This window comes from Ailuropoda melanoleuca, chromosome 11 (genome assembly GCF_002007445.2).
Source record: "Ailuropoda melanoleuca isolate Jingjing chromosome 11, ASM200744v2, whole genome shotgun sequence".
Classification (NCBI taxonomy): domain Eukaryota; kingdom Metazoa; phylum Chordata; class Mammalia; order Carnivora; family Ursidae; genus Ailuropoda; species Ailuropoda melanoleuca.
Genome location: NC_048228.1, coordinates 66,718,459 through 66,789,922, shown reverse-complemented (window position 1 = coordinate 66,789,922; position 71,464 = coordinate 66,718,459). Strand labels below are relative to the sequence as shown.

At 44.9% G+C, this 71,464-nt stretch overlaps 1 protein-coding gene and 1 long non-coding RNA gene across 5 annotated transcripts; one reads left to right on the top strand and one right to left on the bottom strand.

The window, feature by feature from the left end:
• Positions 1 to 13,922: 13,922 nt before the first annotated feature.
• On the bottom strand, positions 13,923 to 43,231 carry HOPX (HOP homeobox). 4 transcript variants are annotated; one of them, XM_019798444.2, is made up of 3 exons: positions 43,100 to 43,231; positions 21,090 to 21,246; positions 13,923 to 14,719 (listed from the first exon to the last, which is right to left on the bottom strand). In XM_019798444.2, exons 2-3 carry the CDS (start codon positions 21,231 to 21,233, stop codon positions 14,642 to 14,644), a joined length of 222 nt encoding a protein of 73 aa, XP_019654003.1. In that variant the 5' UTR covers positions 21,234 to 21,246; positions 43,100 to 43,231; the 3' UTR covers positions 13,923 to 14,641. The 4 variants fall into 4 exon arrangements, with proteins under 4 accessions (XP_019654003.1, XP_019654005.1, XP_019654004.1 ...); XM_019798446.2 differs by lacking the exon at positions 43,100 to 43,231 and adding an exon at positions 21,650 to 21,787; XM_019798445.2 differs by lacking the exon at positions 43,100 to 43,231 and adding an exon at positions 21,502 to 21,635.
• An 11,154-nt stretch (positions 43,232 to 54,385) lies between these two features.
• On the top strand, positions 54,386 to 69,346 carry LOC109489453. The gene is made up of 6 exons (XR_002142451.2): positions 54,386 to 54,436; positions 54,786 to 55,052; positions 61,215 to 61,298; positions 61,422 to 61,575; positions 62,870 to 62,963; positions 69,115 to 69,346. It is a non-coding gene; the product is annotated as an uncharacterized LOC109489453 (long non-coding RNA).
• Positions 69,347 to 71,464: the final 2,118 nt, after the last annotated feature.

The window sequence follows — 71,464 nt, the reverse complement described above, 5'->3', positions numbered from 1 at the left end:
AAGGACAGGCTCTTCTTCCAAGCCAAGATGGCTCCTTAATCTCTCCTCTAATTCACCGCCATTTTCTTTTCTGTGGGCGACTTGCTCAGTCCTTCAAAGAGGGCATATTTCATGCCTTATAGTTTGGGGTTTTTTTTCCTCACTTTGGGTTCAGTTGCTGGGATTCAACTGTGGGCAGAGCATCATCTGTTCCACTCTGGAACAAAAGTTGGATTCTGTCCAAATGGGTTGGCACTTCTGCCCTGAAAAATCTGGATGTTATAGTTTGTGAAGTTCTGAACCAAAAATTAAGATGCAAGGAGCTGGAAATGTGAAGACTTTTACACTGGCCCTCTTGCTCGCTTTTTGTATTTTTTAGCCAACTGTAACACTGGGGTTTATTTAACCATCTTTAAACTTGCATGTTCTAAATCCTCCACCGTCTAGCAGATCACCAAGTTGCTTTGGCGCCACATTCACTCTGCTTGGCAAGACTATCTGGGCTTGTGTTCCAAATCACAGTGGTCTTCATTAAATCCACCGACCAAAGTATTAACATTTTTTTCATTCATCCCCAGAAGCAAGAGGCAATTTGTGAAAAAGAAATCAAAGAAATAAAACTTAGAAAATTTAAAAGAACTACAAAAAAAAATATCAGCAACAGCTACTTTTTAGGCATTGAAGGCCAAGCCTGGGCACTTCTAGCTCGTAACCCACTCTTGGGGTGGGTGATGGCAGTAAACACACAGGATCAGCCTTGGGACCACTCACGGCGATAGCAACGAGAGGAAACTCTAGAAGGGAGACTGAGCAGAGACGGACAACTTCAGGAAACTTTTGGTAAGTAGGAACAGAAATAATTGCAGAGGCCTGTGGAATGCAGGAAGAGTAGACAAGAAAGCGTAGGCAAGAAGGATGGAAGTACAGACATGTGGATCTGCTTCTTGAGAGCCGTGGAAACCAACTATCTTTCAGAATTAAATAAAGTAGAAAGCACATGTCTTAATCTAGCTGAGTGATTTTTTACATATATATAAATCCAGTGAAACCACTGGCCAAATCAAAATGTAGAATGTTTCCCTCTTCCCAGAAAATCCTCTTAGAACCCTTCCTGGCCAATAACCCCCTCCTCTCTCTCAGAAGTAGCCCTGTTTTTTTATATCGCTACAGATTAGTTTTACCTGTTCATGAACTTCATATGAATGGAATTACACAGCATGTATTGGTTTGTGTGTGGCTTCTTTTGCATAGGATAATGTCTTGGGGGTCTATGCATATTGGCATGTGTATCTATAGTTTGTTCTTTTGATATTGCTGTATAGTATTTCATAATATAAATATGCCATAATGCTTATCCATTGTCCTGCCAGAAGGTTTTTTCTGAAGTGGTTGTATCATTTTTCACTCACCAACAGTGAGAATTCCAATGGTCAATTTTGAGATGAAAGAGTAGTCAGTAAACTACCTTAATCTGAGCCAAACTCCTGGCAGCATGAAATTTGCAAGAATTCATAAGATAGGGAACCAGCAATGCTCTGCAGCTGAGGGATGAAAGAAAAATAATAAAAACAGAGGCCAGAGAGGGCACCTGTAACTGTCCCACCCCATCCAGTACCAGCAGGAAGGAAACCCTGCCGTTATTTGGCGGTCTTTTTCCTAGCATGGACATTAGCTAACGGGATCTGATGGAATGGGAGATGCTAAATTTTTTTCCAATTAACATAGTGAAAAACAATAATACAAAAAAGAAAAAGCAGGGTATGTAGTAGCAATATTTCTCATACTTCACTGAGCAGGAGAGCTGGTTAAAAACACAGAATTTACACTTTTAAAGAGACACTCCAGGTGACATCATTGGTGTTTCAAAAACCACTAAGAGGGATGCCTGGGTATCTCAGTCAGTTAAGCATCTGCCTTCAGCTCAGGTCATGATCCCAGGGTCCTGGGATCAAGTCTCACATGGGGCTCCTTGCTCAGCAGAGAACCTGCTTCTCCCTCTGCCACTCCCCCTGCTTGTGCTCTCTCTCTAACAAATAAATAAATAAAATCTTTAAAAAAAAAACAACCCTAAGAAACACTGTTTAGAGGTTCAGCAATGCTTGCACATAATGTGTGCTGGGGATGACAGCAAGAATATTCCCATCGAACTTGACTTTATATTAGAGCACCTTGTTGACACTGTCCTTTTGATCTTTAAACGTTTTGAGTGTCCCCTTAAACACATAAAAATTGAGGGAAGCTTCCATCATTCACTACCCGCCCCCAACCTGGGGGCTGAGGATGGGAGGGTTCTTCTTCCCCATAATGCAGTTTCAAAACTGACAGGCAGCTTTTTCTCTCCCTTTCTTGTTGCCAAGGAAGACAATCACCTCAGGTAACTCTATCCCCCTTTTAAAGGGATTTACTCTTAGTTTCAATGTTGAGCTGTGAGGAGCTACAAAAAATTACCAAGATAGCGTTACAAAGTCAAAACAATTTTGGCACATAGTAGCTACTTGATTATATTTATTTCATTAAAAAATATACTGAGTGCCAATTATGTGACAGGTACTACTCTAGGACAAGGAATGCCCACATAAAGTGCATATAAAACCCATGCAAAAAGTGGGAGACAGACACCCCCCCCCCCACAGAGCTAGCTGAAACCCTGGCAAAGCTTTCTTCCCCCTCCCACCTCTGGTTGACCTTCTGCTCCCAAGGCCACTGGGGAGGCCTCTCTTCAGCCACCTGACTCACTGCCGCCAGCCCCCACTCCCCACCCCGCCCCAGCGGACCCCCGCCTGCTTCACCCATCTCTGAAGCCAAACAAAGATAAAAAACAAGACGGAAGAGACTTCTATTTTCAAGAGATTTTCATTCTAATGAGGAATTTTATTAGTCAGGTGTGTGTGTGGGGGGGTACCGGTAACATATAACAAAAGTGAACGCGCGCGCGCACGCACACACACACACTCGAACACCTGATTCTCAGCAGCTTAGCACAGTAAAAAACCATACTGTTCAGCATTTCATCTCAGTCCAATTCAGGTAGGTAAGAGGAGAGGTATTCTGCTGCAGGCAGCCATGCCAGGTCCCGGGCTCCTTCCACATTCCTCTGTGCCCACAGAGCCCTCCTCTCCATTCAGCCAGCAGAGGGGAAGGAGAGAGCCAGGAGAGCGCATGGCTAGTTTTTATGGCCAAGCCTGCAAGTGGCACGCACCACTTTACCCACGTTGCATCAACCAGATTGAGGCAATGGCCACACCCAACTGCAAAGGACCTTGGGAAATGGAGCTGGCTGGAAAAGGAAAGAAAAAGAAACCGAGTTTGGTGAACCTGTAACAGCTGCTACTGGAGTGAAGAAGAAACAGAAGTATAATCCGGTGCGGTAAGTGCTGTACTACGGGGAGGTAGACAGTGCTTTGATAATATACGGGATACACACCTAACCCAGCCTGGGTTTGGGCAAAGAGAATATCCTGAAGAAATGATGCCTAAGCTGGGGAGGAAAAAAAAAAAAGATTAATTTCTTTGTAGAATATAGTAACTTGTCTGCTAATGAGATACCTCCTTGCACGAACGATTTGTTTAAATAGCAAAACATTTTTCCCCCCAAAGTAACTATTAGAAAAATAATAAGCCCTTTCCCAAGTTGCTCTCATTCTTGCTTTAAGAAGAAATAGCCTCATGTGGTATTTGCTATTGGCTGACTGCCCAAGAGCCACTCATTCCATCTTCCTTGATAGGAAAATGCCCACTTTCCTGATCCATCAAGCGACAACGTGTGCTAGGAACTTGGATTCTAGGAGATGGACTGTAATTAGTCTAAGGCAATCATGGCAATCCAATTCACCTTTCATTCGTTCAACAAATATTTGATGAGCTCCCGCTATGTGTTATTCTGTTCTAAGTGCTAACTATTTTCACCAATTATAGGCATAGGGTGGATGTAGCATGTGGCCCAATTCTAGATAATGAGGAGAAGGGGGAAGACTGCTGAGGGCTTCTGGGAAAAGGCTTTCCTCCCTGATAAAGTAAAACGAGTGTTGTCTAAAGAGAAAACGAGGGTTTTTCCTTCTTGCGTTTGGAGAATATTATGTGGGATATGATGCTGGGAACCGGAGCAGTGTCTTGTGACCAGGAGGAGATGGAGAAGAGATCCCAGAGAGGATAACCTAGAGCTCTGGCCTAGTTAGGCAGCTGAATTAGGCACACCTGGAATCACCTGCCTTTTTTCTATGAGACAATAGAAAGCCTGAGAAGCTACTTTCAGCTGGTTATTCAGTCATTTACAGCCAGAAGCATTTAAACAAATACACATGATTTTGTCGGCATTGTTTGGGGTTAGAATGGGGAAATATTTTAATAAATGGATGAAGATTCTGATATTTTTCATTTTCTTCTCAGCTGTGTTGTTTGATCATAGAGGAGTTTCTAACCTAGATATCTTTCTGAATAAAAATCATCTTCCATGGGGCGCCTGGGTGGTTCAGTCGGTTAAGCGTCTGACCCTTGATATCAGCTCAGGTCTTGATCTCAGGGTCGAGAATTGAGCCCCATATTGGGCTCTGTGCTGGGTAGGGAGTCTGCTTAGGATTCTCTTTCTCCCTCTCCCTCTGCTCCTCCCCACCTCCACTTGTACTCTCTCTCTCTTAAGAGAAAAGAAAAGAGAAGAAAAGAAAAGAAAAAAGAAAAGAATCACCTTCCATGATCTTTTTGGCCCCTTCTTTGGCCACTGCAGATATCCCACTGGAAGCAGATATGTTTGAAAGCAAAACCACATTTTCTTCTAGGTCCCCTGCTTTGTGCCCTTTGGGGAGTACTCCCAAATGAAAGAGTTTTTTGTTTTGTTTCTTTTTCGGTTTGGTTTTTTAATGTAGAAGAAGCAGCTCCTCATTTCATGATGATGAACTCGATACACAGATTCCCTCGTCCCTTCCTCTTTCTTTCCTTTCTCTCTTTTCATTTTAAAGATTTTATTTATTTATTTGTCAGAAAGAGCACACACACAAGCAGGGGGAGCAGCAGGCAGAGGGAGAAGCAGACTCCCCCCTGAGCAAGGAGCCCGATGTGGGACTCGATCCCAGGGATCGAGCCTGGGATCATGACCTGAGCTGAAGGCAGATGCTTAACTGACTGAGCCACCCAGGCGTCCCTCTTTCTTTTCTTTCTTTCCTTCCTTCTCTCCTTCCTTTTTCCTCTCCCTCTTTCTCTTCATCTCTCCCTCCCTCCCCTTCTCTCTCTCTCTCTCTCTCTCTCTCTTCTCTCACCATGGAATGAGTTGGGATACAGACAGTATTCTTTGTGGCCTGTGGGATTTTTGGAGGCTCCCTGAATCTTGTTCAAACAGAAACCTGGCAGATTCTATCCTAATTCAGAGCTTCCTGGCTGAACTCAATGGAACTCCAGCTAAGGAATTAAGTTGGTAAGCCAGTGATATTTGAAATGAATAATGGAGCTATTTGGGGATAAGCTTTAATTTTGGAATAGGTACATCAGATAGCTTTTTGTTAGAGTTACTTGGGATAGAGTCACAAATATTTAAGATGCAACTTGGCTTCTCACCATGTTGTTAAGGCCGATAACAGGAATATCTTTCCTATGCACTGTGAGATTTGGGTGCCAATGCCTGTTTGCTTTGATTATTATGTTGTTGATACAAAAGATCATCATCATCCTTTTGACTTTCATGTCTGCCCATTTTTTATGTCATTGGTTGCTTTGACTAATAGCTATCATTTGGGGGAGATGTATTGTATTGGTCAGGGTACTGACAGGAAATAGATAGCAGAAGTAATTGCTGATGATTAATGAAAGGTCTCTACAAAGATGCGAGAGTTTTATGGGAAACCAGCAAGGGATAGTGAAACATTAAGGCTAATACCAATTACTACTTCTAGGCTTGGAATGGGTCAAGAAAAGGGAAATGTTATTGGAAACTGGAGAGATCGATAGCTTTGGAGAGGGCCAGAAGCTGTGGCCTAGGCTAGAAGAATGTTGTCACTGTCAAACCATGACTCTGGATAGACATAGATAGGGCAAAAATACACTAACATTACTCTACTCTTATCCTCTGATCTTTCTGCTAGTGAGTATCATTGGGTAAACTCAACCAGTAGTCAGAGGGAAGGGAGCTTGGTTGAGGCAATCTGTAAATGTCACCCTCCTTGGCCACAGAATAGGGTAGAAAAGGATGGAGAGTGGGTCTGGAAGAGCAAATAGGATTATCCATTTGTGTGCCTTCACTTTCCTTGTCAATAACTTTAAAACTAGTAAACAGATAGGCAGGTCCTAGATACATTCTCTGATAGCTATACGTTTTTATTGTTTAGGAAACAGGCTAGGCTCTAATCCCCAAATGCTATGACTTCACCAAAATAAAAGTTTATTTCTCCATTAGGCTCCTTCCTGGACAGGAGTCCAGGGCTGATGTGATGACTTGATGGTGTTCAGGGCTTTGGTAGATAATTAGTTCTGTTGAAAAAAAATTTCTGGTCTTCTTGCTCTGGAAATAAGGAACGATTGTACTTCTCCACCCTGTTGGGGTTAGACAGGGTCATGCAATTTGCTTTAGTCAGTAAAATGTGAGTGTGAGGTGTGCCATTGAAGCATTTACTTGCCCACGTTTTCCCTTTTACTGATATTGCACAGAAGCACTATTAATATGAAGGGCAGCCATCCTGAAAAGTTTCTCAGAGCTGCAGCAGATTTGTGGGAGAAATAAAGCATTGCTTTTAAGCCATTGATTGGAGGTTGGTTGTTAATGAAGCTAAACCTGGTATTTCTTAATAATACAGAGACAGAGGCTCCTTCCATTTTGTTGCCCTCCACACCCTAAGGTATTACTGTCATCTACATGATCAGAGACAGCTCATTATCATAGTCATATTCTAGTTCAGGGGAAGTGGGAAGAGAAACAAGAGGGCACATTATTCTTTTTCGAGGCATGACCCACAAGTAGCACACATCACTTCCTTAGCCACACCTGGTGCTTTAGTTATCTATTGCTGCAAAACCAATTATCCCAAAGCTTAGCAGATTAGAATAATAAACAACATTTTAAAGGGGCAGCTTAGCTGGGTAGGTTATATCTCAAGGGCTGCTGTTATCTGAAGGCTTGAGAGGGGCTGGTGGATGCACTTCCTAGCTCACCCACATGATTGTTGGCAGACCTCTGTCCTTACTGGCTGCTCTCAGGAGGCCCGAGATGCTTGCCATATGGGTGTTTCCATAGGACTGCTCCACATGACAGCTGGCTTCCCCCAGAGGGACGACAGTCCCAAAGAGAGACAGATACAGAGGCAGAGAAGCTGCAGTGTCTTTTAACCTAATCTCAGAAGTGACACACCATCATTTCTGTTTCTTTACTGGTCTCACAGACCAGCCCTGGTACAGTGTGGAAGGGACTATGCAAAGGTGTGAATACCAGGAGGCAGAGATCATTAGAAGTATCCTGGAGGCTGGCTAAAACACCTAACTGTAAGAGAGGTGAGAAAAAGCTAGTCTTCAGCTGGGCAGCCGTCTCCTCAGATAAAACTGTAGGAAGAAGGGGAGAAGGGCTAAGGGAACACACAGAACTCTCTGCACTCGCCCCTGGCCACACAAATAGACATGTGCACTCTCCTTCTCATACATGTATATACATTCTATAGTCTAAAAAGATTCTAGGCTTCTGAACTGTAGTTTACAGCTGTGTCCCAGAGGATTCTTATCCTTAGGGTCACTATCCCCAGAAACTTGCCTTCTTCACTCCCAGACAATGCCAAATTCCCATATAAAAACTTTTCAAGAAAGGAGTGGAGAGAGGGAGCTTCCATTTGGAAGAAAGAATAAGAAAATCCTTCTCGGGGCACCTGGGTGGTTCAGCTGGTTAAGTGACTGACTCTTGCTTTCAGCTCAGGTCACGATCTCAGTGTTGTGAGATGGAGCCCCATGTTGGGCTCCCCACTCATCAGGGAGTCAGCTTGGGATTCTCACTCTCCCTCTCCCCCGCCCTGCCCATGCTCTTTCTCTCTCTCTCTCTATTTAAAAAGAAGAAGAAGAAGAAGGGGCACCTGGGTGGCACAGCAGTTAAGCATCTGCCTTCGGCTCAGGGAGTGATCCTGGTGTTGTGGGATCGAGCCCCACATCAGGCTCCTCTGCTATGAGCCTGCTTCTTCCTCTCCCACTCCCCCTGCTTGTGTTCCCTCTCTAGCTGGCTGTCTCTATCTCTGTTGAATAAATAAATAAAATCTTTAAAAAGAAGAAGAAGGAGAAGGAGGAGGAGGAGGAGGAGGAGAAGGAGAAGAAGAAGAAGAAAAAATCCTTCTGCATTGCTAATCTGGAACTCCAAAGATGAGTCATATGGACTATGAGTCAGTTTACCATTGTATGTAAGTAGTTGGATGAGTTACATAAATTGAGATTCAAATCTAATGTTTCTTATGTTTTTCTAAGTTAAGGTGGTAAACTCTTATAAGAAGCCACATAGAAATCTTCTTTTTTAAAGATTTTATTTATTTATTTGACAGAGAGAGACAGCCAGCGAGAGAGGGAACACAAGCAGGGGGTGGGAGAGGAAGAAGCAGGCTCCCAGCAGAGGAGCCTGATGCGGGGCTCGATCCCATAACACCGGGATCATGCCCTGAGCCGAAGGCAGGCGCTTAACCGCTGTGCCACCCAGGCGCCCCTATTTTTAAAAAGATTTTATTTATTTGAAATAGGGAGCCAGACCACGAGCCGGGAGACAGAGGGAGGGGGAGAAGCACGCTCCCCATTGAGCAGGGAGCCTGACATGGGGCTCAATCCCAAGACCCTGGGATCACGCCCTGAGCCGAAGGCAGACGCTTAACGACTGAGCCACCCAGGCGCCCCTAGAAGCCACATCGAAATCTATATTTACAGGAACATATCCCCATTGTGCCAGCGCTTAAATACTTTACAGTATACAAATGATGGTGACGGGGAAGGTGATCTCCCAAAGCCTCTACTTCGTCACGCCTTTAATTGTCTATGCAGAGCATGGCAGCATAGCACCGGGCTTCATCAAACCCCCAAATCTTATTCTGCTTCTCTGCCAACACAAGCAGTGGCTGATGTCCCAGATCTTTGCCTGACTTATGTCCACTTCACCACCTCTCAGTACTTCCATCATGGGAAAAGAATGCAAAAGTTCAAATTATTTTTCTTATTACCACTGTTCTGGCTAGATACTTGGGCACTGAATTTGGGCAGGGATACATTTGAAGAGTTGGCATCAGGTTTTAAAATGACCTTTTAGTGGACAGTGGACTCTGTGGGGCAAAATTCTACGTGGAGGCAGCAAGGGGAAAGAGAGAGGAGCAAAATGTCACCCATGAAGGTGACAGACTCGTATCTACCATACATTTGTACTCAGTTCAAGGTCCTTGATGTCCATAAATGATCTACTTGTCATCTTGTCCTTTAATGTGCAAAACTAATTCTTTTCTCAAGTCTCCATCAATTGAGAAAAATCTGGTACTCTGCCCAATTATTTTCAAGGTTTGTTGGCCTGTAAATTCCTGCTTGTTTTTTTTTTTTCTGCTCTGATTCCCTGCTTCTCCTGGATTCTTAATTACTCTAGTAGATGATATTCCTCCTTCCATGCATTCCTCTCTTCCTTTCTTTACTCTGACATTAGTTAGGGCTCCTTTTGCTGCAAATGCCAGATACACAGCAAGAAAAGAATTCCTTAGTTCACAGAGCCAGGAAGGCTGGGCTAGCCCAAGGGAAGAGTGGGAACCGGGCCTCAGGACCTGACTTCTCTTTCTCTTCTTCTCTTTGAAACTCCCATCTCTCCTTGGCTTCACTGTCTTCCATGACAGAGTGCCCTTCTTTATGTGGTGGGGTAGATGGCTGCCTGCAACCCCAGGCCTCTATCCTCCTAACTCTCCATGCAAGTGCACAGTAGAGAATTACCCCTCCAGTTCCAACTGAGAAAACTCTGGTGAAGGACTTTGGCCCACATGAGGTCAAGAGCCTTGTTTCAGTCCCTGTGTGTGCAGGGAGATGGCCTTGTAATTGGCCAGCCTGTTTCCTGTGTCTCATTCTGAGTAGGGTGGGGAACGTGTGGTGCGGTAACTGCTCTAGCAGGACCACATGAAGTGGGAGGAGTTCCCCAAATGTAAAGGGGTTGCTGTTACCCCTTTACAACAAGAGAGCACACTGAAACACACATTTCTTCAGTCCGCTGTGTACCACAAACACGGCTCAAGCAGTTCCTTCCCCATCCCCTGAAGGATCACCAAGGCAAGGCCATTGTGGACTAAAGCTTTCCTGAAGGTTGAAGATTTAATCAATCGTGCCTACATAATGAAGCCTCCATAAAAGCCTCAAAGTACAGGATTCACAGAGTTTTTGGGAAGTTGAGTGCCCAGAATAGGCATGGAAGCTTGGCACCCCTACGCCCACAGCTTCCATGAGCTATATCCTTTATAGTAGACTGGTCATCCCATGAGTAAACTGTTTTCCTGAATTCTGTGAACTGTTCTAGCCAATTAATCACACCCAAGGAGGGAGTTCTGGGAACTTTTTATATAAAACATCAAAAACTTGCCTCCCCTCAATATATTATACTGGTTACCTCTGGGTAGCGGGATCATGGGTAATTTTTATGGATTTTGTTGGTTTTATTGTTTTTCTTTTTTGCTTATCTCTATTTCTACAATTAACAAATGAAACTGTGAAACTGGTTCAAGGCAGGCAAGGAGAAACAGAGTCTGCTGCCCACCCCCCAGCTCTTTACCCAGAATTGTGAACCCTCTCCCCAAAGACTCCCACCTCCCCACCCCTACCCAGGTCTTCATCCTAAGCCTCTGTGGCAGGACAGCATCACACGACCACCGCCGTTTCCAGTGAGGATGGAAAAGGGAGTATTTCTGTTTCTTAGCCTCTACAGCGTTTCTAGAGAAAAGTGGCAACAGAAAAAGAGACTGGGAATAATGACCAGTCTAAGCAGCCAGTACCACACGCAACAGCAGAACTGGGGCACAAGGGAAGAAAGAGGGATTGGGCGGCTTTCCTCCATCTGGGGTGGGTGTTACCACTTCGGTGTGTGGTTGTCTCTTCTCCAGAAGAGACTCCTGACCATAAAATGTAGAGCTCTGGCTTCTCATCAAGGCTTCTCTCAGGCATCACAACGATCCTGGTGCCATTCCCATTAGCGCTTTGCTGCAAGAGTAATTGTTATGACTATTTACAAAGTGCTTTTCTCTAGGTAGAGTATTGCCATCCTCGTATTACAGTTGAAAAATTCAACTCAGGAAGGTTAGTCTTGTGAACAAGTCTACATTGAAAAGGCCACCCACTCCTTCCCTGCCGCTGCTGCAGTGCCTTCGAGATTCGCCTCCACCCCTTCCCCCACCACCAGCGGCAAGGAGGGCCCTGCAGCTGGCGGGGTAATAGCGGTTAAGACTGCAGTAGCGGGAGCGCTGGAGACCCGCCTCATCCCCGAAGGCCTAGCACAGGGACGCCCAACTGCCCAAGCCTGAGACAAGCGCCAAGCCCACCCACCTTTGCGTGCTGGCATCCGACTGTGATGAGCCTGCGTGTGTCAGGTTGGCGGAGCCCTTTGTGCCGGGCTGATGACAACCCCACACTAGGGGAAAGGCTAGGCTTCTGTCAGACTGTTAAGGAAAACCGGAAAATGGTGGGTTGCGGTTGTGTGGTAGTTTAGGACGACAGCTAAGACCCTCAAGCCAAGGACGTCTTTAAGGAGTCCTTCGAATTCAAGAAATGAGTAAATAAAAAACTTGGCACTTGTTTAAACAAACTAGTTAATTAATTAAAAGGACACAATCGCCTTTTCTCCCAGTGCGTGCCATTCAAGGACTCTTGACTCTTGGACCTGATGAGCATGGGAAGTGATCCTCCTGTCACAAACGGTGCTTCTTGGTCCCAAGGCCCTCTCTCCGCCCAACTGGTTAACTCTTCTCATCCTGGACGGATGGTTCTTGAAACGTGTCTCTGGTCACTAGGAAGACGTCTGACGTGGGGCTCTGACCTGGTTTACCAGCTGTCCCGGGCCTTGATCGCGGTAAATCACTGTGCTCTGCATCTGCCTTGCGCACAGTTATTTCTTCCCTGTTAGCTAGTGTCTATGAAAGTGCTTTGAAAGGTTCTCTCTATGCAGGTATTTACTATGCGCACACATTCCTGCCCCGTCTCCACCTTTGCCCTTCTTTCTCTCCAGAAAGTGATGTCAGCATCCAGCCCTGGGTGCCGAGAGATGCTCAGGGCATCACTAATTAGGTTCCAGGGGCACATGCCAGACGGGGTTCTGCTTCCAGACCCTGGGTCCCTGTGTGTTGTTTACAGAAGAAATGTTTTAAGGTATAGGGAGAGGAAGCTTGCCAAGGATGTTTAATGGGTTCTTGTAAACATTTGTATTCTGAACAACTGTTAGTGTTTCTTATCCTGGACTCTTTTTTTAAAGATCTAAAAAAAAATTGTGCCTTCATTGTAGGTCAGAGTTCAGAAATATAGACCAGGGATGGGGCACCGAGGTGGCTCAGTCAGTTAAGTGTTGGACTCTTGATCTCAACTCTGGTCTTGATCTCAGAGTGCTTTTCTCGAGGTAGAGTTCAAGCCCCACATTGAGCTCCATGCTGGGTGTGGAGACGACTTTTAAAAAAAAAGTGTCATTCCAGGCTGCGTTGGCAGACACTGCTAGTGGCCTTTCTAATATCCATCCTCCCCTTGTTTCTTTTTTTTTTTTTTTTTAGTTTTATTTATTTATTAGAGAGAGAGAAAGAGTACCAGAGAGAGCACACTAGCTGGGGGTAAGGGGTGGGGGAAGGATAGAGGGAGAGGAAGCAGACTCCCCACTGAGTGGGGAGCCCGACGTGGGGCTTCATCCCAGGACCCCGGGATCATGACCTGAGCTGAAGGAGAGGCTTAACCAACTGAGCCACCCAGGCACCCCTCTTCCCTTCTTTCTTACCAACAGAACCCCGATTTTGCTCAAGGCTGCCATATGCCCAATTAAAAATGTTCACTTTCCTAGGCTCCCTTGCAGTTAGGAATAGTCACGGGACTCAGTTCCGGCCGTTGAGATGTAGGGGACAGTTGCCAGGTGGGGGCCTCCAGGAAACCTTTTTTAAAGGTCAGAGACTTTGCTGGCATTCCCCACACCCCTTTTTTTGCTTGAAATGCAGACTCAATGGCTGAGCATCCACCTTGTATCCATGAACACAAAGCTACAAGTTTAAGATAGCAAAGCAGGAGACAGAATGACCATAGGTCTTTGACAACATTCGAGAGACAGTTACCTGATGCTGTATCAAGTAGTCAATTAAATAAAGAAACAAAAAACCTATTTGGTTACTCCATTATGATCCAATTATTGTTCCATGCAGTGAAACACACTTTTTAAGAAAAGATTTATTTATTTATTTGAGGGGTTGGGGGGTGGGAGGGGCAGAGGGAGAATCTTCAAGCAGACTCCCCACTGAGTGCAGAGACTGACTTGGGCTCCATCTCACACCTGTGAGACCATGACCTGAGCCAAAGCCAAGGGTTGGTCACTTAACTGAGCCACCCAGGTGCCCCAGTCAAACACACTTTTAACTAATAAGACCATTAAAACATTTAAGGTACTATAATAGAAGATGGGTGCAAATACCCTGTAGGGTCTGTGAGAGAACAGTGCTGTTCACACTTGCGTGTGCATAGACAGCACTTGGGGACCTTGTTAAAAATGCAGATTCTGATTCAGATGGTCTGGATTGGAGTCTGAGATTCTGTCTTTCGCAGAAGCTTGTGGCTAATGCTGATGACGCCAGTCCTGGACCACACTTTGAATAGCGAGGACTTGAAAAATGACAGCTCCTTTGTCAGTCTGCTCCTGTGATGGAGCTATTCTGTTTTTCTTNACAGCTCCTTTGTCGGTCTGCTTCCTGTGATGGAGCTATTCTGTTTTTCTTTGATACGCGTATTATTCAGTTAAAAATCTGCAGAAGACTCAGTGCATTTTCAACAAAAAAGTTTTTATTAGAATATCATTTCAGAGACAAAAAGCAGTTCACTTTGTTTAGTAAAATAAATTTAACAAATACATTTACATAAGGTAAATTGAAGACTTCTGTGGATCTTTTTCTTACTTGATTTTCTGCCAGTTGGAGTTTCTGTCTCCCAACCTAACTGGGTTCTTTCCAAGTGAATGCAGCTAATAATCCAAGGAACTGCTTTATGAAATTGGACTCATATCTCCCTCTGTATTCTCACTCAGTGTCAGTGTACAACTGCAACATAAGGAAAACGACTTAGGGAAGTAGAATCAGAAGGAAACGTTTCCCCTGTTTTCCCTCTTGGTCATGTTATCTTTTCAACAGAGGCCTTGCCCACTCTGAAATGGATGGTAACGATAAACTGGTACTGGGAGGTGATGGTCAAAAGGAAACTTAGATGATTTTCACACCATCTATTATCAAGACTTAAAAGGAAATGCAAGCCCCACCACTTCCCAGCCAAGCCACTGCTTTACACAGAAGCTACACATAGCTTCCTAGGGTTACTTACTTTTCTGGTTATATACATTAAAAAAATACAACGTTGTGTTAAATAGCAGGACAGCTAACAATGGAACACACAGCACTACACTGAAAAACCAAAACGCTTGGTTAAGCCGAGGAGAGAAATGGCAGACAGTCTTCGTGGAGGGCGGTTGCCAGTGCCCACCAGCTCCTCAGTCTGTCACGGATCTGCACTCTGAGGGTAGGCCTTCTGACTGCCGCCACTGGGCCAGACGCTGCTTGAACCATTTCTGGAGGAGGGAGATGTGCAAAATTACCTGTCACATACTGGAAAATTGGAACATCCCTTCCTTGTCTAAAAGGTAGCCTCTGTGACCCAACCAGAAAGGAATGTGTCCACGGGGATGGTTTTTCTCACTGGGACACTTACCTTCCCTGCCCCAGGACCTTTGCACATGCTATTTCCTATGCTTACCATGTTCTATCTTCATTCTCTATCTGATGATCTCCCTCTCAGTCTCAGGTCTCAGTTTTCTCAATGAAGCCTTCCCTAACCACTTTGTCTAAAGTAAGTTCTCCACCCATCTCCTCATTCTTGGGTTTTTAATACTTTGTTACCTTCACAGAACTTTTAATATCTATAATTACTGCTTTTAGTCTACATTTCCTTCTAGAATATAAGATCCATGAAAGCAGAGACTGTATTCATCTTATCATCGATTGCATCCTTTACTCCTAGCACAAGGGCTTAACAGAGATTAATCAGTGTTTGTTGAATGAATGAAAGAAACTGAAGCACCTCCTTGACGTCCCAGATAAATCTCTATGGCTGCTATATCTCACCAATGTGTGGTGATCTCATCAAGGGCCTTGGGTCATCAGTAGTGCTTAGTACATATTTCTTAAATAAAATGAATGGGAAACTGAGCCCTGGACAACCTCAGGGCACTCCTTCTTGGGGATCCATGGGGTAGGCTAGCCCAAACTCTCCTGCTGCAGGGCTGGTGAATGGTGAGAGAAGAAAGAGTGGGCCTTCCAGCTTACTCAGAATCTTCTAGATCTATGCCCCAAATAGTCACATCTCACAAAAGAGACCCTGGATTTAGGGAAGGCCCCAGATGGGATGCTTCTAGACATGGTACTGTGTGAGGGCTCAGCCAGTTTTCCATGTTGTGGGGCTGCCTTTTACTATGCTACCGAGGGGTAGGGGATTCTGCAAACAGGAGACAAGGAGATCCAGGCTGGCAAATAGGCTGGGGTGTGGATCAGGTTGGCCAGGAGGAAACTGGGATTTTTAAAAAACAATGTCGAAGAGGGACTAGTGAGGAAACAGAAGCAGCAGGCGCTGAGCCTCCCGGGAGAGCATGAGTCAGAGGGCCCGGTGGGAAGTCACACCTTAGGCTTTATTCTCCTGTGTTTCCCAGCCTTCACACATCATGGCAAACATTGGGAATGATGATATTTTCATGTCACATTGGGACAAACAGGCAAGTTGCCTGGGTAGGTGACCACTGGGGACTCTGCAGTCCTGGGCCCTGCCAATTGGAAGCTCTATGGTGATCATTGGCTACGAGAACTTGAGGAAGCCCCTTAAACACGTGCTAGTCAGCTCTACTGTACATGAAGAGGTAAGCTTCGGATCCCTTCTGGGGTTTTTATAATTCACCTATTCCAGAGCTAAGCACATGAGGGGGCAGAAAAGCAGCAGAAAGAACACAGCTGTGGGATGGACACCAGACCTGGGATGTGCTGAGGGAGACAGGCAGAAGGCTCCCGAGGGCTCTGACTTAGTATGGCCAGCTGCAGACTCAGCCTCGGGACAAGGAGAGTGGACTCTGGGGTCATGCTGGGGAAGGTCTCCTCTCTGCAGAGATCTAGGCAGCTGAAAGCAGTGCAGCCTAAGCCCAAGATCAGAAGAAAGGGGGAGAACCACAGGGAAGGAGTGCTTCCAGGGACCAAGGCCTGTAGAGTCAGAAGGGAGGGGGGCCACAGGGCCACTTAGGGCTCCACACCAAGGCTAAGCTGGCTGAAGAGCACGGGACTGTACTTGCAACTCGCCATCACCGTACCAGAGTTTACATGTTGAAACGACTTACATGGCTGTCAAGGTCGGTTGTCTCGTACTCTGAGGTGGCAGCAGAGACAAGTAATCTAAAGCCAAGGACAGCAGACTACCCATTTGGCATAGTGGCTGTCCAGGGGCCACATTCTACTCCTGGAGATCACTGGCCTTAAGGAGAAGAGAGCTCGCGGCAACTTCAGTGGCTTTAACCAAAACTCATTCTAGTGCTAAAAGTAGGTGCATTTTCTTCTGTAATCCATGTATGTTTCGTTAACTCTGGAGTCTGGTGTGAGAGCAGCATGGCTCCAGTTTCACTAATGAGTAGCTCCATGGGGGTTTCGAGGCTACAAGGTCTGATTCAATAGGATTTCCAGTTACTAGAGCTGAATACACGGCAAAGTTTTAAAGACTGACTAATTAAAACTTGGAGGAGGAAAGTCTCATTTTCTGTCAGGATTCATTTAAGACAAAATGATTGAGCTGGCCTCATTCAGAAAAGCCACCCATAACTTTATACTAGTAATGAATATTAATGTACAGTTACCAAAAATACCTTCAGCGAGGACCACATTTGTGAACTGGAGAGCTGGCATCCAAATGCCTAACAAAGTGAACCCTAGTGCTGGGGGATGGGACGAGGCTCAAGAAAAGCCGAACGATTTTCTAAAGACGTCTATTTTAAATCAGGTATGTATATAATACTTTGGCAAACCAGGTGCTGTCCAACAAAAACCATTAAACACCTTGCTGGCTTCTTATCCCCTCCAGAGCTGAATCTTTCCCACCTCACTCACATCAATACGAATTTTCCACCTGGCTTTATTCTTCTCTTCCTTGTTTCAGTCATCCCCTGGGAAAGACATTCGTCCCTCACTGGCTTATAAATGAATGCCCTCATTACCTCACCCCATTGACGGAGATTTATTTACTCTGAGTGAACAGATGATAATTAGACACTGTGATGGGGAGGGGTGGTGGCAAAGTAACATTGTTCCTGTCCTTTTCTCTGGGAACTAACATTTTATTCTTTTAGGGGGGAGACTTTTAGAGGTCTTCATTCCACTGATAAAATGTCCAACAACTAAAACCACAGAGTTCTGGGAATAGCCCCAGGGCATTAAGAAGAGATAAAGATACTGGGAACCTCCTTAAGAACCGACACCAGCTACCCTGGGCTTGAATTTGTGATCGCAGAAAATGCCAGATCTCCCTAGCCTCTCCAGGGACTGATAAAGACCTTTCCCAGCCCCTTCTATCATGACTTCACAATAATAAAAGACACAGGGGTTGGGATTCGGTAAGGTTTATCTCATTTAAATGTAAGAGATATCTTATTATGGCCATGAGAAAAAAAACCTATTCTAGGATCCCAGCAAATGCAACTTAAAAAGAGCTCCCTTCACCTCACTCCTGGTTCCTACAGGTGTCCTCCCAATAGCAGAGAACACTGTCCTACAGTGGGACAGTCACAAAGAGGTCATCAAAGGCCCCAGAGAATGGTTCACACTTCTAGTCCCTCTTGCCCCTGCCATATATCAGCACTGTGAATCAGCTCTAGTTCATTATCTCAAAGGGGCATCTCGTGCTTATTTTTCTTCTACTAAAGTATTATTTGTTCTAGGAAAAGGAAGAATGTGACTCCCAACTCAGGAGGTAGGTGGTGTTGGAGTGAGGGATCAGGCATAAGCAAAAATATTACTTTGGCTTTGGAGATCTCTCCCTGTGGAAAGGGGCAACACAGATGAAGAATAGAAACAGGGGATGTGCAGCTTCCAGACCCAGCTTATATGCCAGCAGACCCTGGCCTTCATGGAGTTCTTTAAAGAGTCCCTGCCAACCCTACGAAACTTAAAATAATTTTATTTATGCCTGAAAGTTCACCATTGGGCATGGCATCTCCAGAAGACACTTTAAAAACTATAAATGTTGTTCGAGGGGGTACCAGGGTGGTTCAGTAGGGTAAGCATCCACGTCTTGATTTCAGCTCAGGTCATGATCTCAAGGTTGTGAGATGGAGCCCCACGCTAGGCTCCTTGCTGGGCCTGCTTAAGATTCTCTCTGTCTCCCTGTCCTTCTGCCCCTCCCCCTCTCTAAAATAGGTCTATGTTGCTTGAGAAGATTGAAGAAGAAACCATTCTTACCAAGCAGTGCCCATGGGGGTGGGGTGAGCTGGGAAAGAGTTAGGGTGGAAAGGATGGGAAGTTGGAAAATGGGACCCAACCAAGTAAGGAGGGACAGAGGATGGACACCCTGGGGAAGGCTCTTCCTCTGAACTTGCTAAATGTTGCCTCCCTCTGAGCTCTGGGGTCTCTGATGCTTCTCTGTGGGTCCACACAGGAAGGCAGAGGGGCAAGCAGAGCTGTGGCAGCCTCAGAGAGGAAGAAGGTGTTGTCCCCGTGGCAGGAAAAGGAAGCCAGGGGCCCTGCTCTGAGGCTGACTCACCCCTACACCCACTCATTTCAGGGTTTCATCTATCATTTGTTCACCTGAAGACCGTCACAGAGGGGCAATGGAGAGAGGCTGCCCGGGGAGGGGGAGCAGGTGAACCTGCTGTCAGAAGTCTGAATTGGTGGACCCCAACCACAAAAAGAATCAGCCTCCCTTTCTTTCTTCCTGCCCCTCACCTGATTTCATTTCAGTTCTTTAATAGAAGGTGAAACTCAAGGAAAGATTGAACATAGCTGGGATGCCTGTCATGTGATACATGGATTTTTTTTCCCAGAAAGAAATACAATAGAAATGGAATTTTCAGTCCTCTGCTCCATCCCCTAGTTGTCCCCATTCTTTCTCTCTGTGAAGACAACAAGGTAGATAGAGGAGTCTGGATTGTGAACCAGACTGCCAGGGTTCAAATCCTAGCTCTGTTACTTCCTAGTTGTGGCCCTGGGCCAGTTATTCAACCTTTCTTGGTTCTCTTATCTGTCCAACCGGGCTAATGCTCCCTACCGCATAGCCCTGTTGTGACAGACAAATGATTTACTACTTGGAGGGTGCCCGGCACAATACCTGGCAAGTATCAGCCATCACAGAGGGCGGCATAATTATGCTGCCTTGCAGGGAAGGGTGATTTACCGTGGGAGAAGCAGAGGCTCAGAGGAGCTTAGACCCCTAGCTGGCACTGTGCCAATAAACTCACAGCCTTTTTAAACGACAAGTTATTATTATCTCTCTGATCACTCCTCTTTTCTAAATATAGTGTGGGATTTTAAGTGATAAAGCTTCAGCAGCCTGCCTCCCCAGGGGGTTCCAAGAAACATGAATGGCTGGACTTGGGTCACATGAAATCACCTTCCATTAAGTGCTGGTTCTTGTTAGTCTGACAGCTGTTCCCTTTGCTAAAAACAGATATGCTTGACTTTCTATCTGACCTAGGAATGAGAGGATTTTCTATGCACAAATTCTCCAAAGTGCATCTGGCTTAAATGGTAAAAATAACTTTAGACTTGGGGTCCAGGGTCTTGGTTCTGGGGTATCCGCTATGGTTCAAGGTGAGGCGAGGTCAAAGTGCCAGAGGTTCAGGTCTATAAAATGGGAAAAATAGGAAGCTCTCTGCTTTAGAGCTGAGACTAGAGGTGTGGAAGTGCTTTGGGCTCCCGTGGGAGAGATGCTAGGGAAGTTCCAAGTGGTATTATCATGCATAACTGATTGTCTTTCCATGACCAAGGGGAAAATAGGAGTCGGAGTAAACTCTGGATAGGGTTTTTTGTTTGTTTTTTTGTTCTGTTTTTTGTTTTTTTAAAGTCAGCTGAAGGAGCCAACATTGCACCTGGAGGTTAATAATCATGCGCAGTGTTGCATTCTCTACCCTAAACAATATTCCGAATAACATAGGAGCTTTTTAAAATAGATAAATCGGGGCACTTAAGGGGGCATCTGCTTCCACTCTCTTCAGTTGTAACCTGAGATGCTTTCCTTCGTGGAAAACTCCAGAAAAAGACTACATCTTAGAGCCCGGGAATTTTTTAAAGTGTGAAATCTCCCTGGCTATCTACTATCTTACTTCTGCAGCTAAGGGGAAGCCTCAGCGTGATATGGTGCAAAGAGCAAGCTTAAAGACCCTTGCTATCCTGGCGACTCTCTCCCTCTTGGCCTCAGTTTCCTCGTTTGCCAAGCCGAGGGCTGAATTTACCGTTGATCGCTCAAGTCCCTTCCAGCCCTGACACTGTCGCTCTAGAATAGATTTGAGAGCGGGGGAGCTCAGAGAGCGCACAAGGTACCTCTTGCAAAGGTTTCGCACACAGCCCAGGGTAGAAATTGAGCTGGGGGGAGGAGGAAGCGAGGCGAGAGATGGACCAGGGACGCAGCTCCCAAGCCAGAAGGAGGATGGCGCGTTTCTCCCGGCTAAGGGGAGAGCACCGAAGTACGGAGAAGGAAGGGTGATCGGGAGGGTTCTGAATGGTTCCTGGGGAGCCACCGCGGGCTGGGGCTGGACGGGCAGACGGGGCGCGCGGAGCCCGGACGCTGGGATGCGGTGGCGTCGGGGCTCCCGCGGTGCGGGCAGACGCGACGGAAGATAGGGGAAGGGCGAGGGGGACCCCGCGTGCGCGAGACGGCCCCGGCTGGCAGGGGTGGGGTGGGCGGGCGTGTGCCGGGCTCACCTGAGTCTCCTCCTCGGAAAGGCCGGCCTCGGCCGCGATGAGGCACAGCGTGGTGGGGTCCGGGTGCTTGTTGACCTTGTTGAAGTTGTACTCCAGGATCTCCACCTGGTCCTCGGTGGGGCCGCTCGCGGTCTCCGTCGACATGGTTTCGGCGCGGCTGCGGGGAAGAAAGCGGCGGCGGCGGTGAGCGCGGCGGCGGGGAGGGNTCTCGCGGCAACTTTCCCCGGGGCCGGGCCCGGGGCGGCGGCGGGAGGAAGATGACGCGGCGCGCCCTTCTGGCCCCGAAGCTCTAAGTAAGGAGCGGAGGAAGCGCGGCGGCGATTTTTAAAAATCGCCTTCAAAGCTTCCCCCCGGGAGAGGGGGCTGCCCTGGGACAGTCCCGACCGGTGGCGGGGGTGGGGACACACCTCACCCGTACGCGCGTCGTTCGGCCTCTAAAGTGGCTTCTAGCCAAGGAGGGCAGTACACCCCACCCCTCTTTCGGAGAAATGACCCAAAGGACGGAAGTTACTTCTGAAAGTTGGGGAACTGGGGCGGCACTTTTCATCTCTCCCTCTTACAGAGGTGGGGATGTCGGTTACTCCTGCAGTTGCTAAGACCGGGAACGGAGCATCAGGAGAAACGTCCACCGCAGGGCTTGTGTGAGTCACGCTGCAATGTGCAACCCTCCCGTCCCGCCGCCCCATTTTTCTGAAGCCAAGAATCCACAAGCTCCAGTCAACGCGGCTCGTCGCTGCCCTGCGTTGTCTGGACGTTGTTGCATAGCTACGGCGGAGAGCCCATCTCATTACCAGCTTCAAGGGCTCTGGTATTTCCTTACTTCGGAGCCAAACAGCGCTCGAGCAGATTTTGAGTAACATGACTTCCTGCTGCATCCTCTCCATATCTAAATAGCCTCTGAACTGGGTTTAAAAAAAAAAAAAGGCAGATGTGCGCCCCTGCTCTCCCTTCCCGCAATTTAAGATGTATTGAGGTATAGGAAGTTACAGTCTTGATCTTAGCGGAGGATTTGGCACAGACAGGTCAGGACTTGACTTTGCTGACAGTAAAAGAGAAGCACAAGTGTGGGAATCAGGTTGGTTTGTTGTTTACACAAACAGTTGCAAAATCATCCAGCACGACCCTGAGTACGATTTGATGTGGTTTGTGCCTGGGAAGGAGCCACACTCCAGCGCCGCGCCTGCATAATGTCCCTGGTGCTGTTAACAACCGTTTCCACTGTGACCGGCCTCCTGTGCTCCCTACTAAATGTCTTTACCTCTCCTCTGGGTCACTTGAAGAGGCTTTCAGGGAGGACAAGAAGCCATTCTACTGTGAGAGAGTCTTGGGCTCAAGGCACTTGTCAGGTCATCAGGAAATCTCTGTTTTTATGTGAGTTCTATGCCCCCTCCCCCATTTGAAAATCTGTACCAGTGATTCCTGTCACAGTGCTCACAGGCTTGAGCCAGGTCAGAAACGCCTCCTCTCCTCACCTATCTCCCCTTTTCTTTGACCCAGAAGTTCAGAGCTGGAAAGAACCTTAGAGATTAACGTTTTCAGTCCTCTCCTGGGACAGCCCTGAAGAATGAGGCACAGAAGACTTACTATCCCAGCGGCCCAGTGAATGATCAGCACCCTAGAAGGGAAAGCCTTAGCTTTGGTTTCAGTCCTGTGCTCTGTAAGACCATTCTCAGCAGGCCATTCTGTTTTTAGTTTGGCAGAAAATATCAGGAGGACAGCAGTTTAAAGGCAGGGGCTTTTGAATGAGCATAAACTGTCCTCATAGGCTACCAGCCTCAGCCAAAGCTGCCCGCTGGAACCACCCACCACTGCTCATTTGTCTAAGGAATAGAGGAGAGGGGACACTACTGCCTCTGATTTTATTTCTTGGAAATGTTCCATCTAATTCCATGGACACAGTTATGCTGCCTCTTTTCTGTGAAAATTTTTGCTTTGTAGAACTCTCAGTCCTTCAGAAATATTAACCAAGTGCATACATTCTAAACTAGACTCAAATTCAAGGACTGTTCTGCATGTACTTATCTCCTTTTGCTACATGCTTACTATTACATGACTCAAGGGCTACTTCTGTCCTTACATTTAATCAGGTGCATTTTCTTTTCTATTTGTGTGGCTTCCTGTTATAGGACTTTGTATGAGGTTTCATGGGTAGCTTCCGGTTGACTTTAAAGTCCTCTTTCGGTTAGTTGGCTGAGGGCCATTGGAATCGTTTGGCTGCTAAGGAGACTTGTGGGAGGTCAATTTGAACGTACGTACTTCTTCAAGGTACACCAAATAAAGAAGCTTGATTTCTAGACAGAAGGATGAAAGATCTGACTTCTAGAGTGAGATCTATCTGCTGTCTCTCCACAAAACTCAGTTTCTGTTCTTTCAGCCCTCTTCGGTTGATAAGTGTTCACAGCTGTTGCTTCATTTCTGCTCTCCTTCGCTCTCTTTTCAAGGAAATTTAAAAACCAAATCGCCCTAGTAACCTTGGCCTTATAAACTTCTCAACTCTTTCCAGTAAGGAAACTGTTGAAAAGCCTCTCTGAAGGTAATCTAAACACTTTCAGATGAAAAGAACTAAAAATATTTTAAAGCTTCTTAAACTTTAATCTCAGCGCAAGTTCTATTGTTGCTGTGGTTATATTCATAACTTACGGAACATTCAAAGAATAATTTGTCCTGTGGTTGTGTTTTCTTCTGTGGTCAGGGGAAGACAATGCATAAACCTTTTCGAGAGGTTAAATGAAAACGGCTGGCTTTTTCCTAAATTAATCCCAACACCTGGTTAGACAGTTTTGCCCTCGTCCCCTAACCCTATAGTTATTTTAAAGGTATTTCCCCGTTTGAACCAGCTCACAGAGATTGCGAAGAGCTCACATTTACTATCTTCCTCTCCCAGCCACCTGACCTCTTTGGAAAGCCACTAATATCAAACCAAATGGTTATTAGTGGTAGACAGTCCTCATAAACAGCCCCATGGTGAGCTGGCCAAAAGAGAAAAAAGCAGTGGAATCATTTTTTAGGGCCATCTCCCAAGTTTCTTTAGCCCAGATTTCCTTTCACTCTGGACCACAGGAAGCAATGGGCTCCTGAGGCATTGTGTTTTCTTAAGTGAGAAATAATGTGTTGCCTTATCCCCAAGACAAGTAGAGGCTTTTCATTCATCACTTACTGAACTACTCTGGACAGGGCGCAAGGGGCACCACCCAAGCTGTCAGTGTGTCTCAGAATTGACAAATAGGGGGCGCCTGGGTGGCTCAGTTGGTTGAATGTCTGACTCTTGATTTCCCCTCCGGTCATGATCTCAGGGTCCTCGGATCTGGTTCCACACTCAGCTCAGAGTCTGCTTGGGATTCTCTCTCTCCCTTTCCCCCTTTCTCTCTCTCTTAAATAAATGAGTAAATCTAAAAAAAAGAGAAAAAAAGAAATTGACAATAGGGGTGGAATATTGACCTGCCTCTCCAGGCTGACAGGAGGCCTGCTTTCAAAAGAGAGCTTTGCTTGTATGTATGTTTGTTGTTGTTTTTTGTTCAGTTACTGTCTTTAAGATTAGAGCAGTAGCTGTCATGCCTGGCAGGGCCTCAGAGTCACCTGTAGAAATGTCCAGGCCACCCCACACTACCCCCCACGTCAGAATCCACTTTAGGAATCCAGTGTGGAAGGGATATAGAAAGTATCTTAGCTCTTACTAGAGTTTGTAATTTAGTCTTTAAAATCAATGATAAATGTTTAGAACTTCTCATACTTTATACTTGTAAAAATGCATTAAAATATCTTCTACCTCTAATGCTGTGTATCATCTCAACAATTGAACAGATGGTAGGTTGAGGAGGTTTTAAAGGAATAAAGGTTTTTGGGTTTTTTTTTTTCTTTGAGATTTTCTTTATTTATTTTAGAGAGAGAGAGACTGGGGACAGGGGCAGAGGGAGAAGGAGAGAGAATCCCAAGCAGACTCCTTGCTGAGCATGGAGCCTGATGCATGGCTCGATCCCACAACCCTGAGATCATGACCTGAGCCAAAACCAAAAGTCAAATACTTAACCAACTGAGCCACCCAGCCACCCTTAAAGGAATGAAATTTTTAAAATACACAAACACACACACACACACACATTAGACACCATGTTATTAATCTTTTGGTATGTATGTTCAGGAATGGGGAAATTGCCTAAAATTCTGAATTATTGGGGCACCTAGGTGGCTCAATCGGTTGAGTTCTGACTTTGGCTCAAGTCGTATTCTCATAGTCCTGGAATAGAGCCCCACCTTGGGCTCCATGCTCAGCGGGGAATCTGCTTGTTCCTCTGCCTTTCCCTCTGCTCCTCCCCCTGCTTGTGCTCTCTCTGTCTCTCTCACACAAATAGATATAATCTTAAACAAATAAAATTATGAATTAATTTTCTCCTGCTTTCAAAAATTTAGAAATAATATAAAACCCTTTAAAAATCTTCCAGAAAAATGTATTTTTTATATTGAAATCAGAGTGTAAGAAAGCAGGTCATCAAAAGAAAAATTCATTTCTTCATACAAATACCTGTAATTAATTTAGAAGCCAAAAATTATAGTGGAAAATATTTGGCAAACTTGATAAATGATTGTCCTTCTCCTATTTCTTAAAGTTTCCAGTGAGAAAACTGCTAAAATTTAAGTTATCATTTATATGGGCAACTTATATAGAACTTAAAACTGAATATTAGACTATGAATACACCACAAACATATAGCATCATTACTGTCTTCAGGGAAACAGGATTCCAAATAGAAATAGAAAAATATATTTTAAATGCTGTTTTAATGCTATTATCAATTCTAGTTTTACATATGTAAAAACTAAAGAAAAATACAAAAAAAATGTTAACAGTGATTATATCTAAAGTATAGGACTACAGATGTAAATTTTTTCTTTATATTTTTTATGGCTTTCTCCATTTTCTGTAATGAGCATTTATTATTTTGAAATTAAGAAGTTTATTTTTTCTTAAAAAGATATGCCTGATCAGACCAGTGATCCATCTTGCCCAGAATTTCATCTGATTATTGGGACCAAATTACATTTTCAGGGAAAACATGGAGGTTGTTTTCTATCATGTCTACCTAGAAGATGAGGGAAGTAGGCACTTTCATTTTCAAAGATCATTAGGTATTAAAAGGATATTTGTAATATACGTGTAAGTTATGAAGAATAATTAACACTAGTGAGCCCCACCCAATTTAAAAATTAAATCATTACCAGGACTATGGAAGCTACTTGTATTTCCTTCCCAATCCCACCCTTATGGCCTATTTGCTCCCAGAGGAAATCAGGATTCTGACTTTCATATTAATCATGACTTTGATTTTTAAATTAGTTATCACATACGTACGGATCCCTAAAAGAACTTTTTTTTTAAAAGATTTTGTTTATTTATTTGACAAAGAGAGACAGCCAGCAAGAGAGGGAACACAAGCAGGGGGAGTGGGAGAGGAAGAAGCAGGCTCCCAGTGGAGCAGGGAGCCTGATGTGGGGCTCAATCCCAGGACCCTGGGATCACTCCCTGAGCTGAAGGCAGACACTTAATGACTGAGCCACCCAGGCACCCCCCTAAAAGAACATATTATTTTAGCTTTGTATATTTTTGAGTTGTATAACTATAGTATTATATGTAATTATTCTGTAATTGCTTTTTTTCCCATCGACATGTTTCCAAGATTCATCCATATTTCTGCATGTAGAGAAGTTCATTCATATTCAGTGCTGTTTCCATTTTGTGAATATATTATAATTTATTTATGTCTTTTCCTGTTGGTGGATATTTGGATTGTTTTCCATGTTTTGCTATTATGAACATTGCCTCCTGGANTTTTTTTTTTTTTTTTTTTTAGGTTTATTTGAGAGAGAGAGAGCACGAACAGGGGCAGAGGGAGAGGGAGAAGCAGACTCCTCGCTGAGCAGGGAGCCCACCTCAGGACTCCATCCCAGGACCCTGGGATCATGACCTGAGCAGAAGGCAGGTGCTTAACTGACTGAGCCACCCAGGCCCTCGGGAACATTTTTCCATATGCCTTCTGAAGTGCATCGAGGAGGGTTTCTCTAGGGTATACACAAGTGGAACAGGTCATAAGATATGTGGCCTTTTTTTTTTTTTAAGATTTATTTTATAGACAGAGTGTGAGCGGGTAAAGGGGCAGAGGGAGAAAGAGAATCTCAAGCAGAATCCCTGCTGAGCAGGGAATCCTACCTGGGGCTCGATCTCAAACCATGACATCATGACCTGAGCCGAAATCAAGAGTCAGCCGCTTAAGGGACTGAGTCACCCAGGTGCCCCAAGATATGTGGCTTTTAACTTTACAACATAATATCAACTTCTTTTCCGAAGTTGTTGAACAAAACCATACAAAGAGTGTATAATTTCCTTTGCTCCACATCCTCATCAATACTGTCAAACTTTACTTTTTGCCAAAATTGTTACGTATTCTTTTCATCCATGAGTAATACCTAAACCTCTTTCAGCTATTTATGTATTCAGCTTGCGTAAGTTCTTGGGCCCAAAAGCTTCCATATGTTTACTATTTACTGTATAAAAGTATTTCCTGTTCCAGCCCAGCAGGAGATTTGAGGTATTTTTTGAGAGTTTAGAGTCTGTCTCTAGGCTAGCTTGTTCTTTCCATGGGTTACCAAAAACAATACAAAAGATGTATGGAAAACCAATTATAGTAGATCTTCTGTCTGTCTGATGCTAAAAATGTTCCTATTTTCCCTTTTACAGAGTTCCTGGAAGTCAGGACTTGATTCTGCACTCAAAAAAAAAAAAGTTAAAATAACAACATGTTAACCATATCAATTATCCACCCCTTCACCCCCCCCACAAAGTGAATATCAAAGTCTCCGAATGAAAAGAACAGGTATGGATTTAAGATGACTGAGTAAAAGAAGAAGAAAGGATGTAGGGATAGACAGGAAGTGTAGAAGAGACTCTTGGGCTGTGGGTTTAAAAACAGGGTATAAACACGTAAAACCAAACAATGCGCTCAAGTGTTTGGACCGCGATACCATGAGCACGCGGCCCTGAATTCCAGATCAAAAGCAGGTTGCTATTAGTCCTTTAGCATCAGAGGAAGGCTCAGAATCCTGCCTTTTATTCTGGCTTTAGCAGTAAAGGCAGTTTTTGGTATCTTGAGCAATAAGATTGACTTATACCTTTAAAATATATTCTCCTCAGGGTGCCTGGGTGGCTCAGCCAGTTAAGCACCTGACTCTTGATTTGGGCTCAGGTCATGATCTCAGGGTCATGAGATCAAGCCCTGCATCAGGCTCCATACTCAGCGTTGGAGTCTGCTTGTCCCTCTCCCTCTGCTTCTCCCCCCGCTTGCTTATGCTCATTCATTCTCTTTCTCTCTCTCTCAAATACATAAAATCTTTAAAAAATACATATATTCTCCTTATGCTCTGCTGTTGTCAGAGAGTCTAAGATATCACTGAATCACCTGTTTGGATCGTTGAGCTCTAATTGGAGTCGTCCATTATTTTAATGACGAGCTGGTGCTGGTGGCAGCCAGTCTCTCCCAGTGTGCTGACCTGCTGGTCTCTCCAGCTTCATTCCCTTAGCTGCTACTTCAGTCTTCTTGCAGACCTCCCCATGTCTCCTGGGAAAGCCTGGTGTCTGCTTGACACCAAGGTCACAGGGATAATGGAGTTGCCCCTCTCAAGTTTTGTTCTGACTCCGCTGTTTGAGATAAATTGGGATAAACTGGGAAGATTTGTTCAAGTTTGTCCAGTAAGATCTGAGCTCTTAATTTTGGACTCAGTGTAACAACTTCAGGTGCATGCAGAACCACCTGCCAGTTCACAAGGACAAGCACCTGTCCTACCAGAACATGCTGCACTTGACTCAACAAGGTGGGAAGGCTGAGATGCCAGCCCGTCCTTGAATACCAGCCATTCCAGCTGGCCACCAGTGCCCCAGGGTTTTGTCAGGCACAGGTGTCATCAGGTTGGTTTTCAATGCTTCAGCCCTGCTGTGGGATCACATCTCTCTTGGCAGTTGGAAATCCAAGGCTTAAAAATACGAAGTGCTGCCTTCTTTTAAGTTCTGCGTATCCAGTGTGCACTGTTACATGTGCCGCGTGGAGTTGCTAATTCAGTGTACTACTTCCCAAGCATTCCTCTTTAAATTTGCTTTCCTCTTGCCTTCGACGCCCCTCTATTCCAGGAAACCCAGCAGAATTAAGAGCAAAATGAAATTTGAGTTAATATAGTCCTGAGTACAAACAATGAGATGCCCCAAGTACTGTTCGTTCAAGACATCACTTTGGGGGCACCTGGGTGACTCAGTCGGTTAAGTGTCCGACTCCTGAGCTCAGCTCAGCCCTTGATCTCAGGGTTGTGAGTTCAACCCCCGAGTTGGGTTCCATGCTGGGCATGGAGCCTACTTAAAAACAAAACAAAAATAAAACAGAAAGCATCACTTTGCCAAGCGTCCCTTTTTCTCATGTGAAGACGGGATACAACACACACCTTCACCTAACTCACAGCTTTGTTGTAAAGTTCATATGATATTATTGTTGGGAAGTATTTCTAAACTGTAAAGTGCTTGCTTATGGAAGATATTATTGTTCTTTCAGTGACCATGAGCTAAGCATTCAGTGGGGCATCTCCTAGGTGGCAAACTGGTAAGAACGGGTTATAGTTTCAGTCTCTCTGGGCTGCAATTTCTTTAAAAAAAATTTTTTTTTCTGAAATGGTAAAGTATGAGGGTTGAAATCAGAACTTTTAAAAAAAAAAATCAAATGCTGTCTGTATTGCTTCGTCATAAGACATATCCCTGGGATGAAATTTCTCAATGAACGAGATGGGGATTGGTGGGGATGAGGATGGTCTATCTTTAGTGGGTTTCTCATTAGCATTTCTACACTGTGTGTTGATTTGAATTTAGTTGTTGGGTTTTTTTTTTCTCATTTCTCATGGGCATGTCTCAATTTATCCTTTCATCTATTAATGAGGAAGCATTAATAGGGCAGAAGATGAGTAGTGAGGAGTTAAAAATAAGCAGGAACAAATACTCTATGAGTTGGTGAGTAGATTTTTCTAGGCTGTCTTGGCCTCTGAGAATAATGACCAGATTGAAATTGTTTTACAATAATTGTTCCTGGGCCTGTCTTCCCCACTAAATTACCTGCTCTTCTGTGGGGGAGGGTCTTACACATTTACATCTCGCCAGCGTTCATTAGGAGTATCTGGCACTTCATAGGTGCTCATTATTTGCCTGCTGAACTGAACGTAACCAATGGCATCTGGCGTGACTTGATTTAGGACATAAGTTGGAAAGACACTGCTCTGTGTTTTCAACAACGAGGACTGACCAAGTTCAAAACCAAAACATTACATTGGAAAAAATAACTTTCCAGCCTTCTAATATCTTTTAGTGCTCACTGCCTGAAACAGCACAGAGCTGATTCGTATTTTTGAATTGCACACAGAAAGCTCATCCCTACTAGAACAATAACAGCATACTTATTGAGCAATTACTCTGTGCCTGGCACAGTCATTCGTCTTAAACGAGTTAACTCATGTAACCATCAGAGGAAGCAGCATTACGGGACAGGCACTCTTCTTGTCTCCATTTTGTACATGTAGTAACTGATGTAAATGGAAACTTATATACTTTTCCCCAGAATATGTATATAACTGTCCCCAAAACACAAACCTAGTGAGTGGTAGAGCAGGGATTCAAATCCAGAAAGTCTAGTTTCTGCATCCATATTCTTAGCCACTACACTAGATTTCCTCTTTTCATGAAGTAGCCATGTAGACAGAAGAGCCTTGAAGGGTGGTTGTGGAAAGAGAAGAAGTAAAGCCAGGTGGTGCCGCCCGGGACAAAAGTAAGGCAGTGTCCTGCGTCTATGCCAGCTCCACTGTGGGGCGGAGCCAGTCTGGCAGCAATGTCTCCCTCCCTGTGGCATGTTTTAAAACAGAAACATGGTGATCAGACATGGCTCTGACCCAGTTAAATGGATTAGCTAGTAATTTCAGTTAATACTACCAGCACCACCAGCCGGGCTGGCTTTCTTTTCCCCACATGCTCTTCTTTAATTGGTACGAACATAATTGAAAGATGACATTATGTGAATAAAATAGTGGACAAATAAGAAAAGGTGTCAACATCTGACAGAATGGAACAGAAAGGTTGGCTTCAACCAGACCAGCTGGATCTCAGTGACTATGGCTGCTACTTAATCCCTAGATTTAGAGTTTCGTTGAATTGATTGAAGAATCTCCTGAAACTCTTTTGAAACAAGTCCTTCAGTGGTCTAGACTTCCTACAGCTACTTACAGAAAATAGCAAGATACGGAAAGTTGTTGGCTGGAGGGTGTCTCTGAAGGACTTCCAGCAGTGAATTAATCATTAATTAACCCTGGACCTAGAATTCTTTGTGCACACACTGAGTTCTTTCCACTGGTAGCACAACTCATACTCTAAGTTGAAACTTTGTATGTAGAAACATGGGGGAAATGGTTAAAGACAATAATAAAACCTTGGGCTTCTTTGTGCTATGAAATAAGTGGAGGAAATAGTCAACCTCCTTAGAAATAAATGGGCAAACGAAAGAAGGCAATCCCACTTCCATAATCTCCTCATCGGAGATCTGCCTGTTGCTCAGGTTGCTTTTCCAAAAGGCTATCTCTATAGTGATTGTTACGAATTCAGAAAAAGTATTCCCTAGACAGAACATTATAAATTGTAGATAGAACCTCAGGCTTACCCACAGGAGGGAGTGTAACTAAAATGCTACGCATTTGATACAGAAAAAAACAAGGAGAAAATCATCCTGTGTTGAAATATCCTAGAGAAATTTAATAAGCTATCATTTCACTTTGAAGGTAAATGCTTTAGAAACAGCAATTTTAATTAAACCGTGGCTCAGAGAAATGAGGTTCTGGTGCAGATGTTGAAGGGGGTTCAGGGAACTTGGAGGAGGCTAGAGGTTTATAGCCCAAGTCTGATGTATCCCAAGAGTCAGGAACAGTCCCTGACACACTGTGGGATGTGCAGTGAATACATATTGGATGCGGGGTGGTTGAACTTTATTTTCACTTCAGGAAGTAGGACTTCCCCATACTGTATAAAGGCATAATCATTAGAGCTGTATTCGGGTCAGAGATGAAATAAAGAGGGGTAAGGAGAGAGAAGGGGAATGCGGAGAAGTGCTGATGTGAGAAATAGGTTGTCTGAGACATAATTAATGAACGACAAAGAAAAAGCCAGATTACTTGGCGCAGTCCTCTCCTCTTCATTCTTCTACCCAAGGGAGAAGGAAGAAGGGGATAGGAAAGGTTTTGGGCCTTGCATTTCCTGGGCCAGCCACCAAGAGGTGCTGTCAGGCCAGAACAGTTCAGTTGCCGGCCAGAGCTCTGCAGGTGGGAAGAGAAAGAAGCAGAGATAAAATTATTTTGAGTGTACAGCATTAGTTACAGAGGGAGTGTTGTATATCTTTATTGGATTATATGGAGGGGATATATTTTAAATCCTCATTAATGAGTGAAAATATTAAACTAGTATGGGATATTGCAAAGAGCACCAGGCAAAGAGTCAGACCTGCATCTCAATTTTAGCTCCTCTACTTAATAATCACATGACCTTGGCTGAGGTCTTTGATTTTTGTTTGTTTGTTTTAACTTATTTGAAACTTAGTTCTCTTCTCTATAAAATGTGGCTAAAAACTTGCTTCCTTGCCTACTTCAAATGTGATCCAGTGAGATTCTGCTCAGGAAACAACTTAGAAAGCTATAAAATGACATTCACGTTTCTAGAAGTGTGTAATAATTTATTCATCCAGAAAAGTGAAGGTGTGGGCCAGATGACCCCTGAGATCCCTTCTCCTCTACAATTCTAACGATCAGCATGGGTTTATATGATCGTGCTATCCTCCAACAACAATGTACTAATGTCACTGACCTGACAAAGGGGAATACAATGGCCTACTCCAGGCTCTGTCCCTGGTATGCTGAACACCATGTGCCCAGTTTCTACTTCAAAGGACTACTAAAGAGCCCATGAAACATTTTGAACCAAGGTGCTTTTTAATATCCAGCCTATCTGTTAAATTAACGTGACCAAATACTTAGCCATCTAACCTGGAACGTCTATGTGTAAAGGGGGTGCTGTGATTACACCAAGAGAGCAGCATACAGCAGAAGCGCCCCAGGCAAACCTGGATATCTGGTCCCCTTATTATACGTAAAACATACAATTTCTCACTTAGGTGTGGGATAGTAAAAATATTCCTGTTGAGTTTAGGTATCCATACTGCTGTTACAGACTAGCAAGACGCCATTCTGTTGGAATCTTAGAGGACAGAAACACATACTCCTAACCATGGTAGTGAACAGGGGGCTGCTTTTTGCTCTTGAGAAATCATATGCTTGCAGCTTTGTGGTTACAGATCAGAGAATACACTAGCTTCACATTTCCTGACCTTTCATTGTTATTCACTTTGAATAGGTAGGATAGAAATTTGTCTGATGGGGTGAGTATGCTTGGGCCCCTGCCTGCTTTGGGTATTGTTAGTATGGTTCTGCGAATGCTTAGTAAGTGTGAATATTCATTACATCTCAAACAGAGTTTGGTCCTGTGGTCAAATATAAACAAAGGAACAAAAAACAGCCTGTGCTAGAGATTTCCACCGGCATAGCCATGTGCTCAGGGCTTTTCAAACCAGATAATCCAGGAGGGGGGAGACTTGTGAAGTAAATCAAATTATTGAATCTCTTTGAAAATGTCTCATGCCCTAATACACCTAGAAATCAGACAAATAGATTTCTGCTATGAGGGGGAAAATCTCAATATTTTCTAAAGAAAACCATTAAACATAAAGAGAAATTTGCACTATTAAAGCTAGAAGCAAATAACAAAACCAACTTCCTAAATAGTTTGTGGAGAGGAAAAATGGCACAAGTAAGTCAAAGTGGCAGGTTATAAATATCCTTTTTAAAAAAGATTTATTTATTTATTTTAGAGAGAGAGAGAAAGAGAGGTGGGGGGGGTGCAGAGGAAGAGGGAAAGAGAATCTCCAGCTGATTGAGGAGCCCAACTCCAGGCTTAATCCCATGACCCTGAGATCATGACCTGAGCCAAAATCAAGAGTCAGGCGCTTAACCGACTGAGCCACTCAGGCGCCCCTATAAATATCCTTTCTATGTTTGAAGTTATTCATTTTGGGTAACCCACTTAGCTTCCTAATTCTGTTTGACTTAGGAGAACATTACATAAATTAATTAGATCAATAGGCTGCAGGGTAGAGAGAAATAGGTTTCTTTCTTAAAAGAGGAGGGGAGCTCAAAAACTTAAACACTGATGATAGAAGTCAGTCTGGTGTTTTAAAAATCTAATCCAGTGAAGCCACACACAGATAACTGAGAGTCAAGTAGAATTGCCATATTGCTCTGTAGCCATTTACTTACTTTAGAATGTCAAAAAAAATTAGAGTTTTTTTCCTGAAGAGTTTCGTATTCCCAGTGACTGACTCTGAAAAAGGCTGTTCATTTGTCATTCTGGGAACATTTCATCATTTATTTTTAAAAAATGTATACTGGGTTCTACGATATTTTTGCCTGAGCCCTAATTGCATAGTAAGGGGCAGTAGTTAGGAACTTTCCTGGTATTGCATGTGTTTGACGGGTAGATGGTTAGGCTGCCTGTTTGTAGGCTGTTGTAACCTAATGCAAGCAGGCATAACTTCCTCAGGTTGTTTGTGTATTTTGAAATGTCTAGAAAAGACTCTTTGAAGAATGCAATTATCTCTACGTGAATATACTTGAATCAATTATTATTTTTTATGGTCCAACCACCATTATTATTTTATGACTGTAATTAGGTAATGAATAAAATGACATGCACCTGGTACTTTGTAGCGCTCTAAATTATGCCAAAGTCCAACCGTGCACGCTGCTTGTTGCCATGAGACTCAGTTATATAGGCCTTATTTTTTTACCCAGTTGTTTTTATGAACAGGTGTTCAACTAATGGGATAAACAGAGGGTATGCAGCTAGAGCCTTCTTATTAACATCACAAAATAATTGAAAAGGACGGGTACTCTACAAAGTCCAGCTCAGGGGATAACTCTGAACCTATTGTAGGTCGTTTCTCTGAGCATTAGAGAGATGTTGCAGAAACGCTGGACTGGGGGGCACCTGGGTGGCTCCGACGGTTAAGCATCTGCCTTCGGCTCAGGTCACGATCCCGGGTCTTGGGATTGAGCCCAGAGCTGGGCTCCCTGCTCAGCAGGGAGTCGTCTTCTCCCTCTGCCCCTCCCCCCCACTCGTGCTCTTTTGCACGCTCTCTCTCAAATAAATAAATCTGAAAGAAAGAAAGAAAGAAAGAAAGAAAGAAAGAAAGAAAGAAAGAAAGAAAGAAAGAAAGAAAGAAAGAAAAGAAAAGAAAGCAAGCTGGGTGGAGCCTCAGAAGACCCTCACTCTGCTTCTAGCAATGTCACTTACATCTCTAAGTGATTTTGGACAACTTAATTGCTTTGAACCTCCATTTCTTCATCTACCATTGAAGCTACTTGCACCTGCTACAGTAATTCTACCCCCACCTATCTCACAGGGTTGTTGTAGGATTCAATAGATGGTTTATGTTTATGAATAGCACTCTAAATTACAAACACTATATAAATACAAGGGATCCCTATTAAGGTTCCTATCCCTTTCCTGGTGACTCAGGATCTGATGTTGGGCAATTGGAAACCATCAGGTTTTGCAAACATTAAAATAGCAAAACATTTTAGAAACTTCACTCAACCCTATGACTAATAAGATTTCTTAGAACATTTGATTTGCTTTGTCCAGGTAATTAATGAACAATATGGAGAAACGAACTGACCAGCTCAATGAAGAAAATAACGTTGAGGAGGGAAGATCACTGAAGATCATACTCTAAGTTCCAGAATATTATTTCAGTCTCTCATTAAAGTCTTAGTAAAGCACTAAGGAACTCAGAAAAACATCTAAACGTTTGAAACACTAAACTAGGACTTGTGATATCGTATCTCCATTTCTCATGGATAATTCAGTATTCCTCATTGCTTAAAGAAAACATGGGCCACCTAGCCCACCCCTTTCCCTTCCCCTGTTTCCCATCAATCAAATCTAAAGGATACTCAACAATATATAGGAGTATATTCATTATGGCATCATTTGTGAGAACTGGAAGCAGCAGTAATGTCCAATACTAGAGGATTCAATGAGCAAAGAGTGCATAGAAATAGACCAATAAAAAGCAGTTAGAAACAAAGCATTAGAGGAGCGCCAGGGTGACTCAGTCATTAAGCGTCTGCCTTCGGCTCAGGTCATGATCCCAGGGTTCTGGGATTGATCCCCCCATTGGGCTCCTTGCTTAGCAGGAAGCCTGCTTCTCTCTCTCCCAGTACTCCTGCTGATGTTCCCTCTCTCACTGTGTCTTTCTCTGTCAAATAAATAAATAAAACCTTAAAAAAAAAAGAAAAAGAAACAATGCATTAGAAATATTAGAAATATGATTGGCAACATAGGTAGATCTTAAGAATACGCTGTTAAGAGAGAGAGCAAGATAAAGGGTAAGTGGGAGAGCAGAAGAAATAGAATAAGAAGTAAAACCTAAGAAAGGTCTTGTGTGTGCTACAAATTAAGGAATACGATAACATGAGCCTCAAAACAAAACAAACACTTTAAAAATTAAAGAACTGTTGGGCTGCCCCATCTTTCAGAGCTTACCTGTATAATTCTTTCTAAGGTTTTGTTTTTTCGTTTTGTTGTTGTTGTTGTTGTTGTTGTTGTTGTTGTGGGTTTTTTTGCATAATGAGGGACAACTTCCTGGCTCACTCAGTACCCTTCATGCCAGTCCCTGGGCTTGGTCTGTTTCCTCTCAGCTGGCAAGATGACTAGCTGCTGATTGACCTCCATGATCACCCTCCAGGCTTTTCAACACCAATATCAAATGGCTTTTCTAGCCTTCTCTTATCCAAGTTATCCTTTTGCTGTTCCTTATAGATGTGGTTTTATTATTATTCAGTCATCTAGGAGCTCTTCTGAGCTAGTTCCAAGTGCTAGAAGACTCCCTTTCAAATTGTGGAGCCTGAACCAGGTATAATGCTAATGAAAGAGGAGATGACCTCCCCCCTTTTTTAGTCCTGTTTCATTCATGCCCATGCCAGCCATCTCCAAAGGATGCCGTTCTGCTCCCCAGGAAAACCGTGAGGGATATGTAATAAAGGGACAGACACTTCCAAGCACAAGTTATTGAATTAGAGTATTTTCTAAAATAGACTTCTCTCCTGGGCACCAGTAGACTAGAAATTTGGAAAAGAGTGAGGGGCATAGGAACTAGGGACATTGTTTACATAAATTTTCTTAGGGAGAAACCACACAGGAAGGAAATGAAAATACAGCAGTGAAGACTAGACTATCTAAGCAGATCCGTCCTCAAGAATTCCAGGAAACTTCCATTGTGACCCTCTGGACCTAATGGCTACAATGGCAGCCCTTAGTTCCCTGCCCAGTACAACTAAGAGATTAGAACTGGTCAATATCTGCCTCAGATTGTTTCTGGTTTTGTTTTTAACATCAAGGGACAGAGTAGTTCTGAAAGATCTGGAGGATTTTCACGTTTGGCCACATTTTGTCAAAACTACCAGAAGCAAATTACAAGAAATTATATAAGAATGGGTAAAAATTAACTTCTCTACTTTTAAAAGAGCTTCTATCATTAACCAAACATGGCCATAAGCTAACATTAGAACCTGAAGCAAATAGAGTAATTTGACCTTGTGATGAACAATTCCTTGAGCCCCTAGCATTCATGTTGAACTTCTGTTTGGCAAGCCAATATAAATATGCCAGCTCTCCATCCGGGCTGTACGGATACAATGCTTCCCCCCCAGGAACCTGAGTCACAGAGGGAGTGAGTGACTCGGCAGAGAGACCAGAATGAGGCGTGGGGAGGCCTAGGTTCCAGAGCCAGCTCAGCCACCAACTAATCCTGAGATGCAGGACAACTCACTTTACTCTTGAATTTTACGTATGGTATTCATAGGTGACCATATAGTTTATTGCTCAGGCCAAGTCTTTTTTAAAATGAAAGGGGGTGCTATTAGTAACCCACTGGGACAACGGCTATCTCGGGCTACCTCTGTTTTAAAGTTCCATTAGAGCTGAATGAGAACTGAAAATAGGACCCAGATTCCTGAACATCAGACCCATACTCTGCTCCCTAGGCTAGACGGTCATCTGCTGGGACTTGTCTACACTGGTATTCTATGGAAGAATGTTCCACATATCACTTGAAGATCGATGAAGGGAGTTTCCCAGCAAATCAAAAGGACAGCCTGACCTGTACCTGTTTGGTCATGTATCCACACAGACAAACCCCATGTGTGTTCAGAATCAACAGCACTGGAGTGCCAAATCCACATCGGGGTCAGTGAAAGGTGGGGCCGCCAAGGGAGTCAGGGCCAGGAAGACAGCAGGTGCACACGCCCCCTGCATCAGGAGAATCCCTTATATTTGCAGCCTCAAGCCAGTTCTCCACCAGCCTGGCCAAGGCGAGCGGACAGGATGGCTATGGTCCGGGGGCTGCCTTGGGATCCTCAGGTCCTGGCTTTTAAATGGGCAGGTAAGTACTTTCTAAATTACTCTGGGCCACATGCCATCCTTCTGCATAGTTCTGTTGACCATCCCCATTCACTCGGCTTTTTAAAAGTTTGAGGGAGCCGTTGACAACATCTAAAAATTAATCTGGGTTCGGTCATGAAACAGCCTAAAAAAAAAATGTCCAAGTGAACTAAACCATCCCACACTAAGAGAATTTGAAAACAAAGGGAAGGGGTACATGTTCAAAGAAAAGCCATCCAAAGAAGGCAGAAATTCTGTCACTGATCTATAAAACTATTTTATCAGCTATGCAATCATGGCACTCATTTTTCAAAAAAATTATTTTTGATGAAACTCTGAATGGCCAGAGGAAGAAACACCAGGCTTCCAAACAGCAGCATTAAACCAGTGTTGGCTGCCCGCCTGATGCCAGAAGCCTAACCCTTTCCTCCAAACTTAAATGCCCTGTCTTGGGGTCTCTCAGGAGCCCGGATGGTGCTTACCTTTTCCCTCCTCTTCTCCCTCCTCTCCTCGATGCTGCACTCACCAGTGAGGACTCTGTGCCCTCCGGCGCCCTGCTGCTCTGGGCTCCCAGCCGCCTGCAGACTCTGCTTCTCTACAGGGAGCTTAATCACACACCTGGCCACACCCTCTGCAACGCAGGACGTGCCACACACTACAGCCACTTGCCAACCAAAGCCACAGCAATCCCAGCTTTCCGAGGGAGGAAAGGACTGTCAAGGACCCAGAGTCCCAGGAACGGAGGGGGCCCCTTGTCCCAAGCTGCAGGGCTGGGTCCCCAAGGAAGGAGGCCCCTTGTCACTAAGGCTAGGCAAGCTGTCCTGCCAGTGCCCGCCATCCACACAGGAGGGGGAACCAGGTAATATCTATAAAGCCCTGTGAGCAGAATTTTTTGACATTTTATCTCCACTGTAGTGTCCTTAAGGTGGTCTCTGTTTTTCAGAAAGATAAATGCAGCCATCTCCAGTGAGCATGAATGCGTTTAACAAAAAATAGACCAATTCAGAAAAAGCATTCTGTCGGGCCCCACCGTCCATAGGGAATTCCCTGTGGGTTGGGCTTTGAGGAATTCTACTCCAAACCCCCAATCTTGGTATATGTTCCCCCAGCAAGTTGCTTGCAATTTTTACCAGGAGGGATTATACATTTTGCCTAAAACTTTGATCCTCCTGATTGCCCCTAATGGTAATTATATTTAGATAACATTTCAAAGAATTCCCAGATACATTATCTTGCTGGAACCTATTTAATATATCCTGGGACATAACTCGTTAAACAATTATTGTCTATTAACATCATAGCTTAAATTAGTTTTCCAGAGATGGAGAAGCAAAGCCCTTCGGAGATGAGACCCTGGAAATCAGATACGTTTGGACTGGAAGGGAGCTGAGAAACCACTAACATACGGAGCAGGAGCAGGCAGAGCAGGGCAGGGGTGTGGTCCCATGGGCACCCCTGCACTGACACAGGAGCCATGGTGAGGGACAGACAGAAACAGCAGTGGCCACAGGGACAAACTTCACCTGCTCACTTCACCCTGCTGCCCAGCACTGACCTGGAACTCACGGTGAACAGCCCCTGTGGGGCCCAATAGACTCATTCCAATGCTGAGAACTCTCGCTAATTCCTGAAGGAACAACTTGGCTGCCCCTGCACCTCAGCAGAGAGCCTGGTGTGTCTGCTGCGGTTCTCTCAGTAAGTATAATCCTCTGGCTTTTACCAGATATTTTTGGAGGGAACGAAAAGAAGACTTCGTTTTGAAGCATCCCTTCTCACCATCCTTTCTCAGGTGTTGTTAACACAGTCCTTAAATAATGCACCTTTGAGGTTCTGAGTAACTCTTCCCGCTGGCTGCCCAGAGCCTGTGTGGGTTCCAAGGATTTGCTTGAAATGCGTCGGGTGCCCTGTCCTAGCTAGAGCTGCAAGTGTGGTTTTTAAGGACCCAGTAGCATGGCCTCAGGGGTTCCTCTTCCTCTGGGATCCTGCTGCTGTCTTCCCTGGGCTGTGGGACGAGGTGGTTGTATGGGCAGGGGCAGACCCACCCTCTCTCTGGGCTTCCCTAGCCTCCTACGTCAAGGGAGAGGTTGGGGTTTCACTGGTTCTCATTTCTGAAGCACGTTAGATTACCCCGGGGAGCTTTAAAAAGCAATGCCAGGACTGCACACCCAGGGATCCTTATTTAATTGGTGAGGGTGGGGCCAGTCCTGGGTGTTTTTAAAAACAGTTTTCCAGATCTGCAATTGCCGAGTTAGATGATATCTGGAATCTTCCAGGTTCTATACAAGCCCACAATCCTGACAGTCTGATCCTCCATATTATTTATTGAATTGTTTTTTCCAAATATACTTTTAATTTTCAGTATGTTGCATAGGCTGATTTTTAGAAATGCCTTTAATTATATAGAAGAGATGTATTGTTAAAGTATTGTTTGTTGGAGCATAACTGGCATAGAATCCTGCACATGTCTAAAGTATACGATCGGATAAATTTTCACCTGTAAGAAATGGTTACCACAATCACAATAGTAAACATATCCATCACCCCAAAAAGTTTCCCGTGCCCCTTGATAATTCCCCCAGCCCTCTTCTCCCCACTCCTCTTCCCCAGGTAACCATTGATCAACTTTCTGTTACTATACTTTGCATTTTCTATCATTTTATACCAATGGAATCATACAATATGTTCTATTTTTCACCCGGCTTCTTATTATGTCCTTAAACTTTAGATGTCAAGCCCTTTGAGAACAGCCATGGTGAGGGACAGACAGAAACAGCAGTGGCCACAGGGACAAACTTCACCTGCTCACTTCACCCTGTTGCCCAGCACCGACCTGGAACTCACAGTGAACAGCCCCTGTGGGGCCCAATAGACTCATTCCAATGCTGAGAACTCTCGCTAATTCCTGAAAGAACCTTTTATTTCTTTTCTCTTTCTCCAGTCCCCCCAAGTTGTCTTTGCCCAGAGAAACTCCGTAATCATTATTTGCTTGATGGGCATCAGACCTTGGTGACCTTACACGTGGGCCTCAGTTTGGTGGCCAATCCCCACGCCTCCTCTGTAGGTTCCTAGTCCGCAGTTTCAGCTCAGTTTGAAAATCATACATTGGCTTAAATGCATTCATTTGGGGTCCATGGAGTTCTAGGGCTCCAGAAAATGAGTGTCGAGGTGTGTGTTGGGGGCAGGGGGAACTACCTGGGAAAGGTCCTTGGCTTTCGCCAGATTCTTTTTTTGTTTTTTTTTTAAAGATTTTATTTATTTATTTGACGGAGATAGAGACAGCCAGTGAGAGGGGGAACACAAGCAGTGGGAGTGGGAGAGGAAGAAGCAGGCTCATAGCAGAGGAGCCTGATGTGGGGCTCGATCCCACAACGCCGGGATCACGCCCTGAGCCGAAGGCAGACGCTTAACTGCTGTGCCACCCAGGCGCCCCTCGCCAGATTCTTGATCACCAGATTCTTGACCCCAAAGGAGGAGCTATGGAATTTATGTTGTGCTTTATTCCTATTATATCCTACATGTATTTTAAGATGGTGATGCCTAATTGTAACTCCTCCACTGTCTGCTCCCTCTCCCCATCCCTCCCCCTCTCCTCAGCACCTTTATTTTGTTGTCTGCCTCTTCTGGTCATAGGTCTCCCCTGCTCCACTAACAGCCCGTGGAGTTGGCAGTGCTGTTCCCCGGGAACTTTTCGCATTCCTCTTCTCTTCAAGACTTTCCCTCCTAAGTTACGTGGAGTGTGGTGCCTCTTTATTCAAAGATTCCTATCCCATCTTACCTAACACTTCACCTAAATACCTGGATACCACTGTGCTCAAATATCACAAACCTCCATTGCCTCAAAACCCCAGAGCATGGGATTCCTTTTTCTCTTAAACAAGATCAGTGTTTGCATTGTTGTAAATAAGTATGAGAAGCAGACAGAACAAGAAGAAACACAGCAAGTCACCACCGAGCCGCCTCTCCTTCACCCAGAGATACCTCCTCTTACTCCCCTCTACCGAACACAAAAAAATATTAAAAAGTAATACAGTGTCTGACTTGAGACCGAGATGAATAATAGCAACATCAGCTTCTAAATGATAACTTCATATGCGTCTGGCACAGTCATGCAATCATGGGTTTCAAAGTGTCTTCCAGAGATTGGAGAGAACAAGAAACACAGCTCACGCCAAAAGGACAAAATGGGCTCCACCTTGCCCCCAGTCCCCCTAACCCCTAGCGTGTTTGTGAGGGTCTGCTCTCGTCCACCCAGCCATGCTCTCTGGCTCCCTGCTCGGGACCAGCTCTTTAACTTTCATTCTCCCTTTTCCCGGCAGAGCAGCAAATGCGGTAACTAGAGCACTGCAGTTTCTACACGATCTCATCCCTCGGCAGTAAAGGCAAACCTCTGCAAGTTACTTACGTGGAAGTGGCAAAGGCAAGCCCTGGGTTTGGAAGCTGAGTTTGCTGATGCCAGTCCGCTTAAATAGCTGGCCTGTCTGACGCGGGCTGTTGATGGCACGTTTATTTACGCCAGTGAGAGCACGCTCAAGCAAGGACCTGAAAAACCTGCAGCGTGGGCAGCGGGGGAGCAGCTGAAAGTATGCCCAGGTCACATCTCTCCTGGTTATTCGAGTTTGATAGGCAGGCGGCAACTTCTGAGTTTCATGGAACTTTCTCGGCACCACCTTCTTGTCCCTGATCTCTTTCTTCGCCAAGCAAGACTTCACCAAGATTACACGAGAGATGCAGCGGAGCGAGGAAGGAAGAAACAAAGGACCCTGGACTGTTGTGCCAAGTTCCTTATTTTGAATGAGCTTCTAGTTAGATGTTGGCGTATTTTAAACCATGAGCTTGGTGAGGTTGATTTGCCAGTTCTGTGGGCTAGGTGCCAAGTTAAGAGCCTGGACAGTTGCCCAATCAATGAAAAGTTGTGGGGTGTGTGTGTGTGTGTTTTCCAGGCACAGAATGTACAAATTAAGAACAGTTATAGGGGAGGTTCAGGCTAGGATGATACAATGTTAGGTCCCCTTCAAAAACAATTTTAATTTCTTTCTCCTGCGTCTGTACTTTCCTCCTGACTTCCCCTCCCCTTCCTTTGTTAATGAAATTCCTATCTAAGAGTTGAAAGATTCCCCATGAGAGCGCAAATAAAAAGCCAGTGTGTGAGCAAGTCTGTGGGAAGATGCGCTCCAAACGTGAGAGGCTGTTCAGTGGTTCATGGGATCGCCAGTGGAAACATTTCTGAGGGTGAGGGTATGTGTGTGGGTGTGGGGACCCAGTTAGCCGATGTTTATCTGGTTTTTTATAGCTAGATATGGCAGTTAATAGTCAATTGCAGCATTGCTGAACACATTAGCTGGGTATGATTTTGAGAGGATGAAGGAAGGGAGACAGGGTTTGGTGAGATCGTTTATGGGAGTATCTGTGTGTATTTGCTGGTACGTAACGCAGACTGGTAAGTGCCACCCAGACTTACACAGCCTATATTCTTCACTTCGCTGGACAAAGAAAAAGCCCGCTTGATTCTCTCGGGAACAGCAGCCATATGTGAAAGAACAGCCATCATTAAGAATATTTCTTTCTGTCTTGGAAAAGGGGGCAATGGTTATAAAACATGTGTGGGAGAATAGTAGAGACAGGGGGCCTGGCCTATCCTAACCCTGGTTACCAGAAGAATTCTTTTGTTGCCTAATTCATTGCCTAACTTTTGACTGTTCTATGGCCAAATCTGGATTCTTACCTCCCCAACTTCTTGAATGCAGGGTCTATGTCTTGTTTATCATTTGACACCCATAGAGCCTGGCACAAATTATTAGGACAATGACAATGACGATGGTGATGGTGATGTCTGGCTTTACCCTCAGGACTGATTTGAATCAATATTTAGAAAGTTGCTTCAGAATGTTTTCGACTATCCTTTATGTTTGTTTATCATCTGTCTTCCGGAATGTGATTTCCATGACCTCAGTGACCTTGTCCACCTTGCCCATTCTTGTAACCCCAACAGCGAGCACAGTGTCTGGCACATAGTAGGTGCTCAGCAGCTATGTGCTGTTTGCCAGTTTCTAAATTCCTTTCAAGGATGTGCAACCCAACAGACGAAAGTTCTGGAATCAGCAGTCTCATCTTGGTCCACACAGGTTTCTTTCGCTCTTGAGTAATGTGTTGGCTTCAAGTGATTCCTCTTTATCCAGTGTATTATGGAGATGAACTGAAAGTGGCAAAAAACAGAGGGCAGTTTGACATCACTTAAGAACTCTGCGGAAATGTGGTCTCAGGTTGCTGAGTGGTGCAATGAGGCTACGGCGAATGCAGGCATTTTCTGTGTTCCATTTCGTAGTCTCCAGTGTGACAGCGTTGCCTCCTGTCTTGGCGGCAAGGTTGATGCGGCAGCTTGGTATAGCACATCCTTATATGAAAAAAATCAAAGACAGGTAGGAGGCAAACGGGCTTTCTCCTTAGTATCCCTCTTTGTTAGAAAAGTCTTACCAGAAGCCATCAGCAGACTTTCAGTTCTGTCTCCTTGCTGAGAACCGTGTCAAGTGGCCACCACGCTGGCTTAATTCATCATGGCCAGTCCAGGCCATGACAATTTTGCTTGACTCTAGCAGCTCTCTATGGCCGGGGCACTTGTTTTTTGGTTTTTGAGGGTTTTTTTTGTTTTTGTTTTTGTTTTTTTTTAATGAAAAAAGCTTACTTCGACTCTCAGCAAAATTAAAACTATTTCAACAACCCACAAATAAGGGAAGTATCTGGCTACAGTGTTTTTTTTTTTGTCTACGGGCTTAGATTATGAGTCTGTATCACCACTGATTTTCTGCATATCTGAAGAATAGCATATAATCCAGCAGCCTCTTATCTTCTCCTATGTCAGATGGGATTGTTGATGCTGTTAGTTCCCAGAAACATCAAGTCTAATACCGCAACTAAGCGTAAAAAGGTTGCCAAACAGTCTATAAGGGTATAAGGCTCATTTTCCTGCTCTTCCTCTTGTCTATTTCAGTGGAATCCCATATTCCCACGTTTGCATCTGGGAGCTCCAGCTACTGCTTCGGATTTGTAAACTGGAAACAGATGGCTGATACAGTAATTCTCACCTAGGTTTTATTTTCTCCTGGTGATGAGCAAACTCCAAATTAATACGCAGATAGGCAATTTTGTTTTCCTTCTCTTCACTGTTCCAGACCTTTTCCTTGTGGTGGGCTTCAGGAACACTTTTCTCCATTGCCACAGATCAAGAGAATCAGGATGAAGGATGTGGTGAAAAGAACAGCATCTGGGAGATGGTCGGTGCTCAATAAGTGTGTGTTGAATGACTGGAAGAATGGTGGGCAAGAAAGAGTATGGACTCCTGAACCCTGCAGGCTTGGTCCCACCTCTGCCACTTCCCATCGATGTGAGCCAAGGCAAGTTATACAACTTCTCTCAGACTCCGTTTCCTCATCTATAAAATAGGTTTGCCAGAAGGACTAGAGATAATATATGTAAAGTACTTAGCATCATGCCTGGAGCAGGGTATATGCTCAATAAATGGTAGTTGCTGCTGATAGTTAAAACAAGAAGCCCAATTTTCCTTATCATCTTTCTGAAGCCCACACATGGTGGGCACAACATAGTGAACCTGAAGGCCAGGAGCTACAGCAAACGGGAGTGTTTGGAAGAGCAGCATAGAAGGCAGTGATATCTGGACAGTGGACAGCTCTTCCTTTCCTGCTCAAAGCCAGAGATCACTGAAGTGCAGAAGGGAAAAGCCATTCCCTGGGGAACAGAAAACTCCCAAAGACATTTAAGAAAATTTATCATGAGGGATATAAATCTCCCCAGGGCCTAAATCTGACTTGGACAGAAGCAAATTAGGAAGAAGCACAGAAGCACGCTTGGTGAAAGTTCTACCCCCTTAGATGTGAACTTGCAGAACAATGGAGAATCTCATCCCATCTGCAGATGGTGTGGAAGTGCTGACTCCCAGCGTGCCCTTCCTGGGCCCAGCCTGGCTGGGAGGCCAACCGGCGTGGGAAGTAGCAGAGATCAGCAGTGACAGAGAACCTGGACGCAGACAAGGATGTCAGCTAACCAAGGTTGGAGATGTTTCCCTTGGCTGCTCCTGGCAGAAGGTTTCACACGTTCCTTGGTGAGGAGGGACTGGGAATTCTAACAGAACCGCTCTCTGTAGCTTGTTGTGAACTGGTAGTGGTTAGGTCATTCTTTCGGTGAACTGCAGGTATTCATGTCCAAGTGTGGATTCCATCATCTTAGCTAATCCACCTGCTGTCCTTACGGATTCCTGAGTCAGTGGATGGCTAGGAGTTAGGATGCTGTGGCCCATACCCAGCGCCTACTGAAGACAGTGCCTGGGGAAGGCCTTTCCACCTGGTGTGCTCCATGTCGCCTTTGCTCTTCGACTTAAAAGTCATAGTCTCCTCTCATTCCGTTTTGTTTCATCCAGAGTCTAATGAACGGGGAGATCACAAAGCATCGTTTTCCTTAGATACCCTGTTCAGGCTCTGGATCAGAGGAGGGGAAGGCCCTTGGTAATGGGGAGCATCGGCCCTCTGTGGAGGAGGGAGGGGGAGGGGGCATCTGTTTTCACCTGCGAATGCCTCCAAATGCATCTGCTCTGCTCCTCTCCCTCCGCAGGAGGACTCACTGCTGCCAGCAGGAGCTGCAGGGTGACATTCTCGAGAGGGGTGGAGCCTCACCTGAGAGGCTGATCTTCCATGAGTGACAGGAAGGTGTTGCAGGTGGGGGCCACCTCAGCCTGACTGTCATCCCCTAATACACAGGGTGAGGAAAGAGAGTCCCCACACCCATGAAATTTCAGGGATGGGTCCTGTGCTTTTAGAATGCAGTGGGTGGGGACCTGGGTGAAGAAAAACAAATCCTTTGGTAAAAACTTGCCTGACTGGGTGTCAAACCCAGGCACAGTCCATGCTACCAATCACCACACAGCATGACCTTTGAGGCCACTTCTCAGGGTGACTCACTGGAGCCCCAAGGAGGAGAGGAAGAGCAGGTCCCACCTCCTCCCCAGGGGGACGCCTACCCAAGCTCCATCTATTTAAGATACTTGACTTCTGTGAGTGATTTTGCCTGGAAACAGAGAGGAAGAAGAAAGGGGAAAGGGGAGCTCACAAAAATATAAAGCTGGAAGACAAACCAAAAAACAACAAAAAATGCATGTTTGATAAGTGGAAAAAGGGTTGAACATACTTTGGGCTAAAACTGTGGATCAGTTGAAGGGAAAGAAAAGTTTTAATTAGCAGCAACAGACCGTTTCCTTCCTGCCCGCTCCTCTTCACCTCAGAGGCAGCAGGGTGGACTCAGCGTGTGACTCCAGAAGCTCCCAGCCCCTCTCCGAGCCTCAGCCCCTGTCTGCGTGAGGAGGGAGTTGAACTAGATGATCCCTCGGAGGTCCTTTCCATTTTAATCTTCTGCCCTCCAAGGGGAGAGAGTCAGGGGCCACTGGGTGGAGAGGAGGGACCCCCAGCAGCCATGGGAGAGGGTGACTCCCCCCACTCAGGGCCGAGAGAAATGAAAGGAAGCATCGGTGGACGGGTGCAATGCGAGCAACTGTTATGACACTGAAACCCTCCACTCACTACCATTGGTAAGGATCCACGCCCCGAGGCTCCCTGGTCCCCTCTTCAACAACCTGGGCCTCCCCGAACCTCCTGGGATCCAGCAAATATAAGTAACACCTGGCTGTGTGCGCTTGCGCGTGCGCGTGTGTGGGGCAGCAGGAGCAACTCGGACTCCGCTCCAGCTGCAGTGCTTCAAGCATGCGTTTGGTCGGTGCTTGACTTTCCACTACAGTCCAGGGAGAAAAGCCCGAGGTGGGGGAGTTTAAGGGGATGGGGTTGGGAGGGTGGTGGGTGAAGAAGGGAGGGAGGGAGGAACTGTACATACATCATCCCTGAAAAAAAATGTCTAAAGTTCTTAATTTCTGCTTTTGGCAAAAATATGTTCTAGATTGATTTTGTTAACTAATTCAGCGCAATTCTGCTCTGCACATTTCAGCAAAAACCTCCCTCCTCCATGGCCCTCTCTGAGGTTTCTGTAATGAGGTGCTGGCAGGGCAGCGGGCAATGATTTAAGGTCTCTTGTAAAATGGCTTCTGTTGCGGTGAATTACATAAACGGTGGTGTACGCTCTTGCATCTGATTTTTACCTCTCTGGAGAGTCAGCTCCCAGACTAGTCTTTCCAGTGGGTTCTGAATAACCTGCACAAGGGCCTGGTGTCCTGAGCCGACTTCCCAAAGATGACACTGATGAGGGAGCAAAAGGCAAGCTGAGGGCAAAGCACAAGGGAAGACCCCACACCCCCTCTCAGGTGAGATATGTGTGACATTCTTCAGGCACTCCTGGCTGCCCAAGAACAAAGGAAGGGGAAAACCAACGTCTTCTGATAGAGATCACAGTCACGTAGGACATGAGTCTCTATCAGTTTGCAACAGTCTTAACAATTTACAAGAAAAAAACCCAAAACAGCCAGACCTCTAGAAACCTGTCGATTCAATTTCCCAAGGCCCTAACATCACCCTCCCCTCCACAGGACAGAAGGCCTTACGTGATCTGTTGCTCCTCACAGCCCCAAGCAGGTCTTTCTGCCCACAGGTCCTGTCCCTGTGCCATAATAAAACTACCTTTTAGCACCTAAGACATCTCCAGAATTTTCTTGACTGTTCGTTCACATTTCACATCAACACCACTGACTCTCTTTCCTGACTCAAAGGGAAATAAACTGCATTTTTCATGATGCTGCCCGTAGTTGCCCCACCTGACCCAAGGCTGAAGAGAATTTGGGGTGGTACCAGGATTCAGAGGGCAGGCTCTGGAGACAGCATGGACCTGGCTCAGAACTATGGTGACCAATGGTCCTGGTTTTCCCAGAACTGTACTTGTTTAGCGCTGGATAGCCCATGTCCTAAAAAACCCCCAGTCCTGGGGAAACTGGGATGGTTGGTCAACCTGTCCTAGTTTTTTTACATCGTAGCCAGTAATTTAATCTCCCCCCCTTTTTTTTTAAGGTTCATTTATTTGAGTGGGGAGGGGCTGGGAGAGAGGGAGAGGGAGAGAGAGTCTTAAGCAGGCTCCACACTGAGTGCAGAGCCCAATGTGGGGCTGGATCCTGGATCTCATGAACCTGAGATCTCCACCGGCACTGAAACCAAGGGTTGGAAGCTTAACTGACTGAGCCACCCAGGTGCCCCAGTAATTTAACCTCTTTGAACCTTAGTTTCCTCATATGTGAAATGAAGATAATGATCACCACCTCCTGTGATATTTATGGAGTAGGGTTGATATCCACCCAAAGATTGTTCAGGAAGAAAAGAGAAGATTGGGTGACAAAAGTAATGTCTTTGTGCCTCTGTTCCAAGGAGGAGATGTCTAACCTTTCCAAGTGTAGGTGTGAGCATAACACTTGCCGGTTCTGGAACAATCCAGAAAGCCTTTCAGGCCCTGGCTAATGCAGAAGCCTGGATTAAGGTCTCTCCCAGCCCTGTGATTATCTGATGAAGTGTGAACGGCAGAGGCAGCTGCCTGCTTGCAGAAATCATTTTAGCAGCTACCACTTAGGAGTCGCAAATAAGGGAATAGAAGCCTTTTCTTTTCAGCTTCCTTGTTGCCCCTCATCTATTGTGGACAGAGATTCTTAGCTAATAGCCACGTTCTGAGCGACTATTTCTCAGTAACAATTGTTTCAGGGCTGAAAAGGGATAAGAAGTTAATGTTTTCAAAAGACTCCCTTACAAGGCATTTTGCAGCCCAAGGGTGGATTTCACAGGCGTCTTAATCCCTGGCAGTAGAGGCTGAGGGCTGTCTTGGAGACCAGAAGCAGCAAGCAAGAACTCCCATAACAAAAGAGAGGCGACGGAATTATTTATTTAAATGTCCTGATAGAAGAAGGCTTTAATCAAAGACACCATATAAAACAAGCCTCAGGCTGATAGGAAGTATTTGGAACATGGAGGTGTCAAAGGGATCCAGGCTTTTTCTGAACAGAAGGAAATGACTGGGGAAAACGGTCCTTCCGAGCCTTAAGCAGAGCTATGTCAGCACTAACGACATGAGGGGGCTCTTATTAGTAAGGTGCCAAGGGCTGGAGATTATTCAAAGCATGACCATCTTTAAAATCCTGGCCCTCCCACCCCCACCATAAATGAAGTCAGAAACATTAGAATTAGTGCCAGATTTTGACTGAAAATAGAAGTTTGCAGAAGTTGGAAAATTCAACATGCAAGACGCTGGCACCAGTGATAACGAACTAGTCCAAGGCAGTTGATGGCACAATTTTGCGTAATTAGGACACATTTGGGAGGAGAGAAAAAAAGGACTCTCCAATCAGGAATTTACTGATTTACATAAACATTAGTGTGACGATGGTTTCAAATCCAATGGTGCCTCCTTCATATTTCCATCCTAAATTAATGAGGGGCAGGATGCCAAGGACAGCAATATTGCTGGCTTTCGGTGGCACACAAAACTGCCCACCAGACTCTGGGGAAACCTGCAAAGTTGATGTTTTAAGTTGCCAAGTTATCTTTTCTCCTGTGTTTCCCACCCCTTTCTAAAGAAAATTAAATTCTGGAACAATTCATTCAAAAGTCAAGAAATTTGATTATCTGGGTAATGCATTAAGCCGTGACCATTAACTATTACTGCATGATAAATCACTCCAAAGCTTCGTGACTTAAATTAACCACAATCATTTTGTTACCTCTTCCAGTTTCTGTGGTCAGGAATGCAGGGAGGGCTCAGGGGGAGATTCTGGTCTGGGGCCCCTCATAAGCTTGCAGTCCGACAGTGGCTGGAGGTAGAACAGCTGAGGAGCTGGAGAAGCTGCAGTCTTACTGGGTGTCTCCCTCATGTAGTGTCAAGGCCTCTCCATGCAGTCTCTCCCCAAGCGCTGATTGAGCTTCCTCAGAACATGGTGGCCAAGGGTGCCCGTGAAAGTAATTCAGCTTCCAAGGCAGCAGCATCAACTCTTATGACGCAGCTTTAGAAGTCATGTGGGGGACACCTGGGTGGCTCAGTTGGTTGAACACCTGCCTTCAGCTCAGGTCATGATCCCAGAGTCCTGGGATCGAGTCCCACATTTGGCTCCTTGCTCAGTGAGAAGACTGCTTCTCCCTCTGCCTGCTGCTCCCCCTGCTTGTGCTCTCTCTGACAAATAAATAAATAAAATCTTTTAAAAAAAGAAAAAGTCATGTGGCATCACTTCTACCACATTCTCACATTGGTTACAAGTGAGTCACAAGGCCACCTAACTCAAAGGGAATTAGTGGAGAATTCTTAATTCTTACTGGAGAAATGGCAAGGTTCCAGAAGAGTGATGCCAGATGGAAGATATTTCAGCTATCTTTGGAAAATACAATATGCCATAAGATATAAATAACTGATGATCATAACCTTTAAAAGAAATGTTTGTATTTTAAGAAAATAATGTTAAGCCAATAAATCTCTAAATTAGTGAGATACGTACTGAGGAACCTAGTGTTAACTACCTTCGACCCCTTCTTCCCTGCGTTACCTCTGATTCTTTAGGGTCAGACAGTAGGACGTAATGAGCTGTATTAGTTTGCAGGGGCTGCCGTAACAAAGTACCACGAAACTGGGAGGCTTGTACAACAGAAATGCATTGTCTCCCAGTTCTGGAGGCTAGACATCTCAGATAACGGTGTCATCAGGGTTGATTCTTCCTGAGAGCTGTAAGAGAACAACTGGTCCGTGCCTCTCCCTTAGCTTCTGGCAGTTTGCTGGGACTCTGTGTTGTCTTTTGTCTTGTGGAAGCATCCCTCCCATCTCTGCCTTCATCTTCACCTGGCATTCTCCCTGACACGTGTGTCTCTGTCCAAATCTCCCCTTTTTATAAGGACACCAGTCCTATTGGATTAGGGGCCCACGCTACTCCAGTATGGCCTCATCTCAACTAATTATATCTGCAAGGACCTTATTTCCAAATAAGGTTACCTGCTGAGCTACTGGGGTTAGGACTTCAACGTGTGAATTTGGGGGCGCCATTCAACCCAAAACATGTCTCTTATTTTCTGCAGGAAGGAGCTTCTTTTGATATGGTTTCTAAGAGTATGGATTGGAGAGTAGAACCCAATTGCAAGTAACATTTTCAAATTTTGTATCTTCTTTCCATGGCCCTTGCCATTCTCTCCTATCTCCTAAACACCTTCAAATTTTTAGTAAAGGTTTTCATTAAAGCTATTGATGCCATTAGAGTACTTTAGGATTAACGGTGTTTTTTAAATTAAAATGTCATTAAATAAAATGTTTAAATGTCATCATCAGATGTTGGTTACGGAACCTCATGCCCTCCCAAATTCTCTATAATCCTAATGCCACTAGCTATAGAATTTCAAATTGCATAAGATTTTTCAAGACTTTATCCTCCTTTGAACCTGGGCCTCATATCTATGCAGCAACTTAGTTCATTTAAGGAGGTGCAAAGAACAATTTATTGACTTGGGGAATGTGATATTGTTCTCTCTTAATGTTGTGCAGACATTTAAAAATGTATTTCCTTTGGACATTTAAAGCAAAAAGAAAGAAAGACAGGCACCCCCTGCTGCCTCATTAGGGAAGCCGCACGTCTTTGGTTTTCCTGACCTAGCACTTATCTTGTACTTGACGTTTTCAAATACTGTCCAATCCTTAAATAGGCAGTTTCCACTACATCTTTGTGAGATGTGAGAATTCTTGCCATTTTTAGTAAAGGAATTTGAAGCAAAAAGCACCAAGGTGACCTGTGCAAGGTGTATAACAAATCAGGACTAGGCCCAAGTGTCTGCCATTTCATGAACTAAAACTTTGTTTTGTGCAGACCCAGGGACAGAGTCTCATGAGCACATCCCTTTCTCCTCTTCCCAGAAGCCAGATGCCCACTTTCCCCTTTGCTCTGCAGTCACTGGAGGAGCAGCAGATGAGGCCGGAGTTAGCAGATGCCCAGCAAATAAGGACAGTGCCTAGCAGATACCCACCGGGAGCAGGCCTGTTCTTAGTGTTTCTGAAACACCCTCTGTAGAGTCTCAGGAATCAGAAGGGGAACCCGAGGATATGATGACCCAGTCAGCAGGTGGGCATCCCAATGCAATCTCTTTTGTACCCACTGAGTGGTGAGACCTGGGAAAATCAGGACATATATCGATAATAAAAATGGTATGGAAGGTGTTCCTTCTAGTCTTAGAAAACTGTAATCTTCTTGATCAGAGACTACTGGAAACAGCCCTCTGAAATTCTTTGGTCTAGTCTTAAGCCGACAAACAATAATAGCAAACTTTAGGGTCTTTCCTAAATTCTAGGATGGTGCTGCCAGACAGAATCCCAGACATCTTACGTGGCTGCCTTCCCAGGAAGACTGGCAGGCACGATAACGCTCTCTAGGATTTGCAGAGCTCTTGATTTTTCCTCTGATGAGAGAAGATTGCATATCATTGGCTGGTCCTATACTTGAGCGCAGGAAAATTAGTGGCATGCAAATTATCTTATTTAAGACCATTCGAGACTCCACCCAGACCAGCATTTTATTCTGAAAGCAAAAAGCAAATGCAAATCACAAGCACCTCTGCCGAGGTACCAAGGAGGTACCAAGCATACCCTTTCCCCTCTTTTCTCTTTAGTCATTCACTTTAAAGCTGTGATTGCCTCTTTACTTGGCTGAAGTATAGCAAGTAAGGTATGTTTTGCTTTGATTGTAGGATACTCGAGTGGAATAGCATATGATGCGGACCTCTTTCTAAGCAAGAGTGTAAGTTCAGGCTTCTCATCTTCATATCAGAATGCCGTGTTGGTCCTGCACACCTGAATCCTAAGCATAGGGTCTAAGCATTTAAGTCTATTTTCACTATCAATGCTAGGAAACTCATTCCATTTTTCAGTTCATCTTAGTTTAGGTTTTCAGGTATAAAACTTTCACATTCACAATGTTTATTATTTATACATATCTTAATGATTTTATTTTTAAAGAGTTTTTTTTACTATAAGGTACCTCAAATCTTTTTTTGAGAACAATGTAAACATGGTATTGATAATTTAGAAAAAACACATAATATTCAACACTGAGAATTTCCTTAAGAATCATTGTGTTTTATCCACAGGTTGACTAGAGAACACTGGTAAAAGATAACCAGTTCTGGTATTTTGCTGGGACACACTCCTACTGCCATAGTGGAAGTTAAGATACTGAGATCTCTGTATGAATTATTTAAAGCCACTGCCCTGAGCTTCCTGAGACCTACCACAGGCATTGAACTCTGCACCTCTCCTGGGGCCTCTCCCTCATTCACCTTCTCCAGGATCCAGCAACCAAAGGAGCCCTAAAGGACCGGCACCAAGCTGTGACCAGTAGCCATTCTCTCCTGTTGGTAATCTAACTGTTCTGGCTATGTGTTTAAATAGTCCCCTTAGAGGGAATGTTTTTGCTACTCTTGCATCCCTTTAGTGCAAACAATAGCTTTGCACTAATTTTTTGCAAACAGTATTCTTAACCGACAGAGCCACCGAGGTGTCCCATAAACAGTATTCTTCTAAGGGCAGGGTCGTGGTGAAGAATACAGGTTCTGAAGCTGGACTGCTTGGGTTCAAGCCCTGGTTGAGCCTCATATTTGTCCCTGTGACCTTAGTGGGTTCTGTATCTTCTCCGTACCTCATTTCTTTATCTGTGACGTGGAGGTAATAGCGGTATCCCCTCATAGGATTGTCGTGAGGAATGAACAGTGAATGTTAAGTCAGGCAGTTGAACAGTGCCCATAGTAACAGTGCTTAGCACATTATCCATGATTATTGAGTATTTACCATGTGTCAGGCACAGTACTAACTGCTGTTATCTTATCACCATTATACCCAAGTGGGTATTATCGTCCCTATTTTAAAGAGAACTGAATCTCAGAGAAATTAAGAAACACACCTAAGGTTACCATGCTGGTGATGGATAGAGCAATTTTAAATTCCTATCTCTTTGACCCAAAGTCTATGCTCTCCCCTCTGACTGAGAGTCTTCCCTGGTGGAAGCAACACTTGGCAACAAAGAAGAAAGAGAACATGCCATCTGGCCCAGGTACTTTGGTAAATGCCAAGTATGTGAAGATGTGCAGTGGCTACAGTGGAGACCTTGGAGAGGGTGTATGGCAAATGGAGTGTCCGTCTGACTAGAAGAGTCAGAGATTCTATTAACAACAGTGTTCTCCCATCACCCCAGCTTTGGCAGGCATCCCTGACCCCTCCTGTTCCCTCGCGCCCAGACCTAGTCACCAAGTCCCTCAATTCTGTTCCATTGGTGTCTCTCACATCCCTGCCATTCCATTCACGCCTTGTGCTAACACTCCATTTCAAGTTCTCATTACCTCATGTCTAGATCATTTCAAAAGCCTCTTAACTAGAGTCCCAGCCTCCATGTCTCTAAGTCACCCCTCCCGCAATCACTACATTATCCCTAAAGAAACTGCTTCTATCACATGATTTCACCATTCAAGCCCCCCCCCCACCCCGGCCGCCACACACAACCCTGTCTACTGACTATGGCTCAGCTATTTAGATTGACCTTCACATTCCTTCTTAATCTAATTCCAATCTTCATTTCCAAACTGCTCTCTCAGGAGTCCTCTGTAAGAATCCCATGATTTAGCCAAGATTGTTTCCTTGTTATTCCTTAACCATGTTATTTCCTTTCCCACCTCCAAGCCTCACCCACTCCATTCCTCCTGCCTGGCACACCTTCCTCCACTCTTCTAAATCCTGAATGTCCATCATAACCCAACTCGGCCCCTCTCTCTGCTGTGACACCTTCCATGCCTACTCCAGAGAAGTGGATCTTCTCCTTTATCTGATTTATACTCCTCATTTGACACCTAGACCCCACTGCCTTATATTATAAATTTGTTGTTTGTACATGCTCTGTTTTCCCAGATACCTTGTGACTGCCTCACGGCCAGGGGAGTGAAGGAGATGGATGGCGGGAGGGTTTTGACAGGGAAGTGGTGGTATAGCCTGGTGGTTAGGCCTTTGGGCTCAGGAATCAGACAGCCTGGGTTTGAATCACAGCTCTGCACTAACTACCTAACTAGGCAATCTTTATCAAGACAGCTAATCTCTCAGTGTCCCCATCTATAAAACTAGGACAAGGACTGGACTGTCCCTTCCTCATAGAGCTATTGTGAAGATTAAATGAGCTGGTATGTAGAGAGCCCTTATCCAGAGCCTGGCACATAGATAAAGCTCAATTAGTATTATTTATTATTACTTTCATTATTGAACCAAAAGAGAGAGTGTATGATGTGCTAGACACCACAGAAATTACCTTATTTCATTTGTTTGACAACCCTATAAGGTAATAATAGATCATGCCTTAGCTATGCCCTAGAGCTGGAGCCTTCTCACCAGCCCAGAATCAGGACTTTTCCACGAGAGAGAAGTACACCGCATCACGTGTAAGCCATGTTTAATATCCCTGCTGCAGCTGAACTTAATTCTAACAGTCCTGTCACTCCGGTGCTGGAAATAGCAGCACTTCTCTCTGGTGACCATTAGGAACTTCATTGCTAGTATTCAAAAAATTCTATTAGCAGGGAATGACCCAATTTAAGTCTTTCCTACATTGGTCAGCTTTCTCTTTAGTGTGAGCAGGAGGGTATGAGATTGAAGAATAAAGAGAGAGAAAGAGAGAGAAACAGATATAGCTTCTTTCCAAAAAGGCAGGGAGGAGGCAAGGTAGGACTAAACTCAGGGACCCTAGGCGGCCGCCACCATAACCCCCTAAGGATGCAGGGCAGATGCGGTTACACTGTCGGCACAGTCTCTGCAAAGAATCACGTGGCTGTTCTGAGCTGTGCAGATCTTAAGTCCAGCCTCAGGTCAGACACATGTCTGCTGCTGGCTATGGGTTGTTTTGGTTATGATTTAGCAATTTGCATTAAGTCGTGACCTTGATCTGTCCTTTGTGCATCTCCCTAAGAAATGAAGAAAAGTAAAACATAAAAACACTAAGTACATGCCCAAATTAGTGGCACAACACCCCCTCATCCCACCTCCCTCGTTCCTGTTGAAAGAGTTTGTCCTTTCACCAGAGCTGTGAGTTCTAGCTACTCGCATTCTCGGATTCCCTATAGCTGGACCATAGAGATGGACCTAGTTTAGTCCAGTTGACCTGTAAAGTCTGCTAAGACACTGATGGGAAGCTCCTTCTCCACTGTTGACACGGGCTGCCTGGAACTGCTGCAGCCATCTTGGTAGTATGAGGTAGACAGGACTGACGAACTGAGGAAGGCAAAGCCAAGAGATGGAAAATATCTGTTTCCTGATGAGATCGTTGATCCAATCTTTTAAAATTGGACTGAATCCAACTTCTTGGTATATGAAGTAATAAATGTCTTTATTGTTTAACTAATTTTGGTTAGATATGCTGTTACTTGTCACAAAAAGCATCCTTACTGATGCAGTGGCTAAGAACATTTTAACCTTCAAAGCTGTAATTCTATATCTCTATAGGTTACCCTAGTCAAAACAAATGAATCTCACCCTTACTAGCATGTTCTTCCCCATTTTCTAACTGGAGACGGTTTAGGGAAGTATGCTATACCCACAGTATGGAGGATTATACAGTGAGGTACTCCGCATTCAAAACCTGGCTTTACCACTGTGACCTTGGGCAAATTAACTTCTCTGTCCCTGAGTTACATCATCCATTAAATGGGAAAATAACCATCCTGCCTCCTAGAATTGGATCCAAAGATCTAATACGTAGACAATACTTAGAACAGTGCCTGGCCCATAGCAAGTCATCATCAATTTACATTAGCTTTGCTTTCATCTTCAAAGCAATGCACCCTTCCCCAGGTTTCCAAGGCATTGTGCTGTCACACTTCCCACCTACATTTTCATTTGCCAAGCATTTCTAGGAATAGCTAAAATGTGGGACAGACACAGTCAGCTCAATCATGTTGTTGGCACACATACCACAAGATCCTCAGAAAAGAAGTTTGAGAGAAAGTAACAAATATCTTGTCTGGAAACACCATATAGAAGCCCAAGTTCCCTTCACTCCCCAGATCCCACGCTCTAGATATCCTTTACCCCGTGCACTGAGGCAGAGGGGGCAAGGACTCTGGGGGTTGCTTGTCCCACAGGCCCCTGGGGTGCGCCCTTAGCACGGAGTGTGTCTCATCCATCTACAGCCCTAGTGAACAGAAACAGGAAAAACCCACAGATCCTCTTATATCACGATCAGTTTTTACTTTGCTCCTCGCCATTTCTCCATTTCTTGCTGGGCCAAGAATCTCATCTTGTCTCTTTCTCTTGGGAGAGTTCTTTTCCCATCAAACCATGACTGTACATCCCTTGTCTGGCTACCACCCACCAGGGACTCAGAGTCCGCTTCAGCTTCTTACATCTGCATTATGCTTGTCAATCTAGGTTGGCTTGCAGCCAACACTTCTGTGTATCTGATCTGTAGAGCTCTTGGCAGCTTCCAAAATATTTTGGCCCAAGTTATTTAATCCTCACAAAAATCTTGTGTGGTGCATGTTTTTATTCCAAACCTGACTCCTTGGGGGCTTTTTCCTTTTCCTGTAGAGATCAAAGGCAAGGGGAGATGGGACGAAGATATTTCACTTTCTTTGCAGTATGGGTCTGAGGTGATAAGGACTTCATCTGGTTTTACCTCAGCAGTGAGCAGTTCAGGAGGAGAGAAAGCAAAGACCCTGCAGGAGTCACCTGAAGTCAGCCAGAAACTCGGGAACTTGGCTTTTGAAAGAACAACAAACACCTGATACCTCTCTGCAAAGAAGGATCAGGTTCTGACTGGTGGTGGGCCAATACAGAAGAGAGGGAGAAGGAGGTTCTGGAAACTAGCTGGCATAACCAAGTACTCCCTGACATGAAATCTTTTGCCTCTTATATGAGACCAAAGAAGCACAATATTTGGCCCCCTTCGGATTAAAGATGCACTCTTGATTTATGAGAGAGTCCCTGAAACATTTACATCAGCCATGACTAGGCTAGAAACTGACCCCACCCGGCCCCCTTCAGGGGCAGGGGTTCAGATTCTCTGTGAACAGTGGATGTGCAGTGGAGGTTTGCCCAAAAAGGATTGCAAGTTTGTGAAGCCCTGGTCGCCGTGTTCTGGAAGGTAGGAGGCAACGGGCCTCGTGTGTGGGCTGGTACCACACAGCTCTGCCGCCTCAGTATCTGTCTGAGCTGCCAGACTCTTGGAAAAGTTCCTTTCATTTCTTCAGTTTTATTCAGTGCCAGGTTGGGAGGCCTGGAGAGGGGTCAGGGTCCTAGCCATTGTGTTAACCAGAGCAGTACCAAGTGACAAATGCTGTTCTTTTTATCTTTTTCTTTTCTGCCTTCCAGGAAGATTAAAAAAAAAACAAAAAACAAAAACCAAAAAACCCCAACTCACTTTTTACTTTCAAGCACACCCTGTTCCTTCACAAGGAAAAAAGAAGCCCACAGAGCAACATTTATTCATAAAGTCTCTATTCAGCTCTCCTTGCTTGTTTTTGGCTCAGGGTTTAGCTGTTTCCCCGCAGAGCAAAGACCAGCGGGGGAGGTGAGGTTCAGAGTGGAGAACAGTCAAGAGACCTGCTCTTCCAGAATGCAATGGAAAACCACAATATTTCTGGATGAGTGGCATGAGCACAGCGGTGACTTTATTCTCTATTTCCCCCTTTGGATGGGAGCCTGCCTACGTCAGGGCTGGCCAGGCTCACCCCCCATTCCTGCCTGGGGACGTCGTCTCTCTGAAAGGGGCTGCCTTGGGGGGAAAATTGGGCTCTTGGAGTGGCTTTCATGGTACAGCGATTCCTTATCTTAGAAGGAGCCAAGTGAGCCATCCTTCTAGCTGCTCAGGGAGAAAATTCTGGAATTATCCCTGATTCCTCTTTCTCCCATCCTACTTCCAGTCCACTAGCATTTCCCGTCGGCTCCACGTTCAAAATTCCTTCAGTATCTGTATCAGTCAGTATCTATATTGATAACCATCTAAGTTATAAAAGTCAGTATCTGTACCTATATGTGGTTCGACAAGGGAAACAACAGGTTGGAGATGCACAGTAAGAGACTCATCGCCAGGAGCTGGCTTACATAACTGTGGGGCTGGTTAGGAGAGTCTGGAGTCCGCAGGGTGGGCTCTCAGGAAAGGCAAGCAGGAATGCCCAGCTGCCAGATGAAGCCGCTGTCCACCAGCAGGGTTGGTTCCTCAACCGGGAACCCTCAGGTCTGCTCAGAGGGCTCTTCACTGATTGCATCAGGCCCACCCTGGATCTGGGATAATTTCGCTTAAAGTCAACCCACTAGCGACGCTCATCACATCCACAAAATATCTTCACAGCAACACCCAGATTAGTGTTTGATCAGATACCCGCTCACTGTAGCCTAGCCAAGTTGGCCCATAACACCTGCTGTCCCATTGTCGAAGCCACCATCATTTCTCCTCTGAATTACTACTGCGTCAGCGTCTTTGTCTTTCCCAGTTTCCTTGTTTCTGCTCTGACCCTCCCTGCCTCTCCCTCTCCCCCAACTGTTTTCAGCGGAGCAGCTCCATTGCTCAAAGCCCTGGTGATGGGCAGAATGATGGTTCCCCAAAGATGTCCACGTCCAAATCCCCAGAACCTGTGAGTATGGTATCTTGCACTGCAAAGGGGACTTTGCACGTGTGCTTATGGGATGGGGGTGGGGATGTGGGGATGGTCCTGGATTACCAGGTGGGCCCAATCTAATCACATTCTCCTTAAAAGCGGAAGAGGGAAGCAGAAGACTGAGATTTGCCGAGAGGACCTGACCCTCCACTACTGGCTTTGAAAATGCGGGAAGGGGCCACCAAGCCCCTAGCAAGGAACAGGGGACCTCAGTTGTGCAACTACGTGGAACTGAATTCCGCTGGCAAATCCAGTGAGTAAGAAACCGATTCTCCCCCAGGGCTTCCGGGGTAAGCAATGCAGCCACACACACACACACCACCACCACCACCCCCACACCCCGCCCGCCACAGATAGCTTGATTTTATCCTGGTAAGACCCGGTTGGGCTTCTGATCTCTAGAACTGTATGATACAAATGTAAGAGTTTTAAGCCACTAGATTTGTAGTAATTTGTTTCGGCAGCAACATCCTGTCCTACTCGGTGTAAAAGCCAAACTCTTCAGAACCCCCACCTCCCCTTCTCTGACGGCATTTCCTACTACTCTCCCCGAGGCGCCCCTCACCCCTCCATCAGCGCCAGGGCCTGGACCAGCCCGAAGCTTGTGAAGCATCAGCCTTGGAATGCCAAAAAATTCAGTAATCAAGATAAAAAACATTTTAATGAAATACTGAAATTAATGCAAAAAAAAATCCGTGGTATATAAAGTATAAAAACTTGGACGCAGGGCAGGATTCAACCCTGCATTTGTGCAGCTCGCCTCCTGCTAATGACAGCCCTGATCTCTGTTGCTGTCAAACTCCCAGAGCTTTCCCAGTTGCTTTTGCCCCAAATATCTGCAAGCCTTTCTCCCTCAGCTGCTTCAGGCTTTGCTCAAGTATCCTCTTCTCTATGAGCCTTCCCTGACCTCTGTTTAAAGGAGCAGTGTCCCTCCCTTGGTCCCTCCCTTGGCCCCTCCCTTGCTTTATATTTCCCCACACGTGTTACACATCTAATATTCTAGTTTGTTTATTTACTACTGTAGGGAGGTAAAGTTTTTCCTCTATCCTCCTAGGGTTTCTGGCTGGGACTGTCTTAACAGATTAAGAGGAGAAGAGCATACAAATTTCATTTTCATGAAAGTTTTCATGTACACAGAGGTCTTCACAGGAAAACACAGACCCGAAGAAGTATCTAGGCCCAAGTGCTTATATACTAAGTTGGAAAAGAAGAGTGACAATTGTGGAAAAGTAACTAAAATACATGGGTAGACTAGAAGAAGATAAGAGTTATTTTAATAAGGCTTGTGTGTACAAATTTCCCTTAACCTCAATTCCCCGTCTTTGGTGATAAAAATGTTCTTTTTCCTCCTGGTATTAGGAGGGCATCTTTCACGCTGGAAGTTTCATCTCACATTTTCAGGAAGAAAAGGAGCGGTCAGAGTGCTTTCCTCATACCCTTTGTTTTTCAAGTGACTTTATCTCAAAATAATATGTCAAAGCAGCATATTTTGAGGTAACATGTTCTGAACCCCTTTATTACTTATTGTTTGCTGCTGTTTCATCAAGGCCGAAGAGTACGTGGCATGTGGTAGGCCCTCAGGAGTGAAGAAGGGAAGGAGAGAGAGAGGAAGAAGTGTGGAAAGTGTCAATGGCAAAACAGGTGTGTATGTATATTCAAGGAAGAACTCTCTTGTTGGTTTATTGAAGCCTAAAATCCCTGAAGAACTGTAGTAAATTTCAGTCTGTCTGTTTAAGGAAACATTGATTTATAAGCAGGGTTATTTTTTCCTCTCCCAAAGGGGAAAATCATCAAGAGCCAGTATGTTCTATGAGACTAATTAGCAGATTTGCATTAGCTGTGTACTTTCTTTTCTAGGACATTAGCTAAATTCTGTTTCCACTGAAATTCTGGGAAATGTTTGAATCCCATGTAGGTTGTCCAAAATTCTTTGAGATAGTCTCTGCAAGCTGTGTTTAATAATCCCTAGAGATTTTATTCTTGTCTAGTTTACCCTCAACAATTAAAAATTCAATTTTGATGATCCCTATTCTCTCTTTTTTTGAGTGGATTCTAATCTGTTGTCAAAGATTAGTGATAACTTGCATCATAAATTGTTCTTTTTTACTGTGGCATAAAAAAATTGTAATAAATGTATTACAAGGTTGATTAGGTTGGAAATGAGACCCAAGTTTTATCACCATTCATTGACTGATTAGCACCCATGGGAATTGGGGTTTGGCTGGAATATATAAGCTGGGATTTAATCCGAGTGAGTTACAGTTGGTGGCACATGCTGAATTCTGAGGACTGTGTGGCCAAGATGGCCAGTGTGAGCATTTGTAGAAAAAATTAAGCTGAGGAAGTGGGTTAGGAGAGAGAAGAGTGGTGCAGGAGGAGGCAAAGAAGGGGAGGTGGGGAGTAGGGGGAAGAGAGGGGCTCAGAGTCCAACCAGAAGTACTCCATTCCTGACAGCTCTTCCAGTTCCCATCCTCGAGTCTTTGCTTCCTGTCCATGAACTCCATGGGCTCTCCCCACAGCCTTCCTTGAGCTAAGTTGAGGGGTTCTTTTTTCCTTGTACCTGGAAGAGCTGACCGGACTGTATATTCTTGAGGATGGCCATTGAACAAGCAAAAGTTTCCTTGAACACACGGGAAACCACAGGCAGATTTGCGCAGTCTTTTCCACTGGAATTAAAGAGTGGGTTTTGATGGATTTAGTGTACGAAGGAAAAATGAGTTTCAACTAAATGTAGTATTTTGGATTGGATCCTGGAACAGAAAAAGGACCTTGGTGGGAAAACTGGTGAAATCTGAATAAAGTCTGGAGTTTGGTTAATAATCACAGTCATGGTGATTTCTTAAATTTGACATGTACCATGGTTTAGAAAGATGTCACCAATAAGGCAACCTGGGTGAAGAGTTTACAGAACCTGTGCTATCTTTGCAACTTTCCTGGAGGTCCAAACTTATTCCAAAATAAAAAGTACATTAAAAAAAAAAAGCTTTCAGGGACACCTGGATGGCTCAGTCAGTTAAGTGGCCAATTCTTGGTTTTGGCTCATGTCATGATTTCAGAGTCATGAGGTAAAGCCTCGTGTCAGGCTCCGAGCTGGGTATGGAGTCTGCTTAAGATTCTCTGTCTCGCTCTGCCTCTCCCCTGCTTGTGTGTGATCTTATGCGCAAGCTTGGGCACGTGCGTGCGCGCGCTCTCTCTCTCTCTCTCTCTCTCTCAAAACTTTCAATTCCTGCATAGAGAAGGAAGTAGCACAATGGAATGGAAACAACAACTATAATAGGGGTCAGAAAAACTAGGGTCAAACCTGGAAAAGCTGGGTTTAAGTCCATGCTTGGCTTCTTCCTAGCTGTGCAGCCTTGGCCAAGATCCTTCACCTCTCTGAGCTTCAGTTCCCTCACAAATTCATAGTGCCGTTTGGGGAAGTGAACAATGACCCTGACAGTGACTGCACGGCAGGCAGGATGGGCCAGGGTGGTGGTGTAGGAAGGAGAGGGAGCTGGTCTAGCCTGGACACCTGGACTGCGTATGAATGAGTTCAACCCTTGGCTTGTGGTACTTTATGCACTCTGACAAAGAGAAAAGATCACTGTCATCCATGCCATGATGAGAGCCTCTTCAGAGTTGTATGTTATGTATGTAGAAAATTACATATCCCTGTGTACACACATTTCATGCGTCACCTTTCAGGTAATATTGTGTCATTGGCATTTTAGTGTCTGTAATTGTCCTTGTAAATATTTTAACTGCAAATTAAAACACACACATATGTTTATATATATGCCTCCAGTGCATATGCTTTATATATACATATAGATTTATATGTAAACATATAAAACACTATATACATAACTATATACTATGGTAAATATGCTGCTTTGGCATATATAATACATGCCAGTGTAACATACCAGTCAAGACAGAGGCTAGAGAGGCAGGCTCTGGGTATGCATCCTAACTCCACCACTTACTGTGTGATGCCCTATGCTTCATTTTTCTCACACAGGGAAAAGATAGACTGTGCTTCAAAAGATAATCGAGATAAACTAATGTAGTTGATGCAAATGGAATATAATGTCTGACTGTAAACACTAAATAAAAGATGGGCTTTGATTATAACTAAATTGTGACAGTTTGTAATAACTTGAACATTACAGAAATGTAAAAATCTTCTGTAATTCCACCCACACCACCCAAGATATTCACAACTGTTTGGTGCCCATTTCTCCTCTCCTCCTTCCCGTTTGGGGTCTTTGAATTTTTCTAGTCCATTTGTGTGGACTCCTTCTGTTAAAAATAGTAGTCCTTTGTCTTTATATTTGTTGAATATTTTCCCCAATCTGTTGCTTATCTTTTGATTATTGGCTTGGAGATTGCATAGAGGTTTGATAAACATGATTTCATAGCCTATGTGAGTGATACTTCTTTTTCTTTTTTTAAGATTTTATTTATTAGAGAGAGAGAGTACAAGCAGGGGAGCAGCAGGCAGAAGGAGAGGGAGAAACAGGCTCCCCACTGAGCAGGGAGCCTGACATGGGGCTTGATCCCAGGACCCTGAGATCATGACCTGAGCCGAAGGCTGCCGTTTAACTGACTGAGTCACCCAAGCGTCCCTGAGAGTGATACATCTGTCCATTCCCAACCTGATTTCCTTTCCTTGAGGACGTTCAGGGGGTTGTAGATAGTATCAAGACCTCAAGGAAAGGGGCTGGATTCGGGTGCTCCGTGTCCTGTCCATCACAGTGGCCCCTTCTGAGATGTCCTTGTTCCCATCTGGTCTTCAGTTCTGCATCCATGCAGGTCCTAACCCTGAGGCTCTTCAGGCCCGCAGTCTGCTAGCGCCATGACTGGGACCCTCCTGGACACATCACTGATCCTGTCCTGTTCTGGCAGATGTTCATGCCTGTGGGAAATGCTGAGGCCAGCTCGGGCCTTCTCAACCTATATAAGCCACTCACCATTTCTCCTCTCCCCTCCTGTGCAAGGCTGAGCTTCAGGAACTCCGGGATCGTCTTCAGGTTCCTTCCGTTCTTCAGTTTACAGGTGTATCTTCCTAGAAGTAGCCAGCCCCGTTTGAACAACCTTTTTAGGTGGATGAATATTTGCGCCAGGAGCTGTTGAGGGTGGGGAGTCTTTTGGAACGACAGCTGTGGTGGAGCAGAGGGAGGGCTTGAAGCGGGTACAGGTGCAGCAGGGGCCTCTGCTGGTTCTGAGGGGGCTCTGAAGGTGGATGACCCCTCAGAGTCCTCCGAAGGCAAAGCTAGTGGGCCAGACTTGTGTTCTTACACATAGGAGAACCGTTGTTCTTGGTAGTCTCTAGGGAGGGGGTGTAATCTGGGGCTAGGCAGCCTCTCGCCTGCCCTGGGGAGGGACTCTGATGAGCTGTCCATACTCCTGGAAGCTGGAGGGAAGGAGTGTTCAGTCCCAAAGGGGTATGTGGGCAGCCGCCACAGCGTCGCCCACGGTGGCGCCCGGTCTCTGAACTTTCTTTGTGCCCCTGGCCCTCTCTCTTCTCACTCATCAGACTGTAGAATCTTTATCGAGTCTAGAGGGATAGCCTGGCTTTTTATATTCTTCCCAATTTATTGTGTTTGCCCTGAGGCCTGAGCCAAAAATGAGTGTTCTTTGTTCACATTATGCTCTGTCATCGTTTCCCTGAGACAACGGAACAAAATGCCTGGCCGCCTAAACAGTGGGGCCGGGAAAGAGTGACAGGAAATACCAGGACTAAGGTTCAATGTATTATCCCGCCACATTCGGAAAACAGTACATGATGTGTGTTTAAGGTTTACATGATGCAAATGACCCAAAATGATGCCCCACAGATTCCTCTTACCTGGGGAGGACGTAGAGAAGAGGGAGGGACTCTGAAAAGAGCTCCAAAGCACATCTTGTGAGGGGAAAACATTTCAGAATTTCCAGGGCTTGGGGTGAGAAGGGATCGGTAGAATCTTTAGCCAAAGGGAGCACAGACTGATTTATGTATCTGAGAGCCTTCCGAAAGTGGGATCTTTTCAGAAGCTGGAAGAGCTGGGATCTAGAGAACAGAATGCTTTTTGACAGAAGAAGGAAAGTCTCTTCCATTTGAACTAGAGGCGAAGAGGAGAGTGAGAAGTGTACTGGGGGAACAGCAGGACACCATGGAGTCTCCCTCAAATGGTGTCTTTTCACTAAGAAGCTCGAGGCAAGGTCATTCCATGCAAGTAAAGGAGGAAATGCTCTCATGGAATGAATTTTGACAAGAGAACCTTGAAACAGCTCCAGAGGAGCAAAAGAAAGCCCTTCCCAGGGGCATAGGGAAGGAAGTGTCCCTGGGCAGCTCAAGAGCCCCACAGAAATAGGCATTACTCACTGAGGTTGGGAGTGTTTCTCTGGTAGCAGTGAACAGCACAGGTGTGGGCTCAGATAAGGACGGGTGATGATGGATTGATCAGTTGTTTTTTTTTTTTTTTTTAAATCGAGCTATAATTGACATATTGTATTAGTTTCAGATGTACAATTTAGTGATTCTAGGGGTGCCTGGGTGGCTCAGTCAGTTAAGCATCCGACTCTTGGTTTCAGCTCAGGTCATGATCTCTGGGTTGGGAGATCAAGCCCCCTGTTGGGCTCTGCACTCGTCAGTGGCATCTGTTTCCCTTCTCCCTCTCCCTCTGCTCTTCCCCTTGCGTTCTCTCTCTCTCTCTGAAATAAATTTTTTTTTAAGATTTTATTTGTCAGAGAGAGAGAGAGAGAGTACAAGCAGAGGGGAGGGGCAGGCAGAGGGAGAATCAGGCTCCCTGCTGAGCAAGAAACCCAACACCATACTCAATCCCAAGACCCTGGGATCATGACCTGAGCTGAAGATAGATACTTAACCAACTGAGGCACCCAGGCATCCCTGAAATAATAATCTTTTTTTTTTTTAAAGTCAAGGCCATGAACATAAAAAGAAATGAAGTGCTGATACACCCTACAGCATAGATGGAGCCTTGAAAATATTATGCCAAGTAGGAAAGACCAGATAAGAAAGACCACATATTGTATGATTCTATTCATGTGAAATGTTCAGAATAGGCAAATCCATAGAGAAAAAGCAATGGTTGCCAGGGGCTTAGGGGAGAGGGGAATGAAGGGAGACTTTTTTTTTTTTTTAAGATTTTATTTATTTATTTAGAGAGCCCGAGAGTCCCTGTGAGCTGAGGGAGGGACAGAGAGATAGGGAGAGAGAATCTCAAGCAGACTCTGCACTGAGCATGGAGCCCAAAGTGGGGCTCAATCCCATGATATCATGACCTGAGCTGAAACCAAGAGTGGGATGCTTAACCAACTGAGCCATCCAGGTGCCCCAAGAGTGACTTCTTAAGTGATTTCTTAAGCTCACAAAGGAAGAGAGCTTCCTTTTGGCAAGATGAAGATGTTCTGGAACTCAATAGTGGTGATGGTTGCACAATACTATGAATGCTACTGAATTATATGTACACTATAAAATGGTTAAAATGGTGAATTCTGTTATGTGTATTTGCGTGTAAGTGTGCATGTACACACATACATAAGGCTGTGGGGGAAAAGTGGGGAAAGCAGGTACAGGTGGTTCTTTTATTATAATTGCCACCACCACCACCACCTGCCCAGGACATAGGCCCAGCTCTACATCTGGCCAGGCTCCTTCCCCTGATTCTTGACCTGTCTGCACCTCTGCAGACCCGTGTGTCCTGCCCATAGGTATGGATAGATGGCCTCTAAACTTCCTTCCAAGTCTGAGATCCTCTGACCTTATGATTCATTTGTGGTGTACTCCTTCCCTTTCTTCTTCCCATAGACTCTCCCACTTAGCGATATACCTACATGACCTACAGAGGGAGGAGCAAGAAATCTGGAATCAACTGGATGCACATTCAGATGTCTGCTTTGTCCATGTACTTGCCATATGACCTTGGGCCATGATGTCACAGAGGCTCTGTGAGCTTCCTGCTTCCTTAGCTATAAGGGGCAGATGATGACTACCACCTTGCCAGAGTGCTGCAGGGATTAGCAATGTCAGTGGGGCTGGCACAGAGTAAAAGCTAAATGCATATTTCTAATCGTTGCCTTTTTTTTTTAATCAGAGAAACTCAGAATTCCCATCAATAAGTAGCTATTTAACCACCACCACCTTAGTAAGATCTAAATTTGTAAATCTACTTGGCAAAGCCCAGAAACTTCTAGGCCCATTTAGATATTCATGGGATCAGAATTACCTTTGAGGCATGACTTGCCAAAATTAGATAACAGCTAGGTAACAATAATTAACTTTATATGTGTCAACCAGATTTGCTATTAATTAGGGCTGAGACAATGGCATAATCTTATGTAAAAATCAAGGCTACACAATCACATTATCTCAACAGAAAAGAAAAACAGAGTTACAACATGCCACTGCCCTTTATGTGAAGGAACTAAGCCCTGGCCTGCCCTCAACAAAAATCTGCTTTAACATAAGCCAATAAGACAATAAATGGAATCCAAAATAACTTCGGAGTAAAATCCAAGATGTATCCATGAAGGAGAGAGGCTAAGGTTTTGTGGTACTGCTCTCTCTCCCAAGGGCTCTATAAACCCCTGAGGCTTAATTTGTAATTCTGTTAGAGGTTCTCACATCTCCAAACCTTTCCTTACCTTATGTTGACAAAGCCCTTCAACCTGCTGGTTGAATCAAGTTAGTGCTCCCCAGTTTTTTCATGAGCTCTTGTCTTAGTTTGAGCCCCCCCCCAAAAGCAGAGTCTGACAGAAGCACTTGGTTTAAGGAATTTATCAGAAAGTTCGTCTGAAGTAGGAGTGAGGGAGCAGGGAAAGTGATGTCAAGAAGGAAAGTGTGTTATCAAGGTGAGAAAGGTACAGAAGGTTTCCTACCACTACACCTAAAGGTGAGCCTTTATCAGCCAGCTTCCATATCCCAGTGACTGGAAGTTACTGAGATGGACATGAATTCCCCTGTACCTGGGGTTACTCTTACCTGTGGGCTGAGCAAGGTCTCATGGTGTTGGAGAAGGCCCTGCGGCAGGATGTTAAAGGACAAGACCTCACGCTTACGGGAGGGATGCTGTCGGTGAGAACAGTAGTGTGGCTGAGCTCAGAGGTGGCCAATGGGATGTAACGTGGGCCACCAAATGTGTTTGTTTCGGTGCTCTGGCGTTGCCCGGCCTCTCCTGCAGCAAGGTTGTGGTCATGTGATCCTTGAGTCTTCATGGAGGCATCTGACAAACCCGAAACCATACTCTCTCTACTCCTATCCACTTCACCAGGGAGGCAACAACCTCAAGGGAAGTGAAGGATGGACATAGGAGAGAGTTGTTTCTCAAAGTCGGGCAACAGCTTCAGCATGGGAACTGTGAGGATTAGGAGATCATATTTCTGTCCTTTTCCCTCTGAGGAGCTAGATCTAACAACAGGCAGTTGACATGTTTTGATAGAACCTCTCATCTTCTTGTAAATGTATACGTAAGCTTAGGATTTGTTTAAAAAGTTCTGGGTTTGGGGCGCCTGGGTGGTGCAGTCGGTTGGGCCATCGATTCTTGGTTTCGGCTCTGGTCCTGACCGTCAGAGTCATGAGATTGAGCCCTGTGGTGGAGCTCCGTCCTCAGCAGGGAGTCTGCTTGGGAATTTTTTCTCCCTTTCCCCCTCCCACTCATGCTTTCTCTCCCTCTAAAATAAATCTTAAAAGGAGAAAAAGTTCTGGGTTTAAATTTCATTGGTTTAGTTAAAATCACATGTCTATCCCTGAACCAATTATTGTGGCCAGGGTATGGAAGATTCTGATTGAGGGGTCCTGGATCATGTGACCTATATATATATCAGCCTTGTCTGCCACCCTGAAGGTGAAGACCAGTGGTAAATCTGAGTGAAATTACTTTAAGAAAAGGATAAATAAATGCTGGAAAGCAAAAGCAACATAGTGTAGCACACTCTTGTTTAACTCTCTATTGAGGTATCACTTAAAGCAGGTGAACTATACCAATCTTAACCATACAGCTTGATAACTTTTTACATACATACTTGGATAATCACCACCCGTATTTTCAGAACCCTCAAAGTCTCTCTTGCATCTTTTCTTCATCATAACTCCCCAAAGATAACCACTTTTCCGACCTTTAACACCAGCGATTATTTCGCTTGTACCTAACTTCATATAA

Bases quoted from the DNA above. Each gene is read 5' to 3' on its own strand.
- HOPX (XM_019798444.2), bottom strand. From the start codon at position 21,233: ATGTCGACGGAGACCGCGAGCGGCCCCACCGAGGACCAGGTGGAGATC. The intron at 14,720-21,089 runs GTGAGCCCGGCA...TCCCTCCTCCAG, and splicing joins TTTCCGAGGAGGAGACTCAG to AAATGGTTCAAGCAGCGTCT.